At 47.8% G+C, this 69,074-nt stretch overlaps 2 protein-coding genes across 2 annotated transcripts in view; both read left to right on the top strand.

Annotated features, from left to right (window-relative positions):
• The first annotated feature begins 23,717 nt into the window (after positions 1-23,717).
• On the top strand, positions 23,718-41,357 carry LOC140532077 (SUN domain-containing protein 2-like). Its single transcript, XM_072650625.1, has 17 exons — positions 23,718-23,848; positions 24,526-24,725; positions 25,282-25,416; positions 25,666-25,761; positions 26,032-26,125; positions 27,591-27,687; positions 28,332-28,427; positions 36,851-37,102; positions 37,257-37,334; positions 38,062-38,105; positions 38,457-38,622; positions 38,937-39,158; positions 39,340-39,424; positions 39,634-39,749; positions 39,901-40,068; positions 40,908-41,000; positions 41,244-41,357. Exons 1-17 carry the CDS (start codon positions 23,718-23,720, stop codon positions 41,355-41,357), a joined length of 2,187 nt encoding a protein of 728 aa, XP_072506726.1.
• Positions 41,358-56,766: 15,409 nt separating this feature from the next.
• LOC140532076 (SUN domain-containing protein 2-like) overlaps positions 56,767-69,074 on the top strand; it is a 17,991-nt gene continuing 5,683 nt past the window's right edge. The window contains exons 1-8 of the mRNA XM_072650624.1: positions 56,767-56,868; positions 57,095-57,240; positions 57,918-58,117; positions 58,674-58,808; positions 59,058-59,153; positions 59,424-59,517; positions 60,983-61,079; positions 61,724-61,819. Coding sequence (XP_072506725.1) covers positions 56,767-56,868; positions 57,095-57,240; positions 57,918-58,117; positions 58,674-58,808; positions 59,058-59,153; positions 59,424-59,517; positions 60,983-61,079; positions 61,724-61,819 — 966 coding nt within the window. The remainder of the gene's footprint in view (positions 56,869-57,094; positions 57,241-57,917; positions 58,118-58,673; positions 58,809-59,057; positions 59,154-59,423; positions 59,518-60,982; positions 61,080-61,723; positions 61,820-69,074) is intronic.

The raw sequence follows: 69,074 nt of genomic DNA, 5'->3' as shown, positions 1-69,074 counted from the left end.
TTAATCTGTTTCTTTGTCTCTTTGATTGATGTAAGCATTTGAAAATATACATTTCCCTCTAAGTCCTGCATTGACTGCATCCCCAAAATTTAGTTATGTCATTGTCACCATGAAATTGTTAACCATTTCTATGATTTGTTCTTTGACTCATCCATTCTTTAGGATCCATTCTGTAAGATCCATTCTTTTTCTCCAACTCCTCTATTTGTGTATCTTTCTGTTTCAAGCATATTTCTTGTAAATAACATATTGTTGGATTCTGGTTTCTAATCCATTCAACTGTATTCTTCCATTTTATGAGTGAGTTCATCCCATTCCCATTCACAGTTGTGTTCATTAAATGTATATTTTTTTCCATGCTATTCTTTTACACTCATCCTTTTGTTTTTTACTCTGTCCCTTCTTCAGTAGTCTTTTGTTTCTGACCTTTGCCTCCCTTAATCTATCCCGTCATTCTTCCCTCCCCCTCACCTTTCTCTTAGACGCTTTTCCTCCTACTTCTCCTTGGGTAAAATGAATCTCTCCATCTCATTGTGTGTGTATGTGTATTCTTCCCTCTTTCAACCAGTTCAGATGAGAATAAGGTTCGTGTTGCCTGTTCCCCTCTTCTGTCCCTCCCATTGTATAAACTCTTTCTAGTGCACCCCATTTATGAGATAACTTTCCCCATTCTTTCTCTCCTTCCCCACAACCTTCCAGTGCATTTCTCTTCTCCACCCTTCCATTCTTTTGAGATCCTCACAACATAATACAGTCATTCAGGTCGCTATCTATTTAGACTGCTTCTAGGACCCGTGGTGATCATAAAATTCTGAAGTGGTTACATGTATCATCTTGCCACACAAGGGATCTAAACAATTTGCCCTTTTTTAGTGACTTGTGATTTCTCACTCATGTTCACCTTATTATTCTTCTCCTGAGTTCTGTGTTTGAATGTCAAATTTTCTATTCTGTTCTGGTCTTTTCATCAGGAATGCTTGAAAGTTCTCTATTTCACGAAGGGTCCTTATTCCCCTGTAGGACGATACACAGTTTTGCTGGGTAGTTTAATCTTATTGTGGGCTCTAATCCTAGATCTTTTCCACTCCAGAATATGATATCCCAAGCCCTGTACTCCTTTAATGTGGAAGCTTCTAAATCTCATGTGTCCTGACAGTACTGGATTATTTCTCTCTGGCTATTTGCAGAATTTTCTCCTTGACCTGGCAGTTCTGGATTTAGAACAGTTGCTGGGAGTTTTCATGTAGGGGTTTCTTTCAGGAAATGATTTGTGGTTTCAAGTTCTACTTTGCCCTCTGATTCTAACACATCTGGGCATTTTCCTTTGTAATATCTTAAAATATTATGTTGAGCTCCTTTTTTGTTCCTGGCTTTTGGATAGACAAATGACTCTCCAATTCTCTCTCCTCAATCCATTTCTAGGTCATTGGAGTTTTGTATGAGATCCTGTACATTTTCTCTTGAATTGATTTTATTTTTTGTTGTTGTCTCCTAGAGTTATTAGCTTCTATTTGCTCAGTTCTAATTTTTAAGGAATTCAGTATTTTTGTGCCTCTTTTACTAATTATTCATTCTTTTCTCATATCTTTCTTGTACCGCTTTTTAAAAATTTTTCCTCTTCCACTCTTAAAATCACTTTTTGTTCATTTTTATCTCATTCTTTAACTCTTCTAGGAATTCTTGTTCAACTCTTATCCAATCTACCCTTTTTCTTGGAGGATTTGCTTAAAGATATCTTCAAGTCATTGGCTTCTTCTGTCTTTCTGTCTTGAGCCATAGTAGCCCTTTGTGGTCAGGTTCAGTTTTGTTTACTCATTCTTCCAGCCTATTTCTTGACTATGAACTTGATGTTGGCATTGGGCTCAGCTCACCTCTGGGCTTTCTTAGTTCAGTCCGCAAACTTTCAGTGCTTCCATAGTGGTGATATCTGTTCACTGCTATTCTTGTCTGAGTTGTGCAAGTTCCTGACTCAGGTTTAGGTCTTCTGGCTTGCGGGTGCTGGAGTTTCTGTAGAATGTTATTGGACTCAGTCATTGTTAGCACACTTTGAGGTTCTGCAGGTTCAGAGGGACCGAACTTATTGACTCTTCTTGCGTCTGGGTCTCCTACCCGAGGTATCCCACTGCAGGACTAAAAGTGAACATTGAGCCCCCAGCTGTGCTCTGGGGCTCAGGTCCAGAACCTCTTTGCAGAACCCCTTTCTTGATCAGTGCTCAGCTAGGGCCTCGCTCACTCATAACTGCTCCTCTCAGCCTAGAAGAGTCATTTGGCCCCCTTCATGCTCCCAGGATAGCCTGGGATCTGCTCCTGCTCAGGGATTCAGTTCTAGCCCTTTTACCATCCTTGGGCAATGAAATGCTTCCCACTGTCCTGGCTGCCATTATGTTGGGCTCCTGGCCAGCCCCCACCTCAGTGTCCACAGCTCTCTTATTTCTTAAGCTTCCCTGGGCTGGAGAAATGACGCACAGGGATGTTTTCTTGGCTTTCCTCATGAGAATGTGGTCTGGCACATTATCTAGATGGTTAGAGAGGAGGTGGGCTGGGCTCATCAAAAATGCCCACCCTCCCTCTGTTCTCTTGGTTCTGCCCCTGTGCTGTGTGGTTGGTGGGGAGGGGACCTTCTGCATGCTTAGCCTCCTTTGTACCTCTTGGGGAGGTCTCTGACCTGGCTTTTTGCCCTGAGCTCTCTCAGCTTCTTTGCCATTTCGACCCTGGTGACCCTGGCCCTCCCTCATCACTCTCCTGGCTCACTGCCGCAGTGTCCTGAGTGGCCTCCCTGCCTCCAGTCTGTTCTGCACTCTGCTCTCAAAGGAACTTTCCTTAAGAACAGAGCAGACCAAGTGACTTCCCTCCTCAGTCAATGGCAGGGCCTCCCCTTTGCCCCCCAGAGGAAAACAGCACCACCCTGTCTTTCCAGCCTTAGCCTCATTGGTCTTCTGTACTCCTTTCAAACTCGGTGACCCTACCCAAATGGCTGCCCCCATGCTGAGAATTCATTCTGGTGCTCTTTCTTCCAGTCAGCCTGTCAACCCACATGTATTTATTAAGCACTTCCTCAGTGCCGGGTCCCGGCCTAGGGGACACAGGTACACAAAATGAAACCATTCCCATTGACCAGGAACTTCCATTCTCAGGCGGAGACCAACAATGCTTACGTTTTTGTAAATAGCGTAAGTGTGAAATGAAGAAATCTGCCGACAGCAGTTAAACGACCTGGTGGCTTTTAATGTCCTTGTCTCCTCCATTCAAATGGAAGTTCTTCGTACACAAGAAAGGTTTCCTTCTTGGTCCTTGTGTTCTCAGCACTCAGCCCCACCTCAGGCACACAGTGGGTGCTTAACAAATGCCCAGTGCTCCTTGTTCCTCCTCCTAAGAGACTTTTCATCTTTGTGTGTTTTCCTCCTTGTTCCCAAGGCTGAACAGCATGTCCTGTCCAAGGTTCATGCCCTAGAAAGGCGGCTGGAAACTCTGGCTTCTGAATACTCTGCACGTTGGCAGAAGGAGGCCATCAGGCTGGAGTTGCTGGAGCTGCAGGGGGCCAGTGGGAATGGAGGTGGAAAAAGCCTGAGCCACGAGGATATTTCAACTCTCCTGGAGGGCCTGATGAGCCAATGGGAATCCACCCTGAAGAAGGACTTCCGTAGGGACACCACTGCCCACATCCAGGTGAGGAGAACGCTCTGCTAAGAAGACCAGGTTGGCAAGCCCAGCTAGTGGAAGGCAAAGAGGTCTTGAGGTGAGGCAGCACTCTGGGCTTGGCAGGACCTGCCAAGTTCTCTGGGTCTTGTTGAACGCCTGTCTCCTTTTTTGTGGTCTCCAGGAAGCACTCACCACCCTCAGGGCAGAACATCGGCAAGATTTGGATAATGTTCTAAAGAAGATTTCTCAGGTATCCCAGGTAATCCAGAAGCTCTGACGCTTCTGGAGGCAGAGACACAGGGGATGGAGGGCGGGGGGGGGGGGGGGGGGAAAGGGTGCGGGGAGGGGGGGAGAGGGGGCAGAGACGTCTTGGGGGAGGTCACTTGTAGCTGGAAATGTTGGTGCTGCTGTCAGTAGACCTAACACTTGCTTACAGGTTTCTGGCCAGATTCCATACTTGTATGGGAGCATATTCGATTGACTCATTGTCCCTGAGAGCTCCTGTCTGAGGACTCTGGATCCCCTTGTCCGAAGGATAAGCAGAGAGCTTACTGATCTAAAGCAACCTAAGCCTCCTCCTGTAGCTCCTTTCTGGAACCCCTTTCCTGTACTGAGCACATCCATGCATGAAGACTAGGGAGGGATAAGATTGTCAATGAGAAGACTGTAACTCAACAGCTGAGTTTGAAACTCTTTTCAGGGACTGAGAAGTGACCTCACCACTCTAGGGAAAGTGGTTCATGCCTAATCTCAGCTGAGTTGGGGTCTCTGTCAGATGCCTCCTCTTGGTGGGATGATAAGAGAGGAGTCCAGTCTTTGAAAGGTCTAGCCCAAACTCAAGGTCAAGATTTCTGGAGCCCAACAGTTTTCAGAGACTCAGATCCTCCTTAGCAGACAGAGGGTCCACCCAGAGGAGACAATGAGTCCCCAGAGTGTGGTTTGGTGTTTTCATCAGTCTCATTGTGCCATCATCTTCCTTACAGGAGCTGGAAAGCTGGGTGCTCCAGCTAAAATCTGAATGGCAGAGGTAAGGCCCCAAACTAACTGGCAAAGAGAAGAGGAGGGAAGGAAGGCTAGAAAACTAGACCAGAGAAAGCACCACTGAGATTCTCTGGGGGGGTGTCAGTAGAGCCAGAATACTTGGGTTAGCATGTCCATAGGATTAATCCCAGCTGGTAAGGACCTCAGAGAGCAGATGAGGGTCCTGAGGCCTGGGAGGGAAATGACTTGCCCAGGGTCACACAGGGAGTAAATGTCAGGGAAGACTTGCACCCAGATCTCTGGTTCTGTTCTTTCCCTTTGATAGTGGTTCTGCTTGACTCTATCCTGTGTCACTAGCCAGTGGCTGCCCTTCCCTTTTCCTTTTGTCACTGTCTAGTTTGGCCCAAGAAGCCCTCCAGGAAAACATATTAAAGGCTATGGGTCCACTGGAGGCCCAGCTGGCTGGCCTGAGACAGGAACTGGCAGCCCTGAGCCAGAGACAGGCTGCAGCGGCAGAGGAAGTAGACCTTTGGCCACAGAAGATGGCAGCCCTGCGCAGTGATGTGAGTCCTCCAGTCCACCACTTAGACCACATGTGCCCCTCTCTCCAAGGTGGGCTGCCTGAGCATCTGCCCAGGGAGACCCAACCCTCTAAGGTGTCCACTGGGGTCCAATGAGATCTTTTTTGGTAGACCTGAAAGCAGTGGGAAAATGCCAGTCACTTGGTTCACAACCGTCCCTTCCCTGGCACCAGGAAGACATGCATAGGCTCTGAGCTCTCAGAGTCTTTCTAGACACCCCCTCCCCAGGTCCCCTGTCCCGGCCCTCTTTCTTCCTTACCTCTACTGTTTTGTGGATGGTCTCTGGTGGTTTCTAGGTGGAGTCTCAGTTCCCAGCCTGGATCAGTCAGTACCTTCTTCGAGACAAGGGCGCTAAGGCTGGGCTTCTTCAGCTGGAGGAGGTACAGGCCCAACTTCGGGACCTGGAGCACAGAATCCTCACTCAGGTGGCAGAAGGGCAGGTCAAATCTGCCAGTGAAGCTGCTGCCAGCCTGAGGCTGACCCTTCACAAGGAAGGAGTGACTGGGGTCACAGAGGAGGTGAGGCCTGCCCCATTCCCTGTCTGCCTGTCGGAGGTCATGGGTTTGCCCTGAGAGGAGCCTCCAGGGAAGGAAGGGGAAGCCCTGGCAGAGCAGGTAGCACACGTGGCCCTCTGGTGAAAGGGCTGGGCCAGTTCTGCAGGCAGCTAGGCCCATGAGTCCATCCATGCCTGTCTTTTAGGATGTGCACCAGATTGTGAATGAGGCCCTGAAGAGATACAGTGAAGACCGCATTGGGCTAGTGGATTATGCCCTGGAGTCCTCAGGTAGGTAGCCTGTAGAAAGCCAGAGGGCTGGGGACATGATGGTTGCCCATTAAGGGACAGCAGGAATTAAAAACTCATGATGCCCCTTATGGGACGGGGCAGTTGAAGGGCTGATGCCCTGGCAGTGACCCCTCATCTTCAGGACTACCTCTGTGTCCTGCCAGCCCTCAGCTGCCCCCACCTCACTTCTCTCCCTCTTGTTCTTTCAGGGGCCAGCATCATCAGTAGCCGCTGCTCAGAGACCTATGATACCAAGACGGCCCTTCTCAGTCTGTTTGGCATCCCCTTGTGGTACTATTTCCAGTCCCCAAGAGCCATCCTCCAGGTATGACAGAACAAAGGGCCCCCAGCTTGGCTCTCTGCCATCTCCCACCTTCTGTGGGGGCTGGGCTCTCAAGGTGGGAGGATTACACAATGGAAATCTATTCCATTGGCTGCCCACCTGACTTGTCACCTGACTTGTCTTCTGCCCACAGCCAGATGTTTACCCTGGCAACTGCTGGGCATTCCGGGGCCCCCAGGGCTTTGCTGTGGTTCGATTATCTGCCCGCATCCACCTCACTGCTGTCACCTTGGAGCATGTACCCAAAGCCCTGTCTCCCATCAGCAACATCCCTAGCGCCCCCAAGGATTTTGTCATCTTGGTGAGTATCTGAGCCTTGCAGCTCTCCATTCCCGTATGCCTGACAGCCATTTCTTAACAGCAGCATTGTGAGGTGAGGAATGGAAGGATGTGCCCATTTTACAGCTGGGATATTGAGGCTGGTCTCTGGACTCCACAACCAGCCCTTTCCCTGCTCCCCCTCTTCTTAGAGAGAAGCCAGAAGAGGACAGCTGACAGCAGTCAAGATTTCAATGCTGTCTCAGGGTCCTTTTATACAACTCCTTTATACATGGGTGCCTCCATGGCCAGGTGTCCCATGGGGGAGCTGAGTGGGGATGATGAGCACCATTCCCTACAGTCACCTCCTTAGGGCAGAGTTGGAATGTCCTCATAAGGAGGATGTGGGTGAAAAAAGTGGAGCCAGAGGAGAAGAAGAAACGTGTAGGGGAACAGGATGCTTCAGGACCTAAATCCTGATAGATGAAGAAACTGAGGCACCTACAATTAAATTGTGTGTCCCAAGCCATTCAGCAGCTTAGGGGAAGAGGCAGAGAAGGAGGCCAGGGGCTTGGAGGGAAAAGGATCTGTCTACTGAGTTAGTGAGAGATGCTGGAAGGTGAGGGGACCAAAGAAGGAAACATCATGGTGGCTTTTGCTTTCTCCCCTTTACTCTCCCCAATGTATCCCCCCCTACACCCCCTTCCTCCTCCTCTTCCACCTCCTCCTCCACAACCTCCCCTTCCTTTGCCTCCCTGGATAGATCTGGATTCATGTCCTAACAGCATGACCTTTCCTCTAACCCCCTCCCATCCATCCATCCATCCATCCATCCAGCCATCCATCCATCCATCCATCCCTTCCCTTTGCTTTTCCTTCTCTGTAGGGGCTAAATGAAGATTCACAGTCGGAAGGGGTGGCCCTCGGGCACTTTACCTATGATAATGCTGGGGAGTCCATTCAGACCTTCCACTTTCAGGTATGGAGGGCTGGCCCCACAGTGTCCCAGGGAGGCTGGTGCTCTTGAAGGCTAGATCACCAGCCATGGGGATGCTGTGGCTTTGCTAGGAGCTGCAGTTTGAGCCAGGACCCCATGGTTCTGATAGCAACCTGAGGGATAACATTCAGCCACTGAAGAAGGCCTGGGGGGCACGGGCTCTGGGGTCAGGATGTCCACCAAGGGATCACGAGCCTTCCTGACCCCAGTCTCCTCTTCCCACAGGGCAATGACACAGCCCCATACCAGGTGGTCGAACTTCGGATCTTAAGCAACTGGGGTCACCCTGAGTACACCTGCATTTACCGCTTCCGGGTCCATGGGAAGCCTGCCAATTAGCCTCTCCCCCCCAGGGCCTTTCCCCTCTTTCCCCCTTCAGCCCCTCCCCTCCCCCAGCAAGCACTTCATCCCACTTTCTCGCCCTCTCCCACACTTCATCCCTTATGGCCACTGTGGCTTCTGGGAGAGATACAAGGTGGGAGCCTACCACCATGGAGCAGTTTGGCCCCACCCTGCCCTCTCTGATGGAGAGGAGATCACCAGCTCAGCTATTTGTTTCACTCCCCATCGTCTTGAGGGTCAGGTGGCCCAGCTCCCTACCAGGCCCTGCCTGCCCTCAGGAGGTGTATACACAGCTATGTATGATATCTTGAAGGTGTGAGTCAAGACATCATGAGGGCCTTATTATGCTCAGCAGCACTCAGAACCACAGCTTAGGCCACCTTAGCTTACCTTGCCCAAGAGTCTAGGTCAAAGAACTTGGTTTATTGAGGGCATGACAACTTGGGCAGTTCCAAAGGGCAGACTGGTAGACAGTCTGTCTTGGGCATGCCCCAGCAGGTGGCTAAAGCTCCCGTCCATGGTAGCATGCATAGTTCTCTTTACCATGGGGCATGATGGGGGCAGTCTTTGAAATCTGAAGTATCTGGGACTGGCCACAATTCCCTGGTGTTAAGTTTATTGGGATAGAGTTGGGGTTAGTTTTTTGGAGTTAAGGCTGGGATGGGAGGGGAAGGGCAAATTCTTTGGCCCTGCGGGCCCATTGTATTATGTATATAGATAGATATTTATATTTATACATAGACCTCTTTGTTCTTTGTTATCCGACAGAAAAGCTACGGGCTTCATTTCCGGCTTCCTCCCCCTGGGGCCCAGGGTGATATTCACTCCAGCTCCAGCTTGGGGTGGGGGGCAGGCTGTCAGGCACGGATCCTCACAGTGACATTGCCATCCTTCCTGCCTTTTACTGTAGGAGGGAAGGCAGGCCTTCACACCACAGGGCTGGCCACTGGTCCCTGAAGCAAGCAGGGGCACTCACTCATCTGCAGGCTTTGGGGGTCACCAGCAGACAGTGGCAGGCTGACCCTAGCTGGCCCTCAACCCAGTTTGCTCCCTCTGCTTCTGTTCGCTTACCAGGAAGCTGGCGTCTGAGCAGCCCTGCGTAGGAACCTACAGATGGGGTCTTAGTTCTTCCCCATCACAAAGGCTACTGTTTAATTCTTTACTTTGATTTTTTAATCAACAAATTCTAATTTATGCCTATGCAAATATAAATTTTCCCTGGGATCTGTGGCTTCTCCTTGTCCACCTGTTGCTCTTGAGGCCAACTTGGAGTAGTGGGGAAAAGAAGGTGGTATTCTGGTAGAAACTCCCTGGTTAAAGGGCGGCTTCCTTGCTGCTGAGTGAGGCCTGGGAGGGATTGTCCTGGGCATCGAGAGGGAGCTAAGCCCAGGCCTGGGCTGGGAGAAGCAAAGCTGGGTAAGGGAACCAGAGGAGGCTTTCTCATTTCTGCCTGCTCCTTTAAAGCTCACCCAAGGCCTCTCCTGGTCTTAATCCTCCCTCAGTGCGCCCAAATTGATGTTATATACTTTCTTGTGTGTGTCTGCATATCCATACATAAACACACACCTATCCAGACAGACATTCCTCTGTGTGCCTGCTCCATCTTTCAGGAGCAGGACAGCTTTCTAAGGAAAAGAGCTTTGTGTCTGCCTTGGTCTCCCCCATAGCTAGCACAAGGCCTGCCACCCAGCAGACACTTTATCTGAGCATTGCTATTCACTTCAACTCAGGTGTAAAGAAAGAATATACTCTACAGCCTTCTCAACAAGGGGTCACCAGCATGCCTTTGACACCCTCCAGCAAGGGTTAAACACGTCACAAACTGCCAGCCGTCCTCTTCCACTTTCAGACAGCTCAAGTTGTTGGGAAATTTGTCCTGAAATCAGGCTGAAATCTATCTTTGGGCATCTTCCACCCACTATTCCTCGTTCTTTCATCCTGGGTCAAGCAGAACACGCTAATCCCCCTTCCACATCACTTTTCAAATAGTAGCATTAGAGAGTGGCTACTGCGTGCCAGCCACTGTGCCGAGCACTTTACAAATATCTCCTTTGATCCACACAACAACCCTGTGAGGTAGGCACCATTTCTAGACCCATTTTGCAGATGAGGAAATGTAGGCACAGAGGTGAAATGACTTGTCCAGGGTCACACAGCTGGTAAGTATCTGAGGGAGAATTTGAACTTGGATCTTCCTGCTTCCAGGTGCAGAGTTCCATCTCCTGTGCCACCTGAAGACAGTTCTCATGGTCCTCTGACAGCTTCTCAAGGGCCTTACACCATGTTCTTGGAGCCCTTCATCCTTCTGTTCACCCTTCTCTGAATGCACCTCACCTTGGTCATTTCTTTCCCACACTGTGATGCTCAGGCCTGAACACTGCCCTCTGGCTGTGGTCTCCTCAGGACAGACTTGGGCTGACCTATTACTGACCCCCCTTCCTAGATCGTAGGCCTCTCCATGCCCCTCAGGAAGGCACTGGTCATTCCAACCATCAAGTTTAACTAGTGATTCACACAGACACTGCTATCCCCTAAAATCCCCAAATCCTTTAACAGGAGCCATGGCTGCATCACCCTCCCCCACTCATTGGTTTTTCTTTTCTAATTCTTGTTGAGGACTCTGCTTTTACCTCCACTGGATATTTTCATTTGGATAGAATCCTAAATTTTAGCTAGCTGAAACCTCCTCCATCCTATCAGTCATGTGACATCTCCACCCCTCCCTCCCAGCTCTAGCATTGGCACATTTGGACAAGCACACCTTGTGCTATTTCACTGAAGTCGTTGATAAAAATGCTGAACAAGCACGGAGAAAAGGGGAGATCCCTGGGGCAATCAGGACAATTCCCCTGAGACCTCCCAGGGAGCTGGCATCAGCTCATTAGCCAGCACTCGACAGGTAGGGCAATGTAACCCGTTAACCCTTTCCAAATCCACCTGTCATCTGAGATTCAGACTTTGCTAAAATCTGACTGCACTTTGCAGAATTGCTCTGATCCAAGCAAAGACTAGCAGCTCATCAGACACCATTTTACAAGGGATCTGGGATCTTGGCAGCGTAGGCAGGAAATGCACATTTTTATCCTGTGCAGTTCTGCCCTCCTGTCACGAAAACAAACTGCTTCGTGGACCAAAGGAGAGATAGTGCTCAGAGTCTGAAAAAGTGCTTGTTCAACTGAGGTTGGAAATGGCTTTCTTGATGGAGCAGTTCCCACCTGCTTGATGAACTCAGGCACCTTATATAAAGCAGTGAACAGGAAGGGAGAGTTCAGGATTCTCTGTCCAGAGTCACTTGCCCATAATGTCTCATTGAGGCACAAAGCACAAATGGGGCAAGAACATAAAATCAGGGTTACCTAAGGGACATTTAGAATAGGCTGGAGCTCACCTTGAGATGGGAGAGAAGGGAGAGTGAGGTTAATAAACCTTTGCCTCTACGCTTCTAACTTAAGGGGGGAGTGGTGGGGGGGAAGAGTTTAAAAAGGAAAGTAAGTTAATCTGGGTCCTACAATTACCTAAAGGTAACCTGTCCAATCCAGTAGGCAGAGATGCAGAGATTTTACAGAGCTCTAGGGAGCCCAGCCTCTTAACAGGCATGACCTGGATGAAGATCCCGACCAGGAGACTGAGAAAGGGCAGTCAAACATGAAGGAAGAAAAACAGGTGAGGTTGGACCCATGAAAACCTGGAGAGAAAAGAGTGGGAAGGAGAAGAAGACCCTGGATTCAATCCTGGGTCTGTTACTCTTCTCTCTTCATTCTACTTCACTCAGTGATCTCATCAGCTGCCATGGATTGAATCACCCTCTCCATGCTCATGATTTCTCAAATCTACCTATTCTGCCTAAAACCCTTTGCTGACCTCCAGTCTTTCATCTCTCGTTGCTTTGTTGATGCCACAAATTGGATGTCGTGTAGATATTTTCAGCTCAACATGTCCAAAACAGAACTCTTCATCTTCCCCCTATTCTTTCCCCTCCTACCTTCCCTATTACTGTAGAGGGCACCACCATCTTCCAGGCTCCTAACCTTGGCATCATCTTCAAATCCTAACTTCTGTCCAAGGGATTGCCAAAGATTGTCCAATTTACCTCTGCAGCATCTCTTGTGGATTTCAGCTTTGCAGCACCTCTCATCAGTTTCACCTCTCCAACATCCCTTGCAGATTTCACCCTTCAACATCTCTCAGATTTCATCTTTGCAGCATCTCTGATCAGTTTTACCTCTCCAACATCTCTTGTCCATTTCAGCTTTGCAACATTTGTCATCAATTTCACCTCTCCAACATCTCTTGTCCATTTCAGCTTTGCAGCACCTCTCATCAATTTCACCTCTCCAATATCTCTCACAGATTTCATCTTTACAGCATCTCTCATCGGTTTCACCTCTCCAATATGTCATGCAGATTTCACCCTTCAACGTCTCTTGCAGATTTCACCTTGGCACCATCTCTCCTCAGGCTCACCTCTGCAGCATCTTTCAAAAACAGAACTTTCTTCTCTGATGCTGCCCCTACCCTAGTCCAGGCCTCATCTCCTGTGCACTGTTGTTTTCTTATGACTCACCATTTATTTTATTTGTACAAAGTAGTGAAGAATCATACCATGGCTGGGGGAAAATGATGTTTTAGGATTTAAACAAGTTCTTTCATTTTGAAACATCTCTTTTGAAGGCTTGGGACTAGCAATTTTAGCTCCAGCATCTTTGGGTTTGGACTCAGCAGGCTTCCCAGCCTTGGAATCACTGGGCTCTGTGTCCTTAGAATCAGACTTGGCTGCCGTGGGATCAGACTTGGTGACCTTGATGGCAGACTTGGTGACCTTAAGGTCAGTGCGCTTTGGAGCCTTAGAGTCAGGCTTCATGATCCTGAAGCCTGGACGTTTGGTGGCAACCCTAGGGCCTGGATGCTTAGTGGCCACCTTGTGGCCAGCATGCTGGGCACTCGCCTCAGGGATCTTAGCCCTAAGAAGTTTGACCTCGAAGGCCTTGGTGGCTTCATGGCTTCTGCTTGGACCTTGGGAATTGTTTGGTTTTTTTGGTTTACATCTTCTTCAGCTCCTTCTTGTGTTTCTTGGCAAAGCATGTGTTTCTCAGAAACTTGGAGTTGACCCATCTCAGAGACATGTATCACCGTGACTTAGGTTTCCTGATGCCATTTCTGTGCCATTTTTGTGATTGGTTGTGGCTGGTATGGTTCTTAGACTTAGCCATCTTTACACAACAACCTTCACTAACAGGCATTCCACCCACTAGAAGAAGTCAAAGCTAGAGACAGGATAGGTCATGCCTGCACTACTGCAGTATTTCCTGGTGGATGTGCCTCCCTCAAGTCTCTCCCTCCTCCTTCCAGTTGTCAAACTGATTTTCCTGAGGTGCAGGTCTATGCCACTCAACTCCTCAATAAACCTGTGACTCTCTATTGCCTCCAGGATCAAATACAGAATCCTCTCTGAACGAGAGTTCAAAACCCTCCCTAACCTAGCCCTCTCCTGCCTTTCCACTCATCTCCCACTTCACTCCCCACTTCTTCAATCCAGTGACACTGGCCTCCTGACTCTTCCTTGCACATGACCGTCCATCTTCCATGCTGGGAATGTTGTCCCTCCTTTTTTCTGCTTCCCTAGCTCCCTTCAAGCACCAGTTAAAATCTAACCTTCTACAAGAAGCCTCCCCCAACTCGCCTTAATTCTATCTTCTGCTGACTTTTTCCTCTTTTTCAGTACATTCTTTGTACTCATTTTTTGCACATTGTCTCTCTCATCAGATTGTGAGGCCCTTGAGGGCAGGCACCCTGTTTTTGTCTTTCTTTCTATTCCTACCTTTTAACACACCTGGTGCATGATAAGTATTTAATAAATATTTATTGACTGAATGATCCTATTAAAAGCTGCAGAGTGATGGATGGAGGATGAGGACTGAGAGGGGACTGAGAGAGGATCGGACAGTCAAGAAGTCACCAGTTTGGGTGGAATAATGAGGTTGGAGGCCAGACTACAGAGGGTAAAGAGAGTGAAAGAAAGGAAGTGAATGTGCCTCTTGTAGACAATGTACCCAATCAATAAACATTCCTCAATCCAGCAGAGGACATGAGGGACAGAAACATCCAAATGTGGTCAATGGTAACCTCATTTCTTACAGAAACACCAACACATCTGTTGCATTTTTAGTATTTTTGTTATCTCCTTGGCAGTTTCGTTTTTGATATATACTCTCGGGGTGGTTCAATCTCACACCTAGATTGCTGGAAATTTAGCTTTTCCTTCCACAATTTTTCTCCGTTTTTATAAAGGCAGAGGGGATCTTTCTTCATGATCTTCCATCGCCCTAATTCAGGTTTTGGGAACGAGGTCATGTTCTAAACCTGTGTTGCCCTTGGTTGCCACATTTCTCTATTTGATAATGGGATCAGGTGGTGCTTGGCTAAATATTTTCTAGGATATTTTGACCTCCTCTAGGTGGCAATTGCTTTATGTTGATTCAATTTCTGCCCTTTCCTTCCTCTGTTTCCTACTTTTCACCACTTTTCACTTACTTGAGTGGGTCAAGTTGAAGCTATTTGGATTGCATGCCATCTTATCTTTCTCTCTAATTTGGGGGTTTTGTCCTCTGCTTTAACAAGATGATTTGACTGCAAAGATTATTCAGAAATGATTCCCACATCGATAACCAATCATTTCTTATCCATTAAGATACATTTTAGGCTGAGATTGTTTGGCATTTGCCACATCCAGGGATTTCCTACACTCATGTTTTTTGTTTTTGTGTTTTAAATTAATTTATTTATTTAACTTTTAACATTCATTTTCACAAAATTTTGGGTTCCAAATTTTCTCCCCATTTCTCCCCTTCCCCCTAAAACGCCAAGCATTCTAATTGCCCCAATCACCAGTCTGCCCTCTCTTCTTGCCCTTCCCTTGTCCCCATCTTCTCTTTTGTCCTGTAGGGCCAGATAACTTTCTATACCCCATTACCTGTATTTCTTATTTCCTAGTAGCAAGAAAAATACTTGACAGTTGTTCCTAAAACTTTGAATTCCAACTTCTCTTCATCCCTCCCTCCCCAACCATTCCCTTTGGGAAGGCAAGCAATTCACTATAGGCCATATCTGTGTAGTTTTGCAAGTGACTTCCATAATAGTCGTGTTGTGTAAGACTAACTATATTTCCCTCCATCCTATCCTGCCCCGCATTGCTTCTATTCTCTCTTTTGATCCTGTCCCTCCCTAAGTGTTGACTTCAAATTGCTCCCTCCTTCCACTGCCCTCCCTTCTATCATCCCTCCCACCCTGCTGATCCCATTCTCCCCCACTTTCCTGTATTGTAGGATAGGTTTTCATACCAAAACGAGTGTGCATTTTATTCCTTCCTTTAGTCGAATGTGATGAGAGTAAGCTTCATGTTTTTCTCTCTCCTCCCCTCTTTTTCCCTCCACTGAAAAGTCTTTTGCTTGCCTCTTTTATGAGAAATAATTTGCCCCATTCCATTTCTCCCTTTCTCCTCCCAATATATTTCTCTCTTGCTGCTTAATTTCATTTCTTTAAGATATGATCCCATCCTATTTAATTCACTCTGTGCTCTGTGTGTGTGTGCGTGCGTGTGTCTGTGTGTGTGTGTCTGTGTGTGTGTGTGTGTGTGTGTGTGTGTGTAATCCTACCAACTCCCCAAATACTGAAAAGTTTCAAGAGTTACAAATATTGTCTTTCCATGTAGGAATGTAAACAGTTCAACTTTAGTAAGTCCCTTTGACTTCTCTTTGCTGTTTACCTTTTCATGCTTCTCTTCATTCTTGTGTTTGAAAGTCAGATTTTCTTTTCAGCTCTGGTCTTTTCATCAAGAATGCTTGAAAGTCCTCTATTTTGTTGAAAGACCATTGTTTCCCCTGAAGTATTATACTCAGTTTTGCTGGGTAGGTGATTCTTGGTTTTGGTCCTACTTCCTTTGACTTTGGGAATATCATATTCCACGCTCTTTGATCCCTTAATGTAGAAGCTGCTAGATCTTGTGTTATCCTGATTGTATTGCCACAATATTTGAATTGTTTCTTTCCAGCTGCTTGCAATATTTTCTCCTTGACCTGGGAACTCTGGAATTTGGCCACAATGTTCCTAGGAGTTTCTCTTTTTGGATGTCTTTCAGGTAGTGATCAGTGGATTCTTTCAATATTTATTTTGCCCTCTCATTCGAGAATATCAGGGCAGTTTTCCTTGATAATTTCATGAAAGATGATGTCCAGGCTCTTGTTTTGATCACGGCTTTCAGGTAGTCCCATAATTTTTAAATTGTCTCTCCTGGATCTATTTTCTAGGTCAGTGTTTTTCCAATGAGGTATTTCATGTTATCTTCCATTTGTTCATTCTTTTGGTTTTGTTTTGTGATTTCTTGGTTTCTCATAAAGTCATTAGCCTCCATCTGTTCCATTCTAATTTTGAAAGAACTATTTTCTTCAGTGAGCTTTTGGACATCCTTTTCCATTTGACTGATTCTGCTTTTTCAAGCATTCTTCTCCTCATTGGCTTTTTGAACCTCTTTTGCCAATTGAGTTAGCCTATTTTTAAAGGTGTTATTTTCTTCAGCATCTTTTTGGGTCTCTTTTAGCAAGGTGTTGACCTGCTTTTCCTGTTTTTCTTGCATCTCTCTCATTTCTCTTCCCAGTTTTCCCTCCACCTCTCTAACTTGATTTTCAAAATCCTTTTTGAGCTCTTCCATGGCCTCAGCCCCTTGAATATTGATTTTGGACGTTTGGGATACAGAAGCCTTGACTTCTATGTCTTTCCCTGATGGTAAGCCTCGTTCTTCCTCATCTGAAAGGATGGGAAGAGATATCTGTTCACCAAGAAAGTAACCTTCTCTGGTCTTATTTTTTTTTCCATTTTTTGGGCATTTTCCCAACCAGTTACTTGACTCTTGGGTCCTTTGTCAAGAGTAGGGTATACTTTGAGAATCTGTGAGATCTCAGTTGCTCCAAGGTGGCACGATCAAGCATGTGCTGCTCTGGACGCAGAAAGGGATTTTTATGTCCAGAATCTTAGCAATTACCTCTCCACAGCCACCTAGCCTCCAGTTCCATCAAGTCAGCACTGGGGGCTGATTTTCAGATAAGCTGTATGGGCAGGTGTAACGGGACGAGTTAGAGCCAACCCCTATCCATTTCAGGACGCCACACTGAGAGCCTGCCTAGATAACCTAGGGGCTTGTCAGTAGGGGTGGAACTAGATGGATTTCAGGAGGAAGGGTCTCGTCTTTGTTTGCAACGTGGCAGTTCTTTGTCCTGGCTCCGGATGTCCAGTGGAGAAGACACCCATATAAGGAAAGGTGATAGGTGATAGGTTCAATGTGAAAGGTGATAGCTGATAGGTTCAACGTAAGGCTTAGGAATGTTTTACATAAAGACTACATATGCATGTGAATGAGATGAAATACACGGAGTCTTCACCACCTTTGTCTCCCGCCCCATTTCATTACTCACGAGATCAAGGCCTCTTGCTGGACAAGAGCCTTGGGTCGCGGTCAGGGGTTCCCGTAAATGGTCTAGGGGACCCCAACAGGCAGGGCCGCCATTCAGTGTGAGACAAAGACCAGCTAGGCCAGGTCCTCCACCCAGGGCTGAGGTAAGACTCAGCTCTTCAGTGCCCCCAGGGGTTTTTACGCTGTATGGGCTGCTGTGCACTCTCTGTGGCTGCTGCCTGCTGCTGGAGCTATAGGAAGGCCCTTCTCCCTTCCTGGCCAACTGAATAAACCACATCACAGATCTTTGGCGCCTGTGGGTTGAGGGATCTGAGAACCTGCTGCTACAACTGGAGACTCCACAACTGGAAATTCCACTCCTGAGGTGTCCTCCTTCCAGAGTCTCATCGCGTTGCTCCACGCCACATCAGGCGGGCAAGGCCAGGCTGGGCTCCACGCTCCGCTCAGCGTCCAGCACAAACGATGTTTCTGTGGGCCTTTCAGGTCACCGTCGGCTGAAAATCTCCTCCAGTCTGTTGTTCTCCACTTCTGCTACTCCACGATTTGTTGAGAGCCCTCTCTACAGGTATTTTGTGGGCTGTGTGGGGAGACCCTACATAAGTGTGTTTTTCTAGTCCCCCATCTTGGCTCCGCCACCCCACTCATGTTTTTTCATTTTAACGAAAATCCACCTCTGGTCTCCCTTATCTATGGGAAAAAAAACCCTTATAATAAATATATACAATTCAAATTCCTGCAATTAAATTTTTTTCAATTCTTCTAACTCTTCCTGAAACAAGTATTTCTGCTACATAGATGACTGAACTCTTTCCTTTCCTAATCCTAGGTTACACTTTGCAATGTCTTTTTTGCCATTTTCTCTGCCCACCTTTGCACTGAAATCACCAAATATCAAGGTGTATATTGACTTCATCTGGAGAAATCTACCATTTTTTTCATAGAATTTCTTGACCTCATCTTTTGCTCTGATGTTGACTCCAAAGTTCCAAGGAGGTTTCGGGAGCTGCTATATTTGCGTTTGGCTAATGAGATCTGTAAAGTAAGTAGGCTGAATCACCTGAGTCACTTCTTGTTTGTTAGATCCAATGATATCAATCCTTTTCTTGATTTCTCAAAGAGCCTGTGAGCCATCCTTCCATTTCCTGATTTCTGTGGCTTCATTTATAGCAAAAATGTCAATATTGATACACATGCTATCCTCCAATGGAATGCTGAATAGGAATCAATGGAGAAGGATCTCACATTTAAGGAAGTGCAGTTCAACTGAAGTTCAAACTATACCCAAAGGACTATACAACTGTGTTATATGTACCCTTTGACCCAGCAATACCACTACTAGGTCTGTATTCCAAAGAGATCATAAAGAAGGGAAAGGACCCACATGCACAAAAATGTTTATAGCAGCTTTTTGTGAGAGCAAAGTATTGGAAATTGAAGGGATGCTCATCGATTGGGAAATGGCTGAACAAGCTGGGGTGTATGAATGGAGTGGAATACTACTGTGCTATGAGAGTCATGAGTAGGCTGATTTCAGAAAAACCTGGAAAGGCTCACATGAACTCATGCTGAGTGAAGTGAGCAGAACTACGAGAACATTGTACACAGTAACAGCCACTTTGTGTGATAAGTAACTTTGATAGACTTCGTTCTTCTGAGAAGTACAAGGCTCTAAGACAATTCCAAAAGACTCGTTGGAAGAAATGACATCGACCTCCAGACAAAGAACTGTGAATTCTGACTGCAGATTTAAGAGCACTATTTTTCTCTGTTTTTCTTTCTCGTTTTTCCCTTTTCTTCTGATTCTTCTTTCACAACATGACTAATGTGGAAACGCGCGTAATATGATTGTCCACATATAGCCTATATCAGAGCGTTTTCTGTCTTGGGGAAAGGGAAGGGGAGACGAAAGGAGAAAATGATTCTGGAACTCAAAACCTTATAAAAGTGAATGCTGAAAAGAAGTATTTTTTTAAATAGAAAAGAAAATGAGGTTCAAAGCTGCAATTTCATAGCCACCTTCTGCTTCCTTTTCTGACACTGTCTGTTATCACTGGAGTCCTGCAAGAGGGATGCCCACAAATTTTGTCTTTTTGTTTTAGGAATTGCCATGGCCAAAAGTCACCACCTGGTGGCGAGCCCATAGCTAAGACTGCTCAGGATCCTCATGCTCCTATCTCAGCAGCCTCCTCTTGTCCGATGCCTTCCCTGCCCCAGTTGTCAGGGTTCTCGCCATCCTCATACTGACTCATTCATGTACACGGAACAGAAGAGACGCTCTCTGAGGACAGAGGCCACTTCACTGCTCTTTCTGTATCTCAGTCCCTACAATGTAGCAAGAACTTCTCAGATTATACAGAGCTGAATGGACTTACCACCTCCACACTGATCTGGGGCTTCCATTCCCCATTATCCATTGTGGTGTCCGATCCTTCCTATCCCAGAGATCATTCTCCTCAAAAGAGAAAATAGAAGTAAAGGAGAAGATTGTATCAGCTCATTTATGCCAATCCCTTCCTTGTACTTTCTCTTACCTTCAACATAGCTTGCTTGCAATGCACTCGCACGCACGCACACACACACACACACACACACACACGCAGAAATTTACACTTGAATCTAAAATATTGAAGCGAGTTAGACCTAATTATGGGAAATCGAATGATTCCAACCATTCTCAAGTTATTTCCATTTTTTTAAGAGCTGGAGCGGGAGGATAAGAAGGTAGTCTAATCGGCACCCAAATAAAGGATGTTGAGAAATAAAACAGATATTAAGGTACTTGTGGAATTCACACACGAGGTTTACGTGGACCCACTCCCCGCGCGCGCCCCCGCCCCAGCTCGCCACCGCTTTGCCCCCGCGCCCCATTGTCCGCCCGCCCCACGTTCGCCCCGCGTTCCCCCAATGTTCCTCCCGCGTGTCCACGGTAGCGTCCGACGCGGACGCGATCGCGGCTGGCGGGCGGGGGAGGGTCGGAGCCGTTTCTGCAGGTACCTTCTCTGCATGTACCCGGGCGGGTCAGGGCCGGGAGAGGAGGGGGCGGGGGAGGGGCCAGAGCTCGGGCACGGTGCCCTCCTCTGTGCCAGGACACGGCCGCCCCCCCAAACCTGGGCACAGAGGCGGCCCCTCCCCTTGTCTGCCCCCCAAACCTGGGCACAGCTCTCCCGCCAGAGTTGCCCCTGGGGCAGCTGCCTCTGGTTCATCCCCTAACCTCTCCCCCAAATCCCCAGCATCCAGGGATGTCGGTAACTGAGTTGGGTCCCTCGGTGCCAGGCCTGCTTGCCCCCTTGCTTCCTCTCCCCTCAAACAACACCAAAATGGAGTTGCCCAGGCCCGGACTCACTTCCCAGTGCCAAGGCCTGGCATGCCTTTCCACCTCCCTCTGGGCCAAAGTTGTGTTGATTTTCCCAGTGAGTGTGTGCATACACGTGTCTGTGTGACTTGTGTGTATTTGGAGAGGGTGGGAGAGCTGGCAACAGTCCCGTGCCCAGACCTGATGCACCCTGTCCCCTGGCCCCAGATGCCCCCCTTGGCTGGCCAGACTGGGACTCATCACCCACTCTTTGCCTGGTCTTGGCCAGGCTCATCCTCCCAGTGCCAGAGGCCAGCTGCCCTCCAGCTTACCCTCTAACGTGGGGCAACCCCAGCCCGGGGATGATCCTCCCAGGATGAAGGCCCTGCTGCCCCTGGCTCACTGGGTGACCCTGCCAGAGCATCATGGCCCCCTTCCTAGTTCCTCCCTGAAGGAAATCCTCTCAGGCCACTGGCCACTTCCCTCCACTTCCCCTGAACTTTGCAGAGCTGAACCAAACTCAGACTCCCGGCACGTGCAAGTGATCCCTTTTCGTTGGGTTAGCAGATCCTGAAAAGGACTGTGGAGGGTGTTGTGGGTCATCGCTGGGCAGATGAGAGAAGGCCAGGCTGCTCCACGCTGGAGCTATTGAAAAGTGTCAATGTTTGTGGTTGAAACCTTACCAATCCCCCAGGCCCTTTCTGGGCAGCCTGGAAGAGTCTGTCCATCTCTGGCCCTGCAAATTCTGTTCACAGTCTGGGCAGATCCTGTGTGCTCACCAGCCTGAGCCAACAGGAGTCCATCCCTGTGGGTCAGTGACTGCCAGAGCAAGACAGTAGGTGGCCTTCAGATGAAAGTCACTTGGCTGGGGAGGCATGTGAAGGTTCAAGGCAGGGGGATGGTAGCATCTTGGCCTGACAGTCCCCAGGAGACTGTGGGAGACTAGTGAGATTCTGGGTAAAATCAGCTCTCATTTGCACATAACAGGATGGAGTGGGGTGAGTCAGGATAAAGCAGAGGGATGTAGGGGGCAGGTGCCCCAGGTTCTAACACCACCCTGGCCCTGCTGGTGACCATGTGATGGCAGATGAGGCAGTATCTTTCTAAACTGGGCTTTTATCCTCTCACATGAAAACAAAGGACTCTTCTTGATGAGCGCCACCTTATTGGGGGCCAGTACTGTGACTGCCTCTGAAATCTCCAAGGGCCCTTTCAATACTCATATTCTATGGTTGTAGGTCAGCATAGGAAGTAGTAGCAGAGAGAGAGTTCTGCCTTTACTGGGCCTGCAACCATGCCTTGTGCTGTTCAAAACATGGGGGTTTTTTGAGGGGGGGAGGGCAGAGCAGGGATTAGATTATGATGACAGAGGGTAGGGTTGGCTTTTCCCTTTGACTGTAGAATTCGGAATAGTCAAGAGCTTAGATTCTCTGTCTTTATGATACTGGAATGCTGAAGATAAGGCTACCTGGCAGACCGGGGGCTTTCCTTGGCAATTTGGGGGGTGCCCATACAGCCTTTTCAGGCCTCCCCTGGGATGTGGTTAGGTTTGTATCCACAACAGCCTGACTACTAGCTGTACTGCTTTGTTTGAGGCCTCGGGCAAAGACTCCACCCAAGCATGGGGGAGGGAGGGTGAGAGCTGATGCTGATGCCCGAGTGGGTGGGCATTCAAAGACTCCAGTGGGGCAGACTTGATTACCATGTGGGGGTGGAAGCTAGCAAGGGACATCAGGCCAGCTGTCTGCCTTGGCTGCTGCCGATTTCCCTCTTCCTGTCCTTGCCAAGTGGGCACCCTATCTTCAGAGAAGCTCACGGGTCGACCAAATGGGCTTCCTTAGCCAGGGAGACATGTGGTTTCTTGCTTTTTAGGACAAGTCTAGTAGGAACTCTCCCTGCTAGCCAAACCAGGCCTTCTTGTTCTCCCAACTGGCAGAGACATCCATTGGGGTCTCTGTCCCACGACCCAAGCAAGCATCTTGGAAATGAAAGCAGTAACCCCCAGAATACAGCTTCTGGCAAAGGTCACAGGCCCTCCAAAATCAAGGTTGGGTATATTAGAGATGGTTTTATAGCATGGATAGACTAGGAAACCAAGCTGAGATCCCCTACAACCTGGTCTCGTCTGTAATCTGAGTTAGGGGTGGTCTAATTCATGTTCATGACATCCATGTCTCCTAAGGCTGGGACAGCCTCCCTTTTGTATCAGCCCTCTGTCACTGAAACTTTGCTTGTGCAATCCTTGACAATTCAGAAATCCCTGAGGAGGCAGTGAGGTTGGAGCTGAGGGAGCTGGGGGACAGGAAGGCCCAGGGCCTGCTTTGGAGGCTCTTCCTCCAAAGAGGTATGGGGACCCCTGGAGAATTTACCACTTGTCTGTTTACTCATTTGTAAAATGAGTTCAATAATCCAGTTGTCCATTGAGGGCTCTTACTAAAGAAACACATGACCTAAGGGGTGGGGTTAGTATCTGATGGTTAGCTTGGACCCCATCCACCCTCCAGAATGATCACAGAACTGGGTGCTGTTGGGGATGAGGGGAAACAAAGACATGGAAGGGAAAGCAGGCCTTTCCCTCAGAGTTAACAACTATGGCGAGAAGGAAATTGTGTGTGTGTGAAGCGACCTGAGAACAATCCCAAGGCAAGTGTCAAAACCCCAGATTCAGTAAAGACACCAAGGGAGACATTCCAAATGGAGGCTGGAGAGAGAGTGGGGACAGCGCTTCACCAGGGAAGCCACCTGCAAGAAGATGTCACGGCCAGCTCAGGCACAAAGCTGGCAGGCTTGGCCCTGGTGAGCAGCCACCCTCAGCGTCTGGGAGACACTTCAGAAACTCTTTAGGAAAGCGCCTCTCTGTCCCAGTGCAGCCAGCTTTCCTTTTGGAGGAATCCATCCCTCCCCTTCAACGTCTCCCCCATCAGGCTCTTCTCAGGGGGTCCCAGAACATCACACCTAGTCAGTCAGTAAGCACAGCTTCTCATTACTTTTTGCTTCTTCCAGGAATTTCTAGCACTTCTAGAGTGAGATTTTGATGATGTCTCGACGCAGTCAGCGCCTGAGCCATCGTTACCATGTTGATGATGATGGAGGCAGCAGCAGCAGCAGCAGTGGAGGAAGTTCCCCGGTGGCTGGTCAGCACACTGCCTTCAAGGACAGTCCCTTAAGGTAAGCCACTCCACAGCGACCCTAGGTCATCTTCCAGATCACAACCACTCAGGGCAGCCAAGGGCCTGGCCAGCTTCCATGTGCACCTTTCTTTCCTGCCCCCATCTTTGGTGGAAACATCACTCTAGTGCTTTCTTTCCCCACAAATGCGAGAATTTCCTGTCCCCAGCACCGTCTCTTCCCCTTCTACCCCAACCTGGGCTGCTGCTGCCTTCACTCTCTGAGAACAGGAACTAGGGAGGGGTGACTTTGAGCATTGAGAGGGCCAGAAACTGAGGCTTAAAGCTGGGCAGGGAACAACCATCATGTGGCCCAGTACCCACGGTTTCTGGGGTGAGCTGCAGGGCCTAGCAAGAGCATAGGAAGCCATGGGGGTGATGGACCTGTGGGGGAGGAGACAGGTTCAGGTGGCTTTAGCTCCTCTTGTACCTCATCATGGTGGTTCCATTTGGAAAGAGGCCCTGCCTGGCCCATGGGAGCTGGGGATTTGTTCCAATGTTATAAAGGATTCATCTGTTGAAGGAATAAGAACAGAAGAGGGCTTTGGGGATCATTTCTTTTCATCCTAGAAGCTCCTTGAAAGTCTCTTCCTCCTCCAGGCCTTTCTCCCCCTGTTTTTCTCCTGCTTCATCTCCTTCACCCTCTTTCCTTTGCTCTTCATGCTTGGCGCCCCCCAGGACTCTGAAGAGGAAATCTGGCAGTGTGAAACGCCTCTCACCAGCCCCTCACCTGGGCCCTGCTTCCAATCCTCACACTACCTACTACAGTGAATCAGTGGTCAGCGAGTCCTACGTCAGGGGCCCCCGGGTCGCCTCGGTGGACAAAAGCTCCATCCTACAAGATCAGCTGGACAGCGATGTCTACTGGAGTGAACGTGGTGAGCTCTGGCCAGAGCTTGACAAACCCGAGGGCTTGGGCTGGGGAGAAGGAAGGAAGCTCCTCCCTGTCTTCTAAAGATTCCTAAGGAGGCTAGTGTCTGTTGGGAGTTACCTTACTCCTCCAGGTTGGCTCATCTCCCTGGATCCTCCCAGGTGGGAGATCCTTCCATTCTCCTGAAGCCCCTCAGTCCCACAGATGGCACTTTTCCAGATCTGGGTGACAATAACCATGCCTCCTAAGGCAGAAGGCCACCTGGTTTTGTGCAGCCAATGAGCTAAAAATCATCTTTACATGTTTCAGTAAAGTTCCATTACACTTAAAAACATAAAAAGTGTTCTTACCTCATACAGAAATAGGAAGGGGGCCAGATTTTGCCCTTGTGCAGAACTCCATTCCTGCCCTAAACCACATGGGGGGGGCTTCTGGGTTCAGACCCCCAAAGGGGTGGGAAGTCTGAATTCTGAAAAGTTCTGCCAGGTGTTCCACCTCTGGCAGCTGCTGTTGCTGGAAGCCTGAAGCTCCCTGCTTATCAGGCACCTCCATGCTCTGTGCAGGTGGGGACTTGGTGAGGAGGAGGAGAGGCCTGGGAGGTGCTGAGAAGAGTAAGATCAATGGACTGAATGAGGGCAAAGTCACCTATGATATCTATGGATCTTCCTCAGGATACTCCTCGGAGGATGACTCTGCAGGTAGGCAGCACTTCCTGCCTACTGGAACTCCATCCCCTGGACGCTGCCCCGTGTACTTTGAAGGGTGCCCCATCCAGGGGGGATGGGGAGAACATAGATTTCAGATAAAAGGATAGAGAACTCTGCAGTCTGGCTCCAGGTGGGGGTTTGGAGGTTGGGAGGGCCCAAGCCTCAGCATGGTAATGGGGATGCCTGAGGCCCACTTGTGTCTCCTTCTGGGTGGCTCCTCATGTCTTCACTTTCCTGCAGGGCACACACTTATGGACCAGCCTGGCTCAGCATCCTCATTAAGGAATGCTGCCTCCCAAGTTGGCGCTTTCTTGTGGGTGGCCATCACTTTTCCAGGTGGGTTCTGGGAGTGGGTGGGCACACTGCCCAGGGCAGTCCCTGCTGTGGGCCCATAAGAGCTTCCTCATTCCTATGCTGGGGCACACCAGGCCTGGGTGCTAACCCTAGGACAGTGTGTGGAGACAGGCTTTTATGGCAGGATCCCCAGGCACAGCTAGAAAGCCTTGGGAGATTCAAGGAGCAGCTGCAGAGTGGGCAGGCTGGGAGCAAGCTAACTCTGGGATAGGAGGGCGAAGCCTTTGAACCCCTCTGCTGGGACTTTTACAGGTTGGCTCTTTGGCCTGTTCTACTGGTGGCTGGGCACTACCTGCTACCGCCTGACCACAGCTGCCTCCCTGCTGGACGTCTTTGTCTTAACCAGGTCAGTGAGGCCTCCCTGGGCTCTGCCAGAACCAAAGAACCCATGCTTGAAAAAGCTTCACCACCCTTGAGCTCAGTTCAGCTTTTGAGACTTTTGTGCCATGAATCTTATGACAGAAGGTCAGGTCAGGGTCAGGGGTGTGCTGGAATCAGCTGGAACCAGCTTGAACCTGCTCCTGAGTGTCAGCTACCAGTCAGGGCTCCTCTGGGTATCTAGACTGAAGAAGAAGATGGGACAAGTTGTGTGTGCCTTCACCTCCTTCAGAACTGCTTGTTAACCCTTCCCCAGCACATGCCAATCCCCATGAGCACAGGTGCTGCTCTATTCCTGAGTATCTTGGAGGAGCTGTCCCCTCAGTAGTTCTTGCCTCTCATCTCCACTGACTCTGGTGGCTTCACCTTGGCCAGTTGGAAAGTCCTGAGCTCCCAGGGGTTGTAGTCTCTTCCCAGTCCTTCGGGTAGCCAGGCCATCCTTACAGTTTCTCTGTGGGGGGTCATGTCCAGGTTTCCAGGCAGCCTCCAGGGCTGTGTCCAGGAGCCTCTAGAGCAGGGGTAGGGAACCTGCGCTCTCCAGGCCACATGTAGCCTTCTAGGTCCTGGGGTGCAACCTTTGGACTGAGGCCAAGTTTTACAGAACAAATCCTTTTCTTAAGGAGATTTGTTCTTGGAAGTCTAGATTCAGTCAAAGGGCCACCCTTGAGGACCTCAAGTGCCACATGTGATCTCCAGGCTGCAGGTTCCCTATCTAGCTCTGGATTCTTGGGGCCACAGGCTAGGCCCAGGGAGACTAGCCAACCTTGTCAGGGCTTACTCCTTCCAAGTCCCAATTTGACAAGCACTGAAATGATTTAGCCAAAAGAAGCCTGCCCAATTCACTAGCATATAAGCACATTCCTGAGAGCCCTGGGAGGGAGATGCCTTCCACCAGCCCTGTCACCTTTCATAACAACATTCACACATTTGACCAAGGTCAAATTTTCTCCTTCCACTTGACCTCGAGGGCTGTCCATAAAAGCCCAGAGCTCCCCATCGTAGCTGTCCCAGGGTGGGGGCACACCCTTTGTTGGTTTCCTCAGCAGCTCAGGGAGGGTCGCACAGGAATCTGGTGGGGAAGACCAGGCACTAATGTCTCCTCCTTCATCCCCATGAAATCCAGGAGCTTTTCAACTCTGAAGAAGTTGTTTCTGCTTCTCTTGATGCTGTTGCTTCTGGCTTCGCTGGCTTACGGTGAGCCTTGCTGAGTCCCCAGGGCACCCTGCCAGCCCAGACAGACAAGGGCTTGGGGGCAGGGCTGCTGAACGCAAGTCTGGAAGACAGAGCTTTGAAGGGGAGCCTTTAGCCTTTAGGGGAAAAGGGACCCAGGCCTTGTATGGGAAAGTTCTTGTGCCTGAAATGGGATAGACGGCCTGTGTCTCCTCCTCTTGATCCAATCCCACAAGCCTTTCTTGTGCATCTTCTGTATGCAGGCCTCCCAGACTCATGCTGCATGCCTACTATGACAGTGCTGGCTTTACATGGGTGTTTGATCTGCCCCCTCAGTGGTCACTGTCAAGGCACTTGAGGGTGGGGGAACTGGTAGAAGAGCTGAGTCCACAATGAATGGGTTAGCTGGGCAGGACACAGCCAATGCCAGCTCTGGAGGCCTTTGCCCCTTCTCACTGGGGAGAATGGACAGGGTGGTCCTCCCTGGATGGTCCCAAAAGAGCTGTACTCTGTTCAGGAACCATGACATCACTTACCCCCTACTATGAGATGAAGCCCAGCTTGGGAATGGTGACACCACAAGCTGTCAGTTACCAGGACCTCTATTCAGCTGGCATCTCCTGAAAGCACTCTGATCCTCCAGAAGAGACAGGGCTGTATGTGGACCAGGCTTGGGACCAGGAGGCAGGACTTCTCCATGTCCTCTCCCCAGCTGCTTCTTGTCCCTCATTTTTCTCATAATCCAAAAGTGTGTAATGACTCCTGAAAGGATCATGAGAGATGCCTTTCCTGAAGGGTCTTGCCTTCCAGATCATGGGGCCCATAATGCATGCACCTTCCTTGGGCCAGGGTCTGAGCCCATGTGGATGTGACACTGCCAGACACAGTCCAGGTGTAGGTCCTCATCCTGGACATGTTTCCCTTCTGGTGCCTCAGCCTCTGCCTTCATTAGCCTTTCCTCCCATGTGCTAGGTGCTTGGTATTTTTACCCCTATGGACTACAGACATTCCACCCTGCTATGCTGTCCTGGTGGGCAGCAAAGGGCAGCAACAGGAGAGAGGAGGTGTGGGAAGCAGGAGAATCCACCCCATATTTCCAGGTGAGTGCCTGGGTGAGTGCCAGGAACACTTTGTGCAGGACAGGCAGACAGTCTGCTCACAACCAAGTCTGTTCCAATCAACCCCAGAATCACTCAGTCCACTACCATTTCTTAAGTGTGGCCTACTGTGTGTCAGGCACTGTGCTAAGGGATGGGAATTCAAAGAAAGAATTCAAACCCAAACAAACAAGCCCACAGTCCCTGCCCTGAAGGAGTCCCCGAGTCATGAGGAAACAACTAGGTACAATGGAGATCTACCAGGACAGATGGGAGTGAAGCAGTAGAGGGAGTTGGCTATGCTGTTTCTTCTGTGGCAGCCATACAGACTATTACCATACCATCTTTGAAGACAGTTCTGGCCTGGCAGGATCTTCCAGGTGGTGTCCTCTCCTAGCGCTGTCTTTGAAACAGCTCTGCAGCACTATGAGGCATCAGAGGAGGGGGAAGCAGGATTAGCCAGAGGAAGCTGCTTTTGTTTCCATTTTGTAATGAACAAAAGTCTGTTTTATTTCCCTTCTCCCTCTCCCACCCATTCAGAAAAATGAAAAGCAAACCACTTGTAACAAATGTGCAGAGTTAAGCAAACCAGTCCCTTTTTGGCCATGTCTAAAAGATCTATGTCTCCTTCTGCCTCCTCAGGCCATCTCTCTGTCAGAAGTTGGGTCATTTTCCAGAAAAGTACTTGGTCACTGCATCAATCAGAGTTCTAAAGTCTTTCAAAGTTGCTTCTTTGTGGTTCTTCTCACTCTGCTCTGCACCAGTTCATACAAAGTCTTCTCAGGTTTCTCTCAATACCACCTATTTCATTGTTTCTTAGAGCACGGTTGTATTCAATCCTTACACCATAATTTATTCAGCTCTTGCCCAGGTCGGGGGCAAGCCAGTAGTTTCCATTTCTTTGTCTTTGCTGTTTGGGTGCCAAGTGTGTGTCATGCAGAAGATAGGTCATTCATCTCAGTGGTGACAGTCTCTTCTTAATGGTCTGTGCTGTGGGGCAAGAGATGAGAATATAAATCCAGGCTATAATGAAGCCTTCACTTAGTAACCTCGATTTATCCATGGATTTCCATCTCCAAACTCATCAATCTTTGCACCAGGGCCACTCACAAGCAGCATTAGGAGACTCTCTCACCTTGGATATGCAGATCCCTGGGGAGCCAGGGTCAGAAAACCTGGGCTCAAGTTTGAGCTTTGCCACTTGCTAGCTTTGGGACCTGGGGCAGTTCAATGCCAACCTCTCAAGACTCAGCCTCCCGCGTTCCCCCGCTGCCTTCAACTGAAATCATAGTTGCCTCCCCCAAAAGGCCTTCCCTAACACCTTGTCACACAGTGAAGTGATTCTGGAGGGGGGGGGTCTCCAGAAATTGGTAGCAGAGCCCAGACTATCAGAGTTGATCAAGCTGGGAAGACTTGAAGGCTGTGTGCAGATCCTGGTGTCTGCCCACCAGAAGCTTGGCCACCAGGTGATTGGATTTGGGGAGTCATGATGACTTGGGAAGCAGATAAAAAGACCAAACAACCTTTGCCTTCTGCAGCCACCTTCTGTTTGTGGACAGAGGTCAGGGGACCTCAGAGAAGGACAAAGAGTACTTGGTCTCCCTCAGTCCTCACACAGTCCAACCACAGTCTAAGTGGTTGACATTATTCCAGTGTAATCTGAGGGGTGACATGGAGTGGTGGGATAAAGGACATGGCTCTAGAAACAGCAACAGATGAGGTGCTGGATGTCAGATGCACAATGAGGTCCACGATTTTGGACACAGCCAGTGTCAGAATTTGATTTGTCTGACTTCTCATGTCAGCTGCAAGGAGTTTTTTTTTCAGATGTGGGGGGGAAAACAATCAGTGGAATGATCACTCACAGGCAGAAGAATTTGGAGGAGGCAAATCAGCCTCAAGGATTAGATTTCATCACATTTTTAAAGGCAACTAAAAAACCCCATAGTTGCTATTCCAAATGAGCATAAGGCAACAGAGGGCAAAGGAAGTCCAGGAGGAAGCTGAGAAGATCATTTTGTCCTTGTGACCCCAACACTCGGCATAGCCTGTTACACTTAGTGGGAGTGTATCAGTGTTTGTTGGCTGTCCTTGTACTAAGTCCACAAAACAACGTGCAAGGGAAGAAGACACAACTATTATTTGTCAGTAAGAAAGTCCCCAGGCACAGGATACATGATCAGCACCAAAAGATGTCACAACGAAACCAAAGGACCATCTTCACGGAATGAGAAATGCTGGTTACACGAATCATTTCAGCATCAAGGACCAGATCAGTGACTGGGCCCCACAAAGGTCAAAATCCAGCAAGTTAGAAGAAAGGGGGACAAAAGGGGAAAAAACATACCGTACAGCTCCAACAGCTCCAGTCCTTCCTCTTCAGATGTGTCAACCACTCAGGCACGGCAAAAGGAACACTGACTCATAGCATCGTTTCCTAAGGATGTTTGACTGCTGCCCCAAAACATCACATTCCAGTGAGAAGGCCAGCAATCCTAGAGGCTGCCTCCCTCAGAGACCAGCGGCTCTTGGCAAGCAAAGAAACCAAAGGCAACACTGGATCTGAAAATAGGCCACTGGCGCAAGAGAAGAAGAGGGTGGTGACTAAAGGATACAAACAGTGGCCCCGTGAAACGGCAAACATCAGGAAGGGCCCTCAGCCTCCCTCTTCAGCTCACTCCTGAGAGTGGAGGCCCCCAAATTCTTGAGGCAGCTCCTTCCCCTCTCAGTGACTCACCTTGTTAGGAAGCTGTTCCTGCCTCTGAAATGTGCCACAACTTCTACCTTGCCAGGACAAGCAAAGCAACTCTAACCCTGTCCATGTCCACAAAGTCTGAAAACCATTTTCATGTCTCCTCATCGTGTTGTGTGTTTCCAAAAGTTTTCTTGATATCATTGGTTTTTACTTAACCTACCTTTCCCAGTGTGTCTTCTCAGAAAGAGAAGCAAGGAATTTGGAAAAACCCTGCAAAGCTTGTGTGATCTACTAGTGAAAATCATTTTGAATTAGGTACATCTTTACACACACACACACACACACACACACACACACAAACGCACACATCCCACTGACTTTGAAGACTTGTCTCTAGCTTTTGCTTTCATGTGACCCACCTTGCTCAGTGTATCCTTCCCATTTTGCCCTCCCACAGAGCCAGCCCTTAAGCAAAAGAATAAACCAAAAAGGGGAAGAAAAGTTCAGCAGAACACAGCAGGCGAGCCCAGCATTAGATGCAGGTTCCCTGCCAGTATTTCCCACCCTAGCCAGGACGGGAAGGGAAGAAGATCCTCATGGGTTATGTCTGTTCTTTCCATTTCCATGGTTGTCTGTGGTGCTTGTTTTCTTGTTCTCCTCATTCATTTATTCCACTTTTCCCCAGTTCATGTAAGTCTTCTAATTAAGCAGAGTTGTGGCTTCGTACAGCATAGTCATATTTCCTTGTATCCATAAGCCACTCCTCTGTCAATGAGTTCTTTGCTACCAAAGAACTTTCTTAGTGGTTCAATTGGTATGGCATTGAATAAGTTAATTTAGGTAGTTTTATCATTTTTATGCTACTGGCTTGACCTACCCACGAGGAGTGAGTACATCTCCAACTGTTGAGATCTCTACGTATGAAGAATGTTTTGTAATTGTGTTCATATAGTTCCTGTGTGTGTCTTGGCAGGCAAACTCTCAGGTTGTATACAGTATACAATTGTATACAGTTATTTTCAATGGAATTTCTCTTTCTATCTCTTCCTGCTGGATTTTCTTGATTAATATATAGAAATGCTGATGGTTTTGATGGGCTTCCAACTTTCTTTAAGTAATTGTTTGAACTGGTTTTGTTTTAAACTGGTTTTTTAGATGACTCTCTAGGGTTCTCTTGGTAAACCATTGTATCATCTACCAAAAGAGATAGTTTTGGTTCCTCATTGCAGTTTTTTCCCTTCAGTTTCTTTTCTGCCTTATTGCTATATCTAGCAGTTGCTGTAACTGGTACAACACTGAATAGCAATGGTTGGCAATGGACTTTCTTCCTTTACCGTGATCTTACTGGGAAGGCTTATCCCCATTACATATCATGCTTGCTCTTGGTTTTAGTTAGATAATACTTATTTTAAAGAAGACTCCATTTATTCCTGTGCTTTCTAGTGTTTTTCAACAGGGATGAGGCATTTTGTCAAAAGCTTTGTCTGCACCTGTTGAAATCATATAAATTTGTTGTTTATGTTATTGATATAATCAGTTACATTTATAGTTTTCCTAATAATTGACCCAGGCCCAACTTCTTGGTATCAATCCAGCTTGGTCACAGTGTCACAATATATCTTTGTGATATATTCCTGTAATCTCCTTTCTTAGCATTTAATATTTTTCATCAATATTCATTAAGGAAATTGATCTATAGTTCCCTTTCTTGGGGAGACGTGACTCTCCTTGGTTTGGGTATCAAGATTATATTTTTGTCATAGAAAGAATTTGATAAGATTCTATCTTTACCTGTTTTTCAAATCGTTTATTTAGTGTTGGAATTGATTACTTTTTAATCATTTGGAAAAATTTGATTTAGTCCTGGGGTTTTTTCTTAGAGAGATCATTTATAGCTTGTTTCGTTCCTTTTTCTAAGATGGGGTTATTTAAGGGCTCTGTTAAACAGGATTATTTATATTTGAAAAATTCATTTCATTTAGATTTTCATTTTTATTATTGGCATGTAGTTGGGCAACAAAGCTCCTAGTAATTACTTTTATTTTCTCTTCATAGATTGTAAATTCACTGTTTTCATTTTCTGATGTAATAATTTGGTTTTCTTTTGTAAAAATTAAATTAGCCAAGGATTTATCTATTTAATTGTTTTTCTCAAAGCTTATAGTTTTATTTATTAGTTCATTGGGGTTTTGTTCTTTCAATTTCGTTCATCTTTCTATCGATTCAAGATTTTAATTTTGGTGTTTAATTGGGAAGGGATTAATCTGTTGGTTTTCTAAATATTTTAGTAGCATGTCTAATTCTTTAATCTGTTTCTTTGTCTCTTTGATTGATGTAAGCATTTGAAAATATACATTTCCCTCTAAGTCCTGCATTGACTGCATCCCCAAAATTTAGTTATGTCATTGTCACCATGAAATTGTTAACCATTTCTATGATTTGTTCTTTGACTCATCCATTCTTTAGGATCCATTCTGTAAGATCCATTCTTTTTCTCCAACTCCTCTATTTGTGTATCTTTCTGTTTCAAGCATATTTCTTGTAAATAACATATTGTTGGATTCTGGTTTCTAATCCATTCAACTGTATTCTTCCATTTTATGAGTGAGTTCATCCCATTCCCATTCACAGTTGTGTTCATTAAATGTATATTTTTTTCCATGCTATTCTTTTACACTCATCCTTTTGTTTTTTACTCTGTCCCTTCTTCAGTAGTCTTTTGTTTCTGACCTTTGCCTCCCTTAATCTATCCCGTCATTCTTCCCTCCCCCTCACCTTTCTCTTAGACGCTTTTCCTCCTACTTCTCCTTGCGTAAAATGAATCTCTCCATCTCATTGTGTGTGTATGTGTATTCTTCCCTCTTTCAACCAGTTCAGATGAGAATAAGGTTCGTGTTGCCTGTTCCCCTCTTCTGTCCCTCCCATTGTATAAACTCTTTCTAGTGCACCCCATTTATGAGATAACTTTCCCCATTCTTTCTCTCCTTCCCCACAACCTTCCAGTGCATTTCTCTTCTCCACCCTTCCATTCTTTTGAGATCCTCACAACATAATACAGTCATTCAGGTCGCTATCTATTTAGACTGCTTCTAGGACCCGTGGTGATCATAAAATTCTGAAGTGGTTACATGTATCATCTTGCCACACAAGGGATCTAAACAATTTGCCCTTTTTTAGTGACTTGTGATTTCTCACTCATGTTCACCTTATTATTCTTCTCCTGAGTTCTGTGTTTGAATGTCAAATTTTCTATTCTGTTCTGGTCTTTTCATCAGGAATGCTTGAAAGTTCTCTATTTCAGGAAGGGTCCTTATTCCCCTGTAGGACGATACACAGTTTTGCTGGGTAGTTTAATCTTATTGTGGGCTCTAATCCTAGATCTTTTCCACTCCAGAATATGATATCCCAAGCCCTGTACTCCTTTAATGTGGAAGCTTCTAAATCTCATGTGTCCTGACAGTACTGGATTATTTCTCTCTGGCTATTTGCAGAATTTTCTCCTTGACCTGGCAGTTCTGGATTTAGAACAGTTGCTGGGAGTTTTCATGTAGGGGTTTCTTTCAGGAAATGATTTGTGGTTTCAAGTTCTACTTTGCCCTCTGATTCTAACACATCTGGGCATTTTCCTTTGTAATATCTTAAAATATTATGTTGAGCTCCTTTTTTGTTCCTGGCTTTTGGATAGACAAATGACTCTCCAATTCTCTCTCCTCAATCCATTTCTAGGTCATTGGAGTTTTGTATGAGATCCTATACATTTTCTCTTGAATTGATTTTATTTTTTGTTGTTGTCTCCTAGAGTTATTAGCTTCTATTTGCTCAGTTCTAATTTTTAAGGAATTCAGTATTTTTGTGCCTCTTTTACTAATTATTCATTCTCTTCTCATATCTTTCTTGTACCGCTTTTTAAAAATTTTTCCTCTTCCACTCTTAAAATCACTTTTTGTTCATTTTTATCTCATTCTTTAACTCTTCTAGGAATTCTTGTTCAACTCTTATCCAATCTACCCTTTTTCTTGGAGGATTTGCTTAAAGATATCTTCAAGTCATTGCCTTCTTCTGTCTTTCTGTCTTGAGCCATAGTAGCCCTTTGTGGTCAGGTTCAGTTTTGTTTACTCATTCTTCCAGCCTATTTCTTGACTATGAACTTGATGTTGGCATTGGGCTCAGCTCACCTCTGGGCTTTCTTAGTTCAGTCCGCAAACTTTCAGTGCTTCCATAGTGGTGATATCTGTTCACTGCTATTCTTGTCTGAGTTGTGCAAGTTCCTGACTCAGGTTTAGGTCTTCTGGCTTGCGGGTGCTGGAGTTTCTGTAGAATGTTATTGGACTCAGTCATTGTTAGCACACTTTGAGGTTCTGCAGGTTCAGAGGGACCGAACTTATTGACTCTTCTTGCGTCTGGGTCTCCTACCCGAGGTATCCCACTGCAGGACTAAAAGTGAACATTGAGCCCCCAGCTGTGCTCTGGGGCTCAGGTCCAGAACCTCTTTGCAGAACCCCTTTCTTGATCAGTGCTCAGCTAGGGCCTCGCTCACTCATAACTGCTCCTCTCAGCCCTACGTCTGTAGCCTAGAAGAGTCATTTGGCCCCCTTCATGCTCCCAGGATAGCCTGGGATCTGCTCCTGCTCAGGGATTCAGTTCTAGCCCTTTTACCATCCTTGGGCAATGAAATGCTTCCCACTGTCCTGGCTGCCATTATGTTGGGCTCCTGGCCAGCCCCCACCTCAGTGTCCACAGCTCTCTTATTTCTTAAGCTTCCCTGGGCTGGAGAAATGACGCACAGGGATGTTTTCTTGGCTTTCCTCATGAGAATGTGGTCTGGCACATTATCTAGATGGTTAGAGAGGAGGTGGGCTGGGCTCATCAAAAATGCCCACCCTCCCTCTGTTCTCTTGGTTCTGCCCCTGTGCTGTGTGGTTGGTGGGGAGGGGACCTTCTGCATGCTTAGCCTCCTTTGTACCTCTTGGGGAGGTCTCTGACCTGGCTTTTTGCCCTGAGCTCTCCCAGCTTCTTTGCCATTTCGACCCTGGTGACCCTGGCCCTCCCTCATCACTCTCCTGGCTCACTGCCGCAGTGTCCTGAGTGGCCTCCCTGCCTCCAGTCTGTTCTGCACTCTGCTCTCAAAGGAACTTTCCTTAAGAACAGAGCAGACCAAGTGACTTCCCTCCTCAGTCAATGGCAGGGCCTCCCCTTTGCCCCCCAGAGGAAAACAGCCCCACCCTGTCTTTCCAGCCTTAGCCTCATTGGTCTTCTGTACTCCTTTCACACTCGGTGACCCTACCCAAATGGCTGCCCCCATGCTGAGAATTCATTCTGGTGCTCTTTCTTCCAGTCAGCCTGTCAACCCACATGTATTTATTAAGCACTTCCTCAGTGCCGGGTCCCGGCCTAGGGGACACAGGTACACAAAATGAAACCATTCCCATTGACCAGGAACTTCCATTCTCAGGCGGAGACCAACAATGCTTACGTTTTTGTAAATAGCGTAAGTGTGAAATGAAGAAATCTGCCGACAGCAGTTAAACGACCTGGTGGCTTTTAATGTCCTTGTCTCCTCCATTCAAATGGAAGTTCTTCGTACACAAGAAAGGTTTCCTTCTTGGTCCTTGTGTTCTCAGCACTCAGCCCCACCTCGGGCACACAGTGGTGCTTAACAAATGCCCAGTGCTCCTTGTTCCTCCTCCTAAGAGACTTTTCATCTTTGTGTGTTTTCCTCCTTGTTCCCAAGGCTGAACAGCATGTCCTGTCCAAGGTTCATGCCCTAGAAAGGCGGCTGGAAACTCTGGCTTCTGAATACTCTGCACGTTGGCAGAAGGAGGCCATCAGGCTGGAGTTGCTGGAGCTGCAGGGGGCCAGTGGGAATGGAGGTGGAAAAAGCCTGAGCCACGAGGATATTTCAACTCTCCTGGAGGGCCTGTTGAGCCGATGGGAACCCACCCTGAAGAAGGACTTCCGTAGGGACACCACTGCCCACATCCAGGTGAGGAGAACGCTCTGCTAAGAAGACCAGGTCGGCAAGCCCAGCTAGTGGAAGGCATAGAGGTCTTGAGGTGAGGCAGCACTCTGGGCTTGGCAGGACCTGCCAAGTTCTCTGGGTCTTGTTGAACGCCTGTCTCCTTTTTGGTGGTCTCCAGGAAGCACTCACCACCCTCAGGGCAGAACATCGGCAAGATTTGGATAATGTTCTAAAGAAGATTTCTCAGGCATCCCAGGTAATCCAGAAGCTCTGACGCTTCTGGAGGCAGAGACACAGGGGATGGAGGGCGGGGGGGGGGGGGGGGGGAATGAAGGGGGGCAGGGGGGGGGGAGAGGGGGCAGAGACGTCTTGGGGGAGGTCACTTGTAGCTGGAAATGTTGGTGCTGCTGTCAGTAGACCTAACACTTGCTTACAGGTTTCTGGCCAGATTCCATACTTGTATGGGAGCATATTCGATTGACTCATTGTCCCTGAGAGCTCCTGTCTGAGGACTCTGGATCCCCTTGTCCGAAGGATAAGCAGAGAGCTTACTGATCTAAAGCAACCTAAGCCTCCTCCTGTAGCTCCTTTCTGGAACCCCTTTCCTGTACTGAGCACATCCATGCATGAAGACTAGGGAGGGATAAGATTGTCAATGAGAAGACTGTAACTCAACAGCTGAGTTTGAAACTCTTTTCAGGGACTGAGAAGTGACCTCACCACTCTAGGGAAAGTGGTTCATGCCTAATCTCAGCTGAGTTGGGGTCTCTGTCAGATGCCTCCTCTTGGTGGGATGATAAGAGAGGAGTCCAGTCTTTGAAAGGTCTAGCCCAAACTCAAGGTCAAGATTTCTGGAGCCCAACAGTTTGCAGAGACTCAGATCCTCCTTAGCAGACAGAGGGTCCACCCAGAGGAGACAATGAGTCCCCAGAGTGTGGTTTGGTGTTTTCATCAGTCTCATTGTGCCATCATCTTCCTTACAGGAGCTGGAAAGCTGGGTGCTCCAGCTAAAATCTGAATGGCAGAGGTAAGGCCCCAAACTAACTGGCAAAGAGAAGAGGAGGGAAGGAAGGCTAGAAAACTAGACCAGAGAAAGCACCACTGAGATTCTCGGGGGGGGTGTCAGTAGAGCCAGAATACTTGGGTTAGCATGTCCATAGGATTAATCCCAGCTGGTAAGGACCTCAGAGAGCAGATGAGGGTCCTGAGGCCTGGGAGGGAAATGACTTGCCCAGGGTCACACAGGGAGTAAATGTCAGGGAAGACTTGCACCCAGATCTCTGGTTCTGTTCTTTCCCTTTGATAGTGGTTCTGCTTGACTCTATCCTGTGTCACTAGCCAGTGGCTGCCCTTCCCTTTTCCTTTTGTCACTGTCTAGTTTGGCCCAAGAAGCCCTCCAGGAAAACATATTAAAGGCTATGGGTCCACTGGAGGCCCAGCTGGCTGGCCTGAGACAGGAACTGGCAGCCCTGAGCCAGAGACAGGCTGCAGTGGCAGAGGAAGTAGACCTTTGGCCACAGAAGATGGCAGCCCTGCGCAGTGATGTGAGTCCTCCAGTCCACCACTTAGACCACATGTGCCCCTCTCTCCAAGGTGGGCTGCCTGAGCATCTGCCCAGGGAGACCCAACCCTCTAAGGTGTCCACTGGGGTCCAATGAGATCTTTTTTGGTAGACCTGAAAGCAGTGGAAAAATGCCAGTCACTTGGTTCACAGCCGTCCCTTCCCTGGCACCAGGAAGACATGCATAGGCTCTGAGCTCTCAGAGTCTTTCTAGACACCCCCTCCCCAGGTCCCCTGTCCCGGCCCTCTTTCTTCCTTACCTCTACTGTTTTGTGGATGGTCTCTGGTGGGTTCTAGGTGGAGTCTCAGTTCCCAGCCTGGATCAGTCAGTACCTTCTTCGAGACAAGGGCGCTAAGGCTGGGCTTCTTCAGCTGGAGGAGGTACAGGCCCAACTTCGGGACCTGGAGCACAGAATCCTCACTCAGGTGGCAGAAGGGCAGGTCAAATCTGCCAGTGAAGCTGCTGCCAGCCTGAGGCTGACCCTTCACAAGGAAGGAGTGACTGGGGTCACAGAGGAGGTGAGGCCTGCCCCATTCCCTGTCTGCCTGTCGGAGGTCATGGGTTTGCCCTGAGAGGAGCCTCCAGGGAAGGAAGGGGAAGCCCTGGCAGAGCAGGTAGCACACGTGGCCCTCTGGTGAAAGGGCTGGGCCAGTTCTGCAGGCAGCTAGGCCCATGAGTCCATCCATGCCTGTCTTTTAGGATGTGCACCAGATTGTGAATGAGGCCCTGAAGAGATACAGTGAAGACCGCATTGGGCTAGTGGATTATGCCCTGGAGTCCTCAGGTAGGTAGCCTGTAGAAAGCCAGAGGGCTGGGGACATGATGGTTGCCCATTAAGGGACAGCAGGAATTAAAAACTCATGATGCCCCTTATGGGACGGGGCAGTTGAAGGGCTGATGCCCTGGCAGTGACCCCTCATCTTCAGGACTACCTCTGTGTCCTGCCAGCCCTCAGCTGCCCCCACCTCACTTCTCTCCCTCTTGTTCTTTCAGGGGCCAGCATCATCAGTAGCCGCTGCTCAGAGACCTATGATACCAAGACGGCCCTTCTCAGTCTGTTTGGCATCCCCTTGTGGTACTATTTCCAGTCCCCAAGAGCCATCCTCCAGGTATGACAGAACAAAGGGCCCCCAGCTTGGCTCTCTGCCATCTCCCACCTTCTGTGGGGGCTGGGCTCTCAAGGTGGGAGGATTACACAATGGAAATCTATTCCATTGGCTGCCCACCTGACTTGTCACCTGACTTGTCTTCTGCCCACAGCCAGATGTTTACCCTGGCAACTGCTGGGCATTCCGGGGCCCCCAGGGCTTTGCTGTGGTTCGATTATCTGCCCGCATCCACCTCACTGCTGTCACCTTGGAGCATGTACCCAAAGCCCTGTCTCCCATCAGCAACATCCCTAGCGCCCCCAAGGATTTTGTCATCTTGGTGAGTATCTGAGCCTTGCAGCTCTCCATTCCAGTATGCCTGACAGCCATTTCTTAACAGCAGCATTGTGAGGTGAGGAATGGAAGGATGTGCCCATTTTACAGCTGGGATATTGAGGCTGGTCTCTGGACTCCACAACCAGCCCTTTCCCTGCTCCCCCTCTTCTTAGAGAGAAGCCAGAAGAGGACAGCTGACAGCAGTCAAGATTTCAATGCTGTCTCAGGGTCCTTTTATACAACTCCTTTATACATGGGTGCCTCCATGGCCAGGTGTCCCATGGGGGAGCTGAGTGGGGATGATGAGCACCATTCCCTACAGTCACCTCCTTAGGGCAGAGTTGGAATGTCCTCATAAGGAGGATGTGGGTGAAAAAAGTGGAGCCAGAGGAGAAGAAGAAACGTGTAGGGGAACAGGATGCTTCAGGACCTAAATCCTGATAGATGAAGAAACTGAGGCACCTACAATTAAATTGTGTGTCCCAAGCCATTCAGCAGCTTAGGGGAAGAGGCAGAGAAGGAGGCCAGGGGCTTGGAGGGAAAAGGATCTGTCTACTGAGTTAGTGAGAGATGCTGGAAGGTGAGGGGACCAAAGAAGGAAACATCATGGTGGCTTTTGCTTTCTCCCCTTTACTCTCCCCAATGTATCCCCCCCTACACCCCCTTCCTCTTCCTCTTCCACCTCCTCCTCCACAACCTCCCCTTCCTTTGCCTCCCTGGATTGATCTGGATTCATGTCCTAACAGCATGACCTTTCCTCTAACCCCCTCCCATCCATCCATCCATCCATCCATCCATCCATCCATCCATCCATCCCTTCCCTTTGCTTTTCCTTCTCTGTAGGGGCTAAATGAAGATTCACAGTCGGAAGGGGTGGCCCTCGGGCACTTTACCTATGATAATGCTGGGGAGTCCATTCAGACCTTCCACTTTCAGGTATGGAGGGCTGGCCCCACAGTGTCCCAGGGAGGCTGGTGCTCTTGAAGGCTAGTTCACCAGCCATGGGGATGCTGTGGCTTTGCTAGGAGCTGCAGTTTGAGCCAGGACCCCATGGTTCTGATAGCAACCTGAGGGATAACATTCAGCCACTGAAGAAGGCCTGGGGGGGACGGGCTCTGGGGTCAGGATGTCCACCAAGGGATCACGAGCCTTCCTGACCCCAGTCTCCTCTTCCCACAGGGCAATGACACAGCCCCATACCAGGTGGTCGAACTTCGGATCTTAAGCAACTGGGGTCACCCTGAGTACACCTGCATTTACCGCTTCCAGGTCCATGGGAAGCCTGCCAATTAGCCTCTCCCCCCCAGGGCCTTTCCCCTCTTTCCCCCTTCAGCCCCTCCCCTCCCCCAGCAAGCACTTCATCCCACTTTCTCGCCCTCTCCCACACTTCATCCCTTATGGCCACTGTGGCTTCTGGGAGAGATACAAGGTGGGAGCCTACCACCATGGAGCAGTTTGGCCCCACCCTGCCCTCTCTGATGGAGAGGAGATCACCAGCTCAGCTATTTGTTTCACTCCCCATCCTCTTGAGGGTCAGGTGGCCCAGCTCCCTACCAGGCCCTGCCTGCCCTCAGGAGGTGTATACAGAGCTATGTATGATATCTTGAAGGTGTGAGTCAAGACATCATGAGGGCCTTATTATGCTCAGCAGCACTCAGAACCACAGCTTAGGCCACCTTAGCTTACCTTGCCCAAGAGTCTAGGTCAAAGAACTTGGTTTATTGAGGGCATGACAACTTGGGCAGTTCCAAAGGGCAGACTGGTAGACAGTCTGTCTTGGGCATGCCCCAGCAGGTGGCTAAAGCTCCCGTCCATGGTAGCATGCATAGTTCTCTTTACCATGGGGCATGATGGGGGCAGTCTTTGAAATCTGAAGTATCTGGGACTGGCCACAATTCCCTGGTGTTAAGTTTATTGGGATAGAGTTGGGGTTAGTTTTTTGGAGTTAAGGCTGGGATGGGAGGGGAAGGGCAAATTCTTTGGCCCTGCGGGCCGATTGTATTATGTATATAGATAGATATTTATATTTATACATAGATCTCTTTGTTCTTTGTTATCAGACAGAAAAGCTACGGGCTTCATTTCCGGCTTCCTCCCCCTGGGGCCCAGGGTGATATTCACTCCAGCTCCAGCTTGGGGTGGGGGGCAGGCTGTCAGGCACGGATCCTCACAGTGACATTGCCATCCTTCCTGCCTTTTACTGTAGGAGGGAAGGCAGGCCTTCACACCACAGGGCTGGCCACTGGTCCCTGAAGCAAGCAGGGGCACTCACTCATCTGCAGGCTTTGGGGGTCACCAGCAGACAGTGGCAGGCTGACCCTAGCTGGCCCTCAACCCAGTTTGCTCCCTCTGCTTCTGTTCGCTTACCAGGAAGCTGGCGTCTGAGCAGCCCTGCATAGGAACCTACAGATGGGGTCTTAGTTCTTCCCCATCACAAAGGCTACTGTTTAATTCTTTACTTTGATTTTTTAATCAACAAATTCTAATTTATGCCTATGCAAATATAAATTTTCTCTGGGATCTGTGGCTTCTCCTTCTCCACCTGTTGCTCTTGAGGCCAACTTGGAGTAGTGGGGAAAAGAAGGTGGTATTCTGGTAGAAACTCCCTGGTTAAAGGGCGGCTTCCTTGCTGCTGAGTGAGGCCTGGGAGGGATTGTCCTGGGCATCGAGAGGGAGCTAAGCCCAGGCCTGGGCTGGGAGAAGCAAAGCTGGGTAAGGGAACCAGAGGAGGCTTTCTCATTTCTGCCTGCTCCTTTAAAGCTCACCCAAGGCCTCTCCTGGTCTTAATCCTCCCTCAGTGCGCCCAAATTGATGTTTTATACTTCCTTGTGTGTGTCTGCATATCCATACATAAACACACACCTATCCAGACAGACATTCCTCTGTGTGCCTGCTCCATCTTTCAGGAGCAGGACAGCTTTCTAAGGAAAAGAGCTTTGTGTCTGCCTTGGTCTCCCCCATAGCTAGCACAAGGCCTGCCACCCAGCAGACACTTTATCTGAGCATTGCTATTCACTTCAACTCAGGTGTAAAGAAAGAATATACTCTACAGCCTTCTCAACAAGGGGTCACCAGCATGCCTTTGACAGCTCCAGCAAGGGTTAAACACGTCACAAACTGCCAGCCGTCCTCTTCCACTTTCAGACAGCTCAAGTTGTTGGGAAATTTGTCCTGAAATCAGGCTGAAATCTATCTTTGGGCATCTTCCACCCACTATTCCTCGTTCTTTCATCCTGGGTCAAGCAGAACACGCTAATCCCCCTTCCACATCACTTTTCAAATAGTAGCATTAGAGAGTGGCTACTGCGTGCCAGCCACTGTGCCGAGCACTTTACAAATATCTCCTTTGATCCACACAACAACCCTGTGAGGTAGGCACCATTTCTAGACCCATTTTGCAGATGAGGAAATGTAGGCACAGAGGTGAAATGACTTGTCCAGGGTCACACAGCTGGTAAGTATCTGAGGGAGAATTTGAACTTGGATCTTCCTGCTTCCAGGTGCAGAGTTCCATCTCCTGTGCCACCTGAAGACAGTTCTCATGATCCTCTGACAGCTTCTCAAGGGCCTTACACCATGTTCTTGGAGCCCTTCATCCTTCTGTTCACCCTTCTCTGAATGCACCTCACCTTGGTCATTTCTTTCCCACACTGTGATGCTCAGGCCTGAACACTGCCCTCTGGCTGTGGTCTCCTCAGGACAGACTTGGGCTGACCTATTACTGACCCCCCTTCCTAGATCGTAGGCCTCTCCATGCCCCTCAGGAAGGCACTGGTCATTCCAACCATCAAGTTTAACTAGTGATTCACACAGACACTGCTATCCCCTAAAATCCCCAAATCCTTTAACAGGAGCCATGGCTGCATCACCCTCCCCCACTCATTGGTTTTTCTTTTCTAATTCTTGTTGAGGACTCTGCTTTTACCTCCACTGGATATTTTCATTTGGATAGAATCCTAAATTTTAGCTAGCTGAAACCTCCTCCATCCTATCAGTCATGTGACATCTCCACCCCTCCCTCCCAGCTCTAGCATTGGCACATTTGGACAAGCACACCTTGTGCTATTTCACTGAAGTCGTTGATAAAAATGCTGAACAAGCACGGAGAAAAGGGGAGATCCCTGGGGCAATCAGGACAATTCCCCTGAGACCTCCCAGGGAGCTGGCATCAGCTCATTAGCCAGCACTCGACAGGTAGGGCAATGTAACCCGTTAACCCTTTCCAAATCCACCTGTCATCTGAGATTCAGACTTTGCTAAAATCTGACTGCACTTTGCAGAATTGCTCTGATCCAAGCAAAGACTAGCAGCTCATCAGACACCATTTTACAAGGGATCTGGGATCTTGGCAGCGTAGGCAGGAAATGCACATTTTTATCCTGTGCAATTCTGCCCTCCTGTCACGAAAACAAACTGCTTCGTGGACCAAAGGAGAGATAGTGCTCAGAGTCTGAAAAAGTGCTTGTTCAACTGAGGTTGGAAATGGCTTTCTTGATGGAGCAGTTCCCACCTGCTTGATGAACTCATGCACCTTATATAAAGCAGTGAACAGGAAGGGAGAGTTCAGGATTCTCTGTCCAGAGTCACTTGCCCATAATGTCTCATTGAGGCACAAAGCACAAATGGGGCAAGAACATAAAATCAGGGTTACCTAAGGGACATTTAGAATAGGCTGGAGCTCACCTTGAGATGGGAGAGAAGGGAGAGTGAGGTTAATAAACCTTTGCCTCTACGCTTCTAACTTAAGGGGGGAGTGGTGGGGGGGAAGAGTTTAAAAAGGAAAGTAAGTTAATCTGGGTCCTACAATTACCTAAAGGTAACCTGTCCAATCCAGTAGGCAGAGATGCAGAGATTTTACAGAGCTCTAGGGAGCCCAGCCTCTTAACAGGCATGACCTGGATGAAGATCCCGACCAGGAGACTGAGAAAGGGCAATCAAACATGAAGGAAGAAAAACAGGTGAGGTTGGACCCATGAAAACCTGGAGAGAAAAGAGTGGGAAGGAGAAGAAGACCCTGGATTCAATCCTGGGTCCGTTACTCTTCTCTCTTCATTCTACTTCACTCAGTGATCTCATCAGCTGCCATGGATTGAATCACCCTCTCCATGCTCATGATTTCTCAAATCTACCTATTCTGCCTAAAACCCTGTGCTGACCTCCAGTCTTTCATCTCTCGTTGCTTTGTTGATGCCACAAATTGGATGTCGTGTAGATATTTTCAGCTCAACATGTCCAAAACAGAACTCTTCATCTTCCCCCTATTCTTTCCCCTCCTACCTTCCCTATTACTGTAGAGGGCACCACCATCTTCCAGGCTCCTAACCTTGGCATCATCTTCAAATCCTAACTTCTGTCCAAGGGATTGCCAAAGATTGTCCAATTTACCTCTGCAACATCTCTTGTGGATTTCAGCTTTGCAGCACCTCTCATCAGTTTCACCTCTCCAACATCCCTTGCAGATTTCACCCTTCAACATCTCTCAGATTTCATCTTTGCAGCATCTCTGATCAGTTTTACCTCTCCAACATCTCTTGTCCATTTCAGCTTTGCAACATTTGTCATCAATTTCACCTCTCCAACATCTCTTGTCCATTTCAGCTTTGCAGCACCTCTCATCAATTTCACCTCTCCAATATCTCTCACAGATTTCATCTTTACAGCATCTCTCATCGGTTTCACCTCTCCAATATGTCATGCAGATTTCACCCTTCAACGTCTCTTGCAGATTTCACCTTGGCACCATCTCTCCTCAGGCTCACCTCTGCAGCATCTTTCAAAAACAGAACTTTCTTCTCTGATGCTGCCCCTACCCTAGTCCAGGCCTCATCTCCTGTGCACTGTTGTTTTCTTATGACTCACCATTTATTTTATTTGTACAAAGTAGTGAAGAATCATACCATGGCTGGGGGAAAATGATGTTTTAGGATTTAAACAAGTTCTTTCATTTTGAAACATCTCTTTTGAAGGCTTGGGACTAGCAATTTTAGCTCCAGCATCTTTGGGTTTGGACTCAGCAGGCTTCCCAGCCTTGGAATCACTGGGCTCTGTGTCCTTAGAATCAGACTTGGCTGCCGTGGGATCAGACTTGGTGACCTTGATGGCAGACTTGGTGACCTTAAGGTCAGTGCGCTTTGGAGCCTTAGAGTCAGGCTTCATGATCCTGAAGCCTGGACGTTTGGTGGCAACCCTAGGGCCTGGATGCTTAGTGGCCACCTTGTGGCCAGCATGCTGGGCACTCGCCTCAGGGATCTTAGCCCTAAGAAGTTTGACCTCGAAGGCCTTGGTGGCTTCATGGCTTCTGCTTGGACCTTGGGAATTGTTTGGTTTTTTTGATTTACATCTTCTTCAGCTCCTTCTTGTGTTTCTTGGCAAAGCATGTGTTTCTCAGAAACTTGGAGTTGACCCATCTCAGAGACATGTATCACCGTGACTTAGGTTTCCTGATGCCATTTCTGTGCCATTTTTGTGATTGGTTGTGGCTGGTATGGTTCTTAGAGTTAGCCATCTTTACACAACAACCTTCACTAACAGGCATTCCACCCACTAGAAGAAGTCAAAGCTAGAGACAGGATAGGTCATGCCTGCACTACTGCAGTATTTCCTGGTGGATGTGCCTCCCTCAAGTCTCTCCCTCCTCCTTCCAGTTGTCAAACTGATTTTCCTGAGGTGCAGGTCTATGCCACTCAACTCCTCAATAAATCTGTGACTCTCTATTGCCTCCAGGATCAAATACAGAATCCTCTCTGAACGAGAGTTCAAAACCCTCCCTAACCTAGCCCTCTCCTGCCTTTCCACTCATCTCCCACTTCACTCCCCACTTCTTCAATCCAGTGACACTGGCCTCCTGACTCTTCCTTGCACATGACCGTCCATCTTCCATGCTGGGAATGTTGTCCCTCCTTTTCTCTGCTTCCCTAGCTCCCTTCAAGCACCAGTTAAAATCTTACCTTCTACAAGAAACCTCCCCCAACTCGCCTTCATTCTGTATTCTGCTGACTTTTTCCTCTTTTTCAGTACATTCTTTGTACTCATTTTTTGCACGTTGTCTCTCTCATCAGATTGTGAGGCCCTTGAGGGCAGGCACCCTGTTTTTGTCTTTCTTTCTATTCCTACCTTTTAACACACCTGGTGCATGATAAGTATTTAATAAATATTTATTGACTGAATGATCCTATTAAAAGCTGCAGAGCGATGGATGGAGGATGAGGACTGAGAGAGGACTGAGAGAGGATCGGACAGTCAAGAAGTCACCAGTTTGGGTGGAATAATGAGGTTGGAGGCCAGACTACAGAGGGTAAAGAGAGTGAAAGAAAGGAAGTGAATGTGCCTCTTGTAGACAATGTACCCAATCAATAAACATTCCTCAATCCAGCAGAGGACATGAGGGACAGAAACATCCAAATGTGGTCAATGGTAACCTCATTTCTTACAGAAACACCAACACATCTGCTGCATTTTTAGTATTTTTGTTGTCTCCTTGGCAGTTTCGTTTTTGATATATACTCTCGGGGTGGTTCAATCTCACACCTAGATTGCTGGAAATTTAGCTTTTCCTTCCACAATTTTTCTCCGTTTTTATAAAGGCAGAGGGGATCTTTCTTCATGATCTTCCATCGCCCTAATTCAGGTTTTGGGAACGAGGTCATGTTCTAAACCTGTGTTGCCCTTGGTTGCCACATTTCTCTATTTGATAATGGGATCAGGTGGTGCTTGGCTAAATATTTTCTAGGATATTTTGACCTCCTCTAGGTGGCAATTGCTTTATGTTGATTCAATTTCTGCCCTTTCCTTCCTCTGTTTCCTACTTTTCACCACTTTTCACTTACTTGAGTGGGTCAAGTTGAAGCTATTTGGATTGCATGCCATCTTATCTTTCTCTCTAATTTGGGGGTTTTGTCCTCTGCTTTAACAAGATGATTTGACTGCAAAGATTATTCAGAAATGATTCCCACATCGATAACCAATCATTTCTTATCCATTAAGATACATTTTAGGCTGAGATTGTTTGGCATTTGCCACATCCAGGGATTTCCTACACTCATGTTTTTTGTTTTTGTGTTTTAAATTAATTTATTTATTTAACTTTTAACATTCATTTTCACAAAATTTTGGGTTCCAAATTTTCTCCCCATTTCTCCCCTTCCCCCTAAAACGCCAAGCATTCTAATTGCCCCAATCACCAGTCTGCCCTCTCTTCTTGCCCTTCCCTTGTCCCCATCTTCTCTTTTGTCCTGTAGGGCCAGATAACTTTCTATACCCCATTACCTGTATTTCTTATTTCCTAGTAGCAAGAAAAATACTTGACAGTTGTTCCTAAAACTTTGAATTCCAACTTCTCTTCATCCCTCCCTCCCCAACCATTCCCTTTGGGAAGGCAAGCAATTCAATATAGACCATATCTGTGTAGTTTTGCAAGTGACTTCCATAATAGTCGTGTTGTGTAAGACTAACTATATTTCCCTCCATCCTATCCTGCCCCGCATTGCTTCTATTCTCTCTTTTGATCCTGTCCCTCCCTAAGTGTTGACTTCAAATTGCTCCCTCCTTCCACTGCCCTCCCTTCTATCATCCCTCCCACCCTGCTGATCCCATTCTCCCCCACTTTCCTGTATTGTAGGATAGGTTTTCATACCAAAACGAGTGTGCATTTTATTCCTTCCTTTAGTCGAATGTGATGAGAGTAAGCTTCATGTTTTTCTCTCTCCTCCCCTCTTTTTCCCTCCACTGAAAAGTCTTTTGCTTGCCTCTTTTATGAGAAATAATTTGCCCCATTCCATTTCTCCCTTTCTCCTCCCAATACATTTTTCTCTTGCTGCTTAATTTCATTTCTTTAAGATATGATCCCATCCTATTTAATTCACTCTGTGCTCTGTGTGTGTGTGCGTGTGCGTGTCTGTGTGTGCAATCCTACCAACTACCCAAATACTGAAAAGTTTCAAGAGTTACAAATATTGTCTTTCCATGTAGGAATGTAAACAGTTCAACTTTAGTAAGTCCCTTTGACTTCTCTTTGCTGTTTACCTTTTCATGCTTCTCTTCATTCTTGTGTTTGAAAGTCAGATTTTCTTTTCAGCTCTGGTCTTTTCATCAAGAATGCTTGAAAGTCCTCTATTTTGTTGCAAGGCCATTGTTTCCCCTGAAGTATTATACTCAGTTTTGCTGGGTAGGTGATTCTTGGTTTTGGTCCTACTTCCTTTGACTTTGGGAATATCATATTCCACGCCCTTTGATCCCTTAATGTAGAAGCTGCTAGATCTTGTGTTATCCTGATTGTATTGCCACAATATTTGAATTGTTTCTTTCCAGCTGCTTGCAATATTTTCTCCTTGACCTGGGAACTCTGGAATTTGGCCACAATGTTCCTAGGAGTTTCTCTTTTTGGATGTCTTTCAGGTGGTGATGGGTGGATTCTTTCAATATTTATTTTGCCCTCTCATTCGAGAATATCAGGGCAGTTTTCCTTGATAATTTCATGAAAGATGATGTCCAGGCTCTTGTTTTGATCACGGCTTTCAGGTAGTCCCATAATTTTTAAATTGTCTCTCCTGGATCTATTTTCTAGGTCAGTGTTTTTCCAATGAGGTATTTCATGTTATCTTCCATTTGTTCATTCTTTTGGTTTTGTTTTGTGATTTCTTGGTTTCTCATAAAGTCATTAGCCTCCATCTGTTCCATTCTAATTTTGAAAGAACTATTTTCTTCAGTGAGCTTTTGGACATCCTTTTCCATTTGACTGATTCTGCTTTTTCAAGCATTCTTCTCCTCATTGGCTTGTTGAACCTCTTTTGCCAATTGAGTTAGGCTATTTTTAAAGGTGTTATTTTCTTCAGCATCTTTTTGGGTCTCTTTTAGCAAGGTGTTGACCTGCTTTTCCTGTTTTTCTTGCATCTCTCTCATTTCTCTTCCCAGTTTTCCCTCCACCTCTCTAACTTGATTTTCAAAATCCTTTTTGAGCTCTTCCATGGCCTCAGCCCATTGAATGTTGATTTTGGATGTTTGGGATACAGAAGCCTTGACTTCTATGTCTTTCCCTGATGGTAAGCCTCGTTCTTCCTCATCTGAAAGGATGGGAAGAGATGTCTGTTCACCAAGAAAGTAACCTTCTCTGGTCTTATCTTTTTTTCCATTTTTTGGGCATTTTCCCAACCAGTTACTTGACTCTTGGGTCCTTTGTCAAGAGTAGGGTATACTTTGAGAATCTGTGAGATCTCAGTTGCTCCAAGGTGGCACGATCAAGCATGTGCTGCTCTGGACGCAGAAAGGGATTTTTATGTCCAGAATCTTAGCAATTACCTCTCCACAGCCACCTAGCCTCCAGTTCCATCAAGTCAGCACTGGGGGCTGATTTTCAGATAAGCTGTATGGGCAGGTGGAACGGGACGAGTTAGAGCCAACCCCTATCCATTTCAGGACGCCACACTGAGAGCCTGCCTAGATAACCTAGGGGCTTGTCAGTAGGGGTGGAACTAGATGGATTTCAGGAGGAAGGGTCTCGTCTTTGTTTGCAACGTGGCAGTTCTTTGTCCTGGCTCCGGATGTCCAGTGGAGAAGACACCCATATAAGGAAAGGTGATAGGTGATAGGTTCAATGTGAAAGGTGATAGCTGATAGGTTCAACGTAAGGCTTAGGAATGTTTTACATAAAGACTACATATGCATGTGAATGAGATGAAATACACGGAGTCTTCACCACCTTTGTCTCCCGCCCCATTTCATTACTCACGAGATCAAGGCCTCTTGCTGGACAAGAGCCTTGGGTCGCGGTCAGGGGTTCCCGTAAATGGTCTAGGGGACCCCAACAGGCAGGGCCGCCATTCAGTGTGAGACAAAGACCAGCTAGGCCAGGTCCTCCACCCAGGGCTGAGGTAAGACTCAGCTCTTCAGTGCCCCCAGGGGTTTTTACGCTGTATGGGCTGCTGTGCACCCTCTGTGGCTGCTGCCTGCTGCTGGAGCTATAGGAAGGCCCTGCTCCCTTCCTGGCCAACTGAATAAACCACATCACAGATCTTTGGCGCCTGTGGGTTGAGGGATCTGAGAACCTGCTGCTGCAACTGGAGATTCCACAACTGGAAATTCCACTCCTGAGGTGTCCTCCTTCCAGAGTCTCATCATGTTGCTCCACGTCATATCAGGCGGGCAAGGCCAGGCTGGGCTCCACGCTCCGCTCAGCGTCCAGCATAAACGATGTTTCTGTGGGCCTTTCAGGTCACCGTCGGCTGAAAATCTCCTCCACTCTGTTGTTCTCCACTTCTGCTGCTCCATGATTTGTTGAGAGTCCCTCTCTACAGGTATTTTGTGGGCTGTGTGGGGAGACCCTACATAAGTGTGTTTTTCTAGTCCCCCATCTTGGCTCCGCCCCCCCACTCATGCGTTTTCATATTAACGAAAATCCATCTCTGGTCTCCCTTATCTATGGGAAAAAAAACCCTTATAATAAATATATACAATTCAAATTCCTGCAATTAAATTTTTTTCAATTCTTCTAACTCTTCCTGAAACAAGTATTTCTGCTACATAGATGACTGAACTCTTTCCTTTCCTAATCCTAGGTTACACTTCGCAATGTCTTTTTTGCCATTTTCTCTGCCCACCTTTGCACTGAAATCACCAAATATCAAGATGTATATTGACTTCATCTGGAGAAATCTACCGTTTTTTTTCATAGAATTTCTTGACCTCATCTTTTGCTCTGATGTTGACTCCAAAGCTCCAAGGAGGTTTCGGGAGCTGCTGTATTTGTGTTTGGCTAATGAGATCTGTAAAGTAAGTAGGCTGAATCACCTGAGTCACTTCTTGTTTGTTAGATCCAATGATATCAATCCTTTTCTTGATTTCTCAAAGAGCCTGTGAGCCATCCTTCCATTTCCTGATTTCTGTGGCTTCATTTATAGCAAAAATGTCAATATTGATACACATGCTATCCTCCAATGGAATGCTGAATAGGAATCAATGGAGAAGGATCTCACATTTAAGGAAGTGCAGTTCAACTGAAGTTCAAACTATACCCAAAGGACTATACAACTGTGTTATATGTACCCTTTGACCCAGCAATACCACTACTAGGTCTGTATTCCAAAGAGATCATAAAGAAGGGAAAGGACCCACATGCACAAAAATGTTTATAGCAGCTTTTTGTGAGAGCAAAGTATTGGAAATTGAAGGGATGCTCATCGATTGGGAAATGGCTGAACAAGCTGGGGTGTATGAATGGAGTGGAATACTACTGTGCTATGAGAGTGATGAGTAGGCTGATTTCAGAAAAACCTGGAAAGGCTCACATGAACTCATGCTGAATGAAGTGAGCAGAACTACGAGAACATTGTACACAGTAACAGCCACTTTGTGTGATAAGTAACTTTGATAGACTTCGTTCTTCTGAGAAGTACAAGGCTCTAAGACAATTCCAAAAGACTCGTTGGAAGAAATGACATCGACCTCCAGACAAAGAACTGTGAAGTCTGACTGCAGATTTAAGAGCACTATTTTTCTCTGTTTTTCTTTCTCGTTTTTCCCTTTTCTTCTGATTCTTCTTTCACAACATGACTAATGTGGAAACGCGCGTAATATGATTGTCCACATATAGCCTATATCAGAGCGTTTTCTGTCTTGGGGAAAGGGAAGGGGAGACGAAAGGAGAAAATAATTGTGGAACTCAAAACCTTATAAAAGTGAATGCTGAAAAGAAGTATTTTTTTAAATAGAAAAGAAAATGAGGTTCAAAGCTGCAATTTCATAGCCACCTTCTGCTTCCTTTTCTGACACTGTCTGTTATCACTGGAGTCCTGCAAGAGGGATGCCCACAAATTTTGTCTTTTTGTTTTAGGAATTGCCATGGCCAAAAGTCACCACCTGGTGGCGAGCCCATAGCTAAGACTGCTCAGGATCCTCATGCTCCTATCTCAGCAGCCTCCTCTTGTCCGATGCCTTCCCTGCCCCAGTTGTCAGGGTTCTCGCCATCCTCATACTGACTCATTCATGTACACGGAACAGAAGAGACGCTCTCTGAGGACAGAGGCCACTTCACTGCTCTTTCTGTATCTCAGTCCCTACAATGTAGCAAGAACTTCTCAGATTATACAGAGCTGAATGGACTTACCACCTCCACACTGATCTGGGGCTTCCATTCCCCATTATCCATTGTGGTGTCCGATCCTTCCTATCCCAGAGATCATTCTCCTCAAAAGAGAAAATAGAAGTAAAGGAGAAGATTGTATCAGCTCATTTATGCCAATCCCTTCCTTGTACTTTCTCTTACCTGCAACATAGCTTGCTTGCAATGCACTCGCACGCACGCACACACACACACACACACACACGCAGAAATTTACACTTGAATCTAAAATATTGAAGCGAGTTAGACCTAATTATGGGAAATCGAATGATTCCAACCATTCTCAAGTTATTTCCATTTTTTTAAGAGCTGGAGTGGGAGGATAAGAAGGTAGTCTAATCGGCACCCAAATAAAGGATGTTGAGAAATAAAACAGATATTAAGGTATTTGTGGAATTCACACACGAGGTTTACGTGGACCCACTCCCCGCGCGCGCCCCCGCCCCAGCTCGCCACCGCTTTGCCCCCGCGCCCCATTGTCCGCCCGCCCCACGTTCGCCCCGCGTTCCCCCAATGTTCCTCCCGCGTGTCCACGGTAGCGTCCGACGCGGACGCGATCGCGGCTGGCGGGCGGGGGAGGGTCGGAGCCGTTTCTGCAGGTACCTTCTCTGCATGTACCCGGGCGGGTCAGGGCCGGGAGAGGAGGGGGCGGGGGAGGGGCCAGGGCTCGGGCACGGTGCCCTCCTCTGTGCCAGGACACGGCCGCCCCCCCAAACCTGGGCACAGAGGCGGCCCCTCCCCTTGTCTGCCCCCCAAACCTGGGCACAGCTCTCCCGCCAGAGTTGCCCCTGGTGCAGCTGCCTCTGGTTCATCCCCTAACCTCTCCCCCAAATCCCCAGCATCCAGGGATGTCGGTAACTGAGTTGGGTCCCTCGGTGCCAGGCCTGCTTGCCCCCTTGCTTCCTCTCCCCACAAACAACCCCAAAATGGAGTTGCCCAGGCCCGGACTCACTTCCCAGTGCCAAGGCCTGGCATGCCTTTCCACCTCCCTCTGGGCCAAAGTTGTGTTGATTTTCCCAGTGAGTGTGTGCATACACGTGTCTGTGTGACTTGTGTGTATTTGGAGAGGGTGGGAGAGCTGGCAACAGTCCCGTGCCCAGACCTGATGCACCCTGTCCCCTGGCCCCAGATGCCCCCCTTGGCTGGCCAGACTGGGACTCATCACCCACTCTTTGCCTGGTCTTGGCCAGGCTCATCCTCCCAGTGCCAGAGGCCAGCTGCCCTCCAGCTTACCCTCTAACGTGGGGCAACCCCAGCCCGGGGATGATCCTCCCAGGATGAAGGCCCTGCTGCCCCTGGCTCACTGGGTGACCCTGCCGGAGCATCATGGCCCCCTTCCTAGTTCCTCCCTGAAGGAAATCCTCTCAGGCCACTGGCCACTTCCCTCCACTTCCCCTGAACTTTGCAGAGCTGAACCAAACTCAGACTCCCGGCACGTGCAAGTGATCCCTTTTCGTTGGGTTAGCAGCTCCTGAAAAGGACTGTGGAGGGTGTTGTGGGTCATCACTGGGCAGATGAGAGAAGGCCAGGCTGCTCCACGCTGGAGCTATTGAAAAGTGTCAATGTTTGTGGTTGAAACCTTACCAATCCCCCAGGCCCTTTCTGGGCAGCCTGGAAGAGTCTGTCCATCTCTGGCCCTGCAAATTCTGTTCACAGTCTGGGCAGATCCTGTGTGCTCACCAGCCTGAGCCAACAGGAGTCCATCCCTGTGGGTCAGTGACTGCCAGAGCAAGACAGTAGGTGGCCTTCAGATGAAAGTCACTTGGCTGGGGAGGCATGTGAAGGTTCAAGGCAGGGGGATGGTAGCATCTTGGCCTGACAGTCCCCAGGAGACTGTGGGAGACTAGTGAGATTGTGGGTAAAATCAGCTCTCATTTGCACATAACAGGATGGAGTGGGGTGAGTCAGGATAAAGCAGAGGGATGTAGGGGGCAGGTGCCCCAGGTTCTAACACCACCCTGGCCCTGCTGGTGACCATGTGATGGCAGATGAGGCAGTATCTTTCTAAACTGGGCTTTTATCCTCTCACATGAAAACAAAGGACTCTTCTTGATGAGCGCCACCTTATTGGGGGCCAGTACTGTGACTGCCTCTGAAATCTCCAAGGGCCCTTTCAATACTCATATTCTATGGTTGTAGGTCAGCATAGGAAGTAGTAGCAGAGAGAGAGTTCTGCCTTTACTGGGCCTGCAACCATGCCTTGTGCTGTTCAAAACATGGGGGTTTTTTGAGGGGGGGAGGGCAGAGCAGGGATTAGATTATGATGACAGAGGGTAGGGTTGGCTTTTCCCTTTGACTGTAGAATTCAGAATAGTCAAGAGCTTAGATTCTCTGTCTTTATGATACTGGAATGCTGAAGATAAGGCTACCTGGCAGACCGGGGGCTTTCCTTGGCAATTTGGGGGGTGCCCATACAGCCTTTTCAGGCCTCCCCTGGGATGTGGTTAGGTTTGTATCCACAACAGCCTGACTACTAGCTGTACTGCTTTGTTTGAGGCCTCGGGCAAAGACTCCACCCAAGCATGGGGGAGGGAGGGTGAGAGCTGATGCTGATGCCCGAGTGGGTGGGCATTCAAAGACTCCAGTGGGGCAGACTTGATTACCATGTGGGGGTGGAAGCTAGCAAGGGACATCAGGCCAGCTGTCTGCCTTGGCTGCTGCCGATTTCCCTCTTCCTGTCCTTGCCAAGTGGGCACCCTATCTTCAGAGAAGCTCACGGGTCGACCAAATGGGCTTCCTTAGCCAGGGAGACATGTGGTTTCTTGCTTTTTAGGACAAGTCTAGTAGGAACTCTCCCTGCTAGCCAAACCAGGCCTTCTTGTTCTCCCAACTGGCAGAGACATCCACTGGGGTCTCTGTCCCACGACCCAAGCAAGCATCTTGGAAATGAAAGCAGTAACCCCCAGAATACAGCTTCTGGCAAAGGTCACAGGCCCTCCAAAATCAAGGCTGGGTATATTAGAGATGGTTTTATAGCATGGATAGACTAGGAAACCAAGCTGAGATCCCCTACAACCTGGTCTCGTCTGTAATCTGAGTTAGGGGTGGTCTAATTCATGTTCATGACATCCATGTCTCCTAAGGCTGGGACAGCCTCCCTTTTGTGTCAGCCCTCTGTCACTGAAACTTTGCTTGTGCAATCCTTGACAATTCAGAAATCCCTGAGGAGGCAGTGAGGTTGGAGCTGAGGGAGCTGGGGGACAGGAAGGCCCAGGGCCTGCTTTGGAGGCTCTTCCTGGTGGTATGGGGAACCCTGGAGAATTTACCACTTGTCTGTTTACTCATTTGTAAAATGAGTTCAATAATCCAGTTGTCCATTGAGGGCTCTTACTAAAGAAACACATGACCTAAGGGGTGGGGTTAGTATCTGATGGTTAGCTTGGACCCCATCCACCCTCCAGAATGATCACAGAACTGGGTGCTGTTGGGGATGAGGGGAAACAAAGACATGGAAGGGAAAGCAGGCCTTTCCCTCAGAGTTAACAACTATGGCGAGAAGGAAATTGTGTGTGTGCGAAGCGACCTGAGAACAATCCCAAGGCAAGTGTCAAAACCCCAGATTCAGTAAAGACACCAAGGGAGACATTCCAAATGGAGGCTGGAGAGCGAGTGGGGGCAGCGCTTCACCAGGGAAGCCACCTGCAAGAAGATGTCACGGCCAGCTCAGGCACAAAGCTGGCAGGCTTGGCCCTGGTGAGCAGCCACCCTCAGCGTCTGGGAGACACTTCAGAAACTCTTTAGGAAAGCGCCTCTCTGTCCCAGTGCAGCCAGCTTTCCTTTTGGAGGAATCCATCCCTCCCCTTCAACGTCTCCCCCATCAGGCTTTTCTCAGGGGGTCCCAGAAAATCACACCTAGTCAGTCAGTAAGCACAGCTTCTCATTACTTTTTGCTTCTTCCAGGAATTTCTAGCACTTCTAGAGTGAGATTTTGATGATGTCTCGACGCAGTCAGCGCCTGAGCCATCGTTACCATGTTGATGATGATGGAGGCAGCAGCAGCAGCAGCAGTGGAGGAAGTTCCCTGGTGGCTGGTCAGCACACTGCCTTCAAGGACAGTCCCTTAAGGTAAGCCACTCCACAGCGGCCCTAGGTCATCTTCCAGATCACAACCACTCAGGGCAGCCAAGGGCCTGGCCAGCTTCCATGTGCACCTTTCTTTCCTGCCCCCATCTTTGGTGGAAACATCACTCTAGTGCTTTCTTTCCCCACAAATGCGAGAATTTCCTGTCCCCAGCACCGTCTCTTCCCCTTCTACCCCAACCTGGGCTGCTGCTGCCTTCACTCTCTGAGAACAGGAACTAGGGAGGGGTGACTTTGAGCATTGAGAGGGCCAGAAACTGAGGCTTAAAGCTGGGCAGGGAACAACCATCATGTGGCCCAGTACCCACGGTTTCTGGGGTGAGCTGCAGGGCCTAGCAAGAGCATAGGAAGCCATGGGGGTGATGGACCTGTGGGGGAGGAGACAGGTTCAGGTGGCTTTAGCTCCTCTTGTACCTCATCATGGTGGTTCCATTTGGAAAGAGGCCCTGCCTGGCCCATGGGAGCTGGGGATTTGTTCCAATGTTATAAAGGATTCATCTGTTGAAGGAATAAGAACAGAAGAGGGCTTTGGGGATCATTTCTTTTCATCCTAGAAGCTCCTTGAAAGTCTCTTCCTCCTCCAGGCCTTTCTCCCCCTGTTTTTCTCCTGCTTCATCTCCTTCACCCTCTTTCCTTTGCTCTTCATGCTTGGCGCCCCCCAGGACTCTGAAGAGGAAATCTGGCAGTGTGAAACGCCTCTCACCAGCCCCTCACCTGGGCCCTGCTTCCAATCCTCACACTACCTACTACAGTGAATCAGTGGTCAGCGAGTCCTACGTCAGGGGCCCCCGGGTCGCCTCGGTGGACAAAAGCTCCATCCTACAAGATCAGCTGAACAGCGATGTCTACTGGAGTGAACGTGGTGAGCTCTGGCCAGAGCTTGACAAACCCGAGGGCTTGGGCTGGGGAGAAGGAAGGGAGCTCCTCCCTGTCTTCTAAAGATTCCTAAGGAGGCTAGTGTCTGTTGGGAGTTACCTTACTCCTCCAGGTTGGCTCATCTCCCTGGATCCTCCCAGGTGGGAGATCCTTCCATTCTCCTGAAGCCCCTCAGTCCCATAGATGGCACTTTTCCAGATCTGGGTGACAATAACCATGCCTCCTAAGGCAGAAGGCCACCTGGTTTTGTGCAGCCAATGAGCTAAAAATCATCTTTACATGTTTCAGTAAAGTTCCATTACACTTAAAAACATAAAAAGTGTTCTTACCTCATACAGAAATAGGAAGGGGGCCAGATTTTGCCCTTGTGCAGAACTCCATTCCTGCCCTAAACCACATGGGGGGGGCTTCTGGGTTCAGACCCCCAAAGGGGTGGGAAGTCTGAATTCTGAAAAGTTCTGCCAGGTGTTCCACCTCTGGCAGCTGCTGTTGCTGGAAGCCTGAAGCTCCCTGCTTATCAGGCACCTCCATGCTCTGTGCAGGTGGGGACTTGGTGAGGAGGAGGAGAGGCCTGGGAGGTGCTGAGAAGAGTAAGATCAATGGACTGAATGAGGGCAAAGTCACCTATGATATCTATGGATCTTCCTCAGGATACTCCTCGGAGGATGACTCTGCAGGTAGGCAGCACTTCCTGCCTACTGGAACTCCATCCCCTGGACGCTGCCCCGTGTACTTTGAAGGGTGCCCCATCCAGGGGGGATGGGGAGAACATAGATTTCAGATAAAAGGATAGAGAACTCTGCAGTCTGGCTCCAGGTGGGGGTTTGGAGGTTGGGAGGGCCCAAGCCTCAGCATGGTAATGGGGATGCCTGAGGCCCACTTGTGTCTCCTTCTGGGTGGCTCCTCATGTCTTCACTTTCCTGCAGGGCACACACTTATGGACCAGCCTGGCTCAGCATCCTCATTAAGGAATGCTGCCTCCCAAGTTGGCGCTTTCTTGTGGGTGGCCATCACTTTTCCAGGTGGGTTCTGGGAGTGGGTGGGCACACTGCCCAGGGCAGTCCCTGCTGTGGGCCCATAAGAGCTTCCTCATTCCTATGCTGGGGCACACCAGGCCTGGGTGCTAACCCTAGGACAGTGTGTGGAGACAGGCTTTTATGGCAGGATCCCCAGGCACAGCTAGAAAGCCTTGGGAGATTCAAGGAGCAGCTGCAGAGTGGGCAGGCTGGGAGCAAGCTAACTCTGGGATAGGAGGGCGAAGCCTTTGAACCCCTCTGCTGGGACTTTTACAGGTTGGCTCTTTGGCCTGTTCTACTGGTGGCTGGGCACTACCTGCTACCGCCTGACCACAGCTGCCTCCCTGCTGGACGTCTTTGTCTTAACCAGGTCAGTGAGGTCTCCCTGGGCTCTGCCAGAACCAAAGAACCCATGCTTGAAAAAGCTTCACCACCCTTGAGCTCAGTTCAGCTTTTGAGACTTTTGTGCCATGAATCTTATGACAGAAGGTCAGGTCAGGGTCAGGGGTGTGCTGGAATCAGCTGGAACCAGCTTGAACCTGCTCCTGAGTGTCAGCTACCAGTCAGGGCTCCTCTGGGTATCTAGACTGAAGAAGAAGATGGGACAAGTTGTGTGTGCCTTCACCTCCTTCAGAACTGCTTGTTAACCCTTCCCCAGCACATGCCAATCCCCATGAGCACAGGTGCTGCTCTATTCCTGAGTATCTTGGAGGAGCTGTCCCCTCAGTAGTTCCTGCCTCTCATCTCCACTGACTCTGGTGGCTTCACCTTGGCCAGTTGGAAAGTCCTGAGCTCCCAGGGGTTGTAGTCTCTTCCCAGTCCTTCGGGTAGCCAGGCCATCCTTACAGTTTCTCTGTGGGGGGTCATGTCCAGGTTTCCAGGCAGCCTCCAGGGCTGTGTCCAGGAGCCTCTAGAGCAGGGGTAGGGAACCTGCGCTCTCCAGGCCACATGTAGCCTTCTAGGTCCTGGGGTGCAACCTTTGGACTGAGGCCAAGTTTTACAGAACAAATCCTTTTCTTAAGGAGATTTGTTCTTGGAAGTCTAGATTCAGTCAAAGGGCCACCCTTGAGGACCTCAAGTGCCACATGTGATCTCCAGGCTGCAGGTTCCCTATCTAGCTCTGGATTCTTGGGGCCACAGGCTAGGCCCAGGGAGACTAGCCAACCTTGTCAGGGCTTACTCCTTCCAAGTCCCAATTTGACAAGCACTGAAATGATTTAGCCAAAAGAAGCCTGCCCAATTCACTAGCATATAAGCACATTCCTGAGAGCCCTGGGAGGGAGATGCCTTCCACCAGCCCTGTCACCTTTCATAACAACATTCACACATTTGACCAAGGTCAAATTTTCTCCTTCCACTTGACCTCGAGGGCTGTCCATAAAAGCCCAGAGCTCCCCATCGTAGCTGTCCCAGGGTGGGGGCACACCCTTTGTTGGTTTCCTCAGCAGCTCAGGGAGGGTCGCACAGGAATCTGGTGGGGAAGACCAGGCACTAATGTCTCCTCCTTCATCCCCATGAAATCCAGGAGCTTTTCAACTCTGAAGAAGTTGTTTCTGCTTCTCTTGATGCTGTTGCTTCTGGCTTCGCTGGCTTACGGTGAGCCTTGCTGAGTCCCCAGGGCACCCTGCCAGCCCAGACAGACAAGGGCTTGGGGGCAGGGCTGCTGAACGCAAGTCTGGAAGACAGAGCTTTGAAGGGGAGCCTTTAGCCTTTAGGGGAAAAGGGACCCAGGCCTTGTATGGGAAAGTTCTTGTGCCTGAAATGGGATAGACGGCCTGTGTCTCCTCCTCTTGATCCAATCCCACAAGCCTTTCTTGTGCATCTTCTGTATGCAGGCCTCCCAGACTCATGCTGCATGCCTACTATGACAGTGCTGGCTTTACATGGGTGTTTGATCTGCCCCCTCAGTGGTCACTGTCAAGGCACTTGAGGGTGGGGGAACTGGTAGAAGAGCTGAGTCCACAATGAATGGGTTAGCTGGGCAGGACACAGCCAATGCCAGCTCTGGAGGCCTTTGCCCCTTCTCACTGGGGAGAATGGACAGGGTGGTCCTCCCTGGATGGTCCCAAAAGAGCTGTACTCTGTTCAGGAACCATGACATCACTTACCCCCTACTATGAGATGAAGCCCAGCTTGGGAATGGTGACACCACAAGCTGTCAGTTACCAGGACCTCTATTCAGCTGGCATCTCCTGAAAGCACTCTGATCCTCCAGAAGAGACAGGGCTGTATGTGGACCAGGCTTGGGACCAGGAGGCAGGACTTCTCCATGTCCTCTCCCCAGCTGCTTCTTGTCCCTCATTTTTCTCATAATCCAAAAGTGTGTAATGACTCCTGAAAGGATCATGAGAGATGCCTTTCCTGAAGGGTCTTGCCTTCCAGATCATGGGGCCCATAATGCATGCACCTTCCTTGGGCCAGGGTCTGAGCCCATGTGGATGTGACACTGCCAGACACAGTCCAGGTGTAGGTCCTCATCCTGGACATGTTTCCCTTCTGGTGCCTCAGCCTCTGCCTTCATTAGCCTTTCCTCCCATGTGCTAGGTGCTTGGTATTTTTACCCCTATGGACTACAGACATTCCACCCTGCTATGCTGTCCTGGTGGGCAGCAAAGGGCAGCAACAGGAGAGAGGAGGTGTGGGAAGCAGGAGAATCCACCCCATATTTCCAGGTGAGTGCCTGGGTGAGTGCCAGGAACACTTTGTGCAGGACAGGCAGACAGTCTGCTCACAACCAAGTCTGTTCCAATCAACCCCAGAATCACTCAGTCCACTACCATTTCTTAAGTGTGGCCTACTGTGTGTCAGGCGCTGTGCTAAGGGATGGGAATTCAAAGAAAGAATTCAAACCCAAACAAACAAGCCCACAGTCCCTGCCCTGAAGGAGTCCCCGAGTCATGAGGAAACAACTAGGTACAATGGAGATCTACCAGGACAGATGGGAGTGAAGCAGTAGAGGGAGTTGGCTATGCTGTTTCTTCTATGGCAGCCATACAGACTATTACCATACCATCTTTGAAGACAGTTCTGGCCTGGCAGGATCTTCCAGGTGGTGTCCTCTCCTAGCGCTGTCTTTGAAACAGCTCTGCAGCACTATGAGGCATCAGAGGAGGGGGAAGCAGGATTAGCCAGAGGAAGCTGCTTTTGTTTCCATTTTGTAATGAACAAAAGTCTGTTTTATTTCCCTTCTCCCTCTCCCACCCATTCAGAAAAATGAAAAGCAAACCACTTGTAACAAATGTGCAGAGTTAAGCAAACCAGTCCCTTTTTGGCCATGTCTAAAAGATCTATGTCTCCTTCTGCCTCCTGAGACCATCTCTCCGTCAGAAGTTGGGTCATTTTCCAGAAAAGTACTTGGTCACTGCATCGATCAGAGTTCTAAAGTCTTTCAAAGTTGCTTCTTTGTGGTTCTTCTCACTCTGCTCTGCACCAGTTCATACAAAGTCTTCTCAGGTTTCTCTCAATACCACCTATTTCATTGTTTCTTAGAGCACGGTTGTATTCAATCCTTACACCATAATTTATTCAGCTCTTGCCCAGTTCGGGGGCAAGCCAGTAGTTTCCATTTCTTTGTCTTTGCTGTTTGGGTGCCAAGTGTGTGTCATGCAGAAGATAGGTCATTCATCTCAGTGGTGACAGTCTCTTCTTAATGGTCTGTGCTGTGGGGCAAGAGATGAGAATATAAATCCAGGCTATAATGAAGCCTTCATTTAGTAACCTCGATTTATCCATGGATTTCCATCTCCAAACTCATCAATCTTTGCACCAGGGCCACTCACAAGCAGCATTAGGAGACTCTCTCACCTTGGATATGCAGATCCCTGGGGAGCCAGGGTCAGAAAACCTGGGCTCAAGTTTGAGCTTTGCCACTTGCTAGCTTTGGGACCTGGGGCAGTTCAATGCCAACCTCTCAAGACTCAGCCTCCCGCGTTCCCCCGCTGCCTTCAACTGAAATCATAGTTGCCTCCCCCAAAAGGCCTTCCCTAACACCTTGTCACACAGTGAAGTGATTCTGGAGGGGGGGGGGTCTCCAGAAATTGGTAGCAGAGCCCAGACTATCAGAGTTGATCAAGCTGGGAAGACTTGAAGGCTGTGTGCAGATCCTGGTGTCTGCCCACCAGAAGCTTGGCCACCAGGTGATTGGATTTGGGGAGTCATGATGACTTGGGAAGCAGATAAAAAGACCAAACAACCTTTGCCTTCTGCAGCCACCTTCTGTTTGTGGACAGAGGTCAGGGGACCTCAGAGAAGGACAAAGAGTACTTGGTCTCCCTCAGTCCTCACACAGTCCAACCACAGTCTAAGTGGTTGACATTATTCCAGTGTAATCTGAGGGGTGACATGGAGTGGTGGGATAAAGGACATGGCTCTAGAAACAGCAACAGATGAGGTGCTGGATGTCAGATGCACAATGAGGTCCACGATTTTGGACACAGCCAGTGTCAGAATTTGATTTGTCTGACTTCTCATGTCAGCTGCAAGGAGTTTTTTTTTCAGATGTGGGGGGGAAAACAATCAGTGGAATGATCACTCACAGGCAGAAGAATTTGGAGGAGGCAAATCAGCCTCAAGGATTAGATTTCATCACATTTTTAAAGGCAACTAAAAAACCCCATAGTTGCTATCCCAAATGAGCATAAGGCAACAGAGGGCAAAGGAAGTCCAGGAGGAAGCTGAGAAGATCATTTTGTCCTTGTGACCCCAACACTCGGCATAGCCTGTTACACTTAGTGGGAGTGTATCAGTGTTTGTTGGCTGTCCTTGTACTAAGTCCACAAAACAACGTGCAAGGGAAGAAGACACAACTATTATTTGTCAGTAAGAAAGTCCCCAGGCACAGGATACATGATCAGCACCAAAAGATGTCACAACGAAACCAAAGGACCATCTTCACGGAATGAGAAATGCTGGTTACACGAATCATTTCAGCATCAAGGACCAGATCAGTGACTGGGCCCCACAAAGGTCAAAATCCAGCAAGTTAGAAGAAAGGGGGACAAAAGGGGAAAAAACATACCGTACAGCTCCAACAGCTCCAGTCCTTCCTCTTCAGATGTGTCAACCACTCAGGCACGGCAAAAGGAACACTGACTCATAGCATCGTTTCCTAAGGATGTTTGACTGCTGCCCCAAAACATCACATTCCAGTGAGAAGGCCAGCAATCCTAGAGGCTGCCTCCCTCAGAGACCAGCGGCTCTTGGCAAGCAAAGAAACCAAAGGCAACACTGGATCTGAAAATAGGCCACTGGCGCAAGAGAAGAAGAGGGTGGTGACTAAAGGATACAAACAGTGGCCCCGTGAAACGGCAAACATCAGGAAGGGCCCTCAGCCTCCCTCTTCAGCTCAGTCCTGAGAGTGGAGGCCCCCAAATTCTTGAGGCAGCTCCTTCCCCTTTCAGTGACTCACCTTGTTAGGAAGCTGTTCCTGCCTCTGAAATGTGCCACAACTTCTACCTTGCCAGGACAAGCAAAGCAACTCTAACCCCGTCCATGTCCACAAAGTCTGAAAACCATTTTCATGTCTCCTCATCGTGTTGTGTGTTTCCAAAAGTTTTCTTGATATCATTGGTTTTTACTTAACCTACCTTTCCCAGTGTGTCTTCTCAGAAAGAGAAGCAAGGAATTTGGAAAAACCCTGCAAAGCTTGTGTGATCTACTAGTGAAAATCATTTTGAATTAGGTACATCTTTACACACACACACACACACACACACACACACACACACACACGCACACATCCCACTGACTTTGAAGACTTGTCTCTAGCTTTTGCTTTCATGTGACCCACCTTGCTCAGTGTATCCTTCCCATTTTCCCCTCCCACAGAGCCAGCCCTTAAGCAAAAGAATAAACCAAAAAGGGGAAGAAAAGTTCAGCAGAACACAGCAGGCGAGCCCAGCATTAGATGCAGGTTCCCTGCCAGTATTTCCCACCCTAGCCAGGACGGGAAGGGAAGAAGATCCTCATGGGTCATCTCTGTTCTTTCCATTTCCATGGTTGTCTGTGGTGCTTGTTTTCTTGTTCTCCTCATTCATTTATTCCACTTTTCCCCAGTTCATGTAAGTCTTCTAATTAAGCAGAGTTGTGGCTTCGTACAGCATAGTCATATTTCCTTGTATCCATAAGCCACTCCTCTGTCAATGAGTTCTTTGCTACCAAAGAACTTTCTTAGTGGTTCAGTTGGTATGGCACTGAATAAGTTAATTTAGGTAGTTTTATCATTTTTATGCTACTGGCTTGACCTACCCACGAGGAGTGAGTACATCTCCAACTGTTGAGATCTCTACGTATGAAGAATGTTTTGTAATTGTGTTCATATAGTTCCTGTGTGTGTCTTGGCAGGCAAACTCTCAGGTTGTATACAGTATACAATTGTATACAGTTATTTTCAATGGAATTTCTCTTTCTATCTCTTCCTGCTGGATTTTCTTGATTAATGTATAGAAATGCTGATGGTTTTGATGGGCTTCCAACTTTCTTTAAGTAATTGTTTGAACTGGTTTTGTTTTAAACTGGTTTTTTAGATGACTCTCTAGGGTTCTCTTGGTAAACCATTGTATCATCTACCAAAAGAGATAGTTTTGGTTCCTCATTGCAGTTTTTTCCCTTCAGTTTCTTTTCTGCCTTATTGCTATATCTAGCAGTTGCTGTAACTGGTACAACACTGAATAGCAATGGTTGGCAATGGACTTTCTTCCTTTACCGTGATCTTACTGGGAAGGCTTATCCCCATTACATATCATGCTTGCTCTTGGTTTTAGTTAGATAATACTTATTTTAAAGAAGACTCCATTTATTCCTGTGCTTTCTAGTGTTTTTCAACAGGGATGAGGCATTTTGTCAAAAGCTTTGTCTGCACCTGTTGAAATCATATAAATTTGTTGTTTATGTTATTGATATAATCAGTTACATTTATAGTTTTCCTAATAATTGACCCAGGCCCAACTTCTTGGTATCAATCCAGCTTGGTCACAGTGTCACAATATATCTTTGTGATATATTCCTGTAATCTCCTTTCTTAGCATTTAATATTTTTCATCAATATTCATTAATGAAATTGATCTATAGTTCCCTCTCTTGGGGAGACGTGACTCTCCTTGGTTTGGGTATCAAGATTATATTTTTGTCATAGAAAGAATTTGATAAGATTCTATCTTTACCTGTTTTTCAAATCGTTTATTTAGTGTTGGAATTGATTACTTTTTAATCATTTGGAAAAATTTGATTTAGTCCTGGGGTTTTTTCTTAGAGAGATCATTTATAGCTTGTTTCGTTCCTTTTTCTAAGATGGGGTTATTTAAGGGCTCTGTTAAACAGGACTATTTACATTTGTAAAATTCATTTCATTTAGATTTTCATTTTTATTATTGGCATGTAGTTGGGCAACAAAGCTCCTAGTAATTACTTTTATTTTCTCTTCATAGATTGTAAATTCACTGTTTTCATTTTCTGATGTAATAATTTGGTTTTCTTTTGTAAAAATTAAATTAGCCAAGGATTTATCTATTTAATTGTTTTTCTCAAAGCTTATAGTTTTATTTATTAGTTCATTGGGGTTTTGTTCTTTCAATTTCGTTCATCTTTCTATCGATTCAAGATTTTAATTTTGGTGTTTAATTGGGAAGGGATTAATCTGTTGGTTTTCTAAATATTTTAGTTGCATGTCTAATTCTTTAATCTGTTTCTTTGTCTCTTTGATTGATGTAAGCATTTGAAAATATACATTTCCCTCTAAGTCCTGCATTGACTGCATCCCCAAAATTTAGTTATGTCATTGTCACCATGAAATTGTTAACCATTTCTATGATTTGTTCTTTGACTCATCCATTCTTTAGGATCCATTCTGTAAGATCCATTCTTTTTCTCCAACTCCTCTATTTGTGTATCTTTCTGTTTCAAGCATATTTCTTGTAAATAACATATTGTTGGATTCTGGTTTCTAATCCATTCAACTGTATTCTTCCATTTTATGAGTGAGTTCATCCCATTCCCATTCACAGTTGTGTTCATTAAATGTATATTTTTTTCCATGCTATTCTTTTACACTCATCCTTTTGTTTTTTACTCTGTCCCTTCTTCAGTAGTCTTTTGTTTCTGACCTTTGCCTCCCTTAATCTATCCCGTCATTCTTCCCTCCCCCTCACCTTTCTCTTAGACGCTTTTCCTCCTACTTCTCCTTGCGTAAAATGAATCTCTCCATCTCATTGTGTGTGTATGTGTATTCTTCCCTCTTTCAACCAGTTCAGATGAGAATAAGGTTCGTGTTGCCTGTTCCCCTCTTCTGTCCCTCCCATTGTATAAACTCTTTCTAGTGCACCCCATTTATGAGATAACTTTCCCCATTCTTTCTCTCCTTCCCCACAACCTTCCAGTGCATTTCTCTTCTCCACCCTTCCATTCTTTTGAGATCCTCACAACATAATACAGTCATTCAGGTCGCTATCTATTTAGACTGCTTCTAGGACCCGTGGTGATCATAAAATTCTGAAGTGGTTACATGTATCATCTTGCCACACAAGGGATCTAAACAATTTGCCCTTTTTTAGTGACTTGTGATTTCTCACTCATGTTCACCTTATTATTCTTCTCCTGAGTTCTGTGTTTGAATGTCAAATTTTCTATTCTGTTCTGGTCTTTTCATCAGGAATGCTTGAAAGTTCTCTATTTCAGGAAGGGTCCTTATTCCCCTGTAGGACGATACACAGTTTTGCTGGGTAGTTTAATCTTATTGTGGGCTCTAATCCTAGATCTTTTCCACTCCAGAATATGATATCCCAAGCCCTGTACTCCTTTAATGTGGAAGCTTCTAAATCTCATGTGTCCTGACAGTACTGGATTATTTCTCTCTGGCTATTTGCAGAATTTTCTCCTTGACCTGGCAGTTCTGGATTTAGAACAGTTGCTGGGAGTTTTCATGTAGGGGTTTCTTTCAGGAAATGATTTGTGGTTTCAAGTTCTACTTTGCCCTCTGATTCTAACACATCTGGGCATTTTCCTTTGTAATATCTTAAAATATTATGTTGAGCTCCTTTTTTGTTCCTGGCTTTTGGATAGACAAATGACTCTCCAATTCTCTCTCCTCAATCCATTTCTAGGTCATTGGAGTTTTGTATGAGATCCTATACATTTTCTCTTGAATTGATTTTATTTTTTGTTGTTGTCTCCTAGAGTTATTAGCTTCTATTTGCTCAGTTCTAATTTTTAAGGAATTCAGTATTTTTGTGCCTCTTTTACTAATTATTCATTCTCTTCTCATATCTTTCTTGTACCGCTTTTTAAAAATTTTTCCTCTTCCACTCTTAAAATCACTTTTTGTTCATTTTTATCTCATTCTTTAACTCTTCTAGGAATTCTTGTTCAACTCTTATCCAATCTACCCTTTTTCTTGGAGGATTTGCTTAAAGATATCTTCAAGTCATTGCCTTCTTCTGTCTTTCTGTCTTGAGCCATAGTAGCCCTTTGTGGTCAGGTTCAGTTTTGTTTACTCATTCTTCCAGCCTATTTCTTGACTATGAACTTGATGTTGGCATTGGGCTCAGCTCACCTCTGGGCTTTCTTAGTTCAGTCCGCAAACTTTCAGTGCTTCCATAGTGGTGATATCTGTTCACTGCTATTCTTGTCTGAGTTGTGCAAGTTCCTGACTCAGGTTTAGGTCTTCTGGCTTGCGGGTGCTGGAGTTTCTGTAGAATGTTATTGGACTCAGTCATTGTTAGCACACTTTGAGGTTCTGCAGGTTCAGAGGGACCGAACTTATTGACTCTTCTTGCGTCTGGGTCTCCTACCCGAGGTATCCCACTGCAGGACTAAAAGTGAACATTGAGCCCCCAGCTGTGCTCTGGGGCTCAGGTCCAGAACCTCTTTGCAGAACCCCTTTCTTGATCAGTGCTCAGCTAGGGCCTCGCTCACTCATAACTGCTCCTCTCAGCC

This window comes from Notamacropus eugenii, chromosome 3, assembly GCF_028372415.1.
Source record: "Notamacropus eugenii isolate mMacEug1 chromosome 3, mMacEug1.pri_v2, whole genome shotgun sequence".
Taxonomy (NCBI): Eukaryota; Metazoa; Chordata; class Mammalia; order Diprotodontia; family Macropodidae; genus Notamacropus; species Notamacropus eugenii.
This window is presented reverse-complemented; position numbering and strand designations above follow the sequence as displayed.

Excerpts from the sequence above, each read along its gene's own strand:
- LOC140532077 (XM_072650625.1), top strand. The coding sequence starts at position 23,718 with ATGTCTCGACGCAGTCAGCGCCTGAGCCATCGTTACCATGTTGATGAT. Across the intron at positions 39,159-39,339 it reads TGACTGGGGTCACAGAGGAG|GATGTGCACCAGATTGTGAA; the intron begins GTGAGGCCTGCC and ends CCTGTCTTTTAG. Across the intron at positions 41,001-41,243 it reads TTCAGACCTTCCACTTTCAG|GGCAATGACACAGCCCCATA; the intron begins GTATGGAGGGCT and ends CTCTTCCCACAG.